Source organism: Taudactylus pleione, unplaced genomic scaffold (genome assembly GCF_031769625.1).
Source record: "Taudactylus pleione unplaced genomic scaffold, aTauple2 ptg000276l, whole genome shotgun sequence".
Lineage (NCBI taxonomy): Eukaryota > Metazoa > Chordata > Amphibia > Anura > Myobatrachidae > Taudactylus > Taudactylus pleione.
The window spans coordinates 814,501-886,589 of NW_028284678.1; positions in this window are offsets into that span (position 1 = coordinate 814,501).

A 72,089-nucleotide genomic window follows, 5' to 3' on the forward strand; every position below is an offset into this window, starting at 1 on the left:
CACAAAGGGGGTGATTCAGAGGTGGAAGCTATTGCAATACCGGCTGGTCTTTTGTTGCAGCCGCTACTATGTCCTTATTCTAATGTTGAGGCCGATGGGCATCCTATTGAGATGCCCCCACCAGCTGGGGCGCAAATCCACCGATGTGAGTACAAAGACGCACTATCGGCGCACCATTGTCCACACCATTGGGCATTCTACCTGCAGTCGCTGATAAAAACATGCTCAAGACACACACAAATCTGGTAGCCATTTCCCCAGTTACCACCCATGAGGGTGGAGAAGTACTATAATGCTGGAGGGGGGTAAAATGATAAAAAAAGACTTTATAGAATACACTTCATAAATGCTACAGATGTGCCCTCATACACCAAATGTAATACGTAGTCAGTTTTAGTAACAGTACAACCTCGCACTTTCTCGCACTTTTAAAAAGTGCGAGTTTGTACTGAAACTCGCAAATTCAATAGCCTGCAAACTTTTTAGCTCAGGCTATTACATATGTAAACTGACACCTTTTAATGCGGGTAGCATTAAAAGGTGCAAGTTTTAGAGAAACCATCACAGGTCAGTTTATCCTGGGGCTCCCACCATTGAGTACAATGGAGGAGCCGTTCATTGGCTGAGAGCCGGGACCTGACCTCTCTCAGCCAATAAACGCACAGACACAGAGCTTCAAAGGAGGAAGCAGTGTCTGTGCGCTTCATTCCGGAAGGTGTAATCATTCTGGTTAGAATGATTATTCCTTAATGCGATGGTCGGGTTTTTCGTTTTCTTGTTTTAACCCATGGATGCCTACAGGACAAGGGGACCACTGGAGGTAATATAGGTGAGTATGCATGAGTGTGTATGTATGTATGTATGGTATGTATTAAACTTATACTGTGTAAAGGGTGTGTGTTTCTTTCAACATTTCTTTACAGGTGAACTACAGGTCCCAGTGGGCCCTTAATGCCCCACATGCTGGAACCAGCCCTGCTTCCCATAGCCCAGTGCTGGTTATACTGAGTTCAGGGACACCCTACGTAATTTTTTCCCTGTACTTGGTCAACCAGACCTGGGTTTCAGCAGTCCGAGGCTGGTTCTGATTTGGGGGGGGACCTCATGTCGTTTTTTTTCTTAATTTTAACTGTTTAAATACTCTATTCAGTCAGATACATGCAGGCATCTCACTGATGTCTGCATGTATCCTTGTCAATCCGACCTGCTCATGCTCAAATCGAAAGCGTGAAGCAGGTCTATTGTATTGGGGATTTGAAGTTCGATTTGAAGTCCGATTTTGAGGTTGATTTCAAATCGAATGATAGTAAATAAGGGTTTTGTGTGTTGGGCTATGTATAAGTACCAATGTTTTCCGATGGTCGATTTGAGGCCGATTTGACTCAAAATTCGTTTTGAAATCCGATTTTACATTCGATTTGGCCTTTAGTTAATACCCAAAAGCAAAATCAAAACCAAATCGAATGAAAATCGCACCTCAAATCACTCAAAATGCCAAATTGACCTTTAGTAAATGTACCCCCTAGTGTCTATATGCCATACAGATGTGTCCTCATATACCTAGTGTCTATACACCTTACAGATGTGTCCTCATATACCTAGTGTCTATACGCCATACAGATGTGTCCTCATACACCTAGTGTCTATATAGCCATACAGATGTGTCCTCATACACCTAGTGTCTATACACCATACAGATGTGTCCTCATAAACCTAGTGTCTATACGCCATACAGATGGGTCCTCATACACCAAGTGTCTATATGCCATACAGATGTGTCCTCATGCACCTAGTGTCTATACGCCATACAGATGTGTCCTCATACACCTAGTGTCTATACGCCATACACATGTGTCCTCATACACCTAGTGTCTATACGCCATACAGATGTGTCCTCACACACCTAGTGTCTATACGCCATACAGATGTGTCCTCATACACCTAGTGTCTATACGCCATACAGATGTGTCCTCATACACCTAGTGTCTATACGCCATACAGATATGTGTCCTCATACACCTAGTGTCTATACGCCATACAGATGTGTCCTCATACACCTAGTGTCTATACGCCATACAGATGTGTCCTCATACACCTAGTGTCTATACCCCATACAGATGTGCCCTCATACACCTAGTGTCTATACCCCATACAGATGTGTCCTCATACACCTAGTGTCTATATGCCATACAGATGTGTCCTCATACACCTAGTGTCTATGCACCATACAGATGTGTGTGCCATACAGATGTGTCCTCATACACCTAGTGTCTATACGCCATAGAGATGTGTCCTCATATACCTAGTGACTTTACGCCATACAGATGTGTCCTCATACACCTGTCTCTCTTCCGCTGAATCATCCTATTCCCAACCACTCGCCCAAACTTCTGCTTCTGTGCAACATACACACCGTACTGGGATGACGCCTTCAGCTGCTAGCAGATTGGGGCGCTGGACTGAGGAACGTGATACTGGGAATTAGGGGTGAGCGGGTCTGGATTTCTGAAATCCGAACCCCTCCGAGCCCACCCGATCCGAGGCCGATCCGAGTTAGGCTCGACTTTTCCTGCCTGACTCGGATCTGAAATCGAGGCAAAACGTCATCATCCCGCCTTCTGGGTCTCGCGGGTTTTGGATCGTATATAAAGTACCCACGTCGGCGCCATTTTCTCACTCGGCTGTGGACAGTGAAGAGGGAGGGTGGGAGTTAGGGCTGGCTGGGCTGTGTAGTGTAGTGTAGTGCAGTGTAGTGTTGTGCTGTGCTATGCTGCGCTGTGCTGCTGTTGTCCAAAGGGGCTTGCTGGACTGCAGTCAGTTGTCCATAGGGGCTGTGTCCACTCCAAAGTCCTGTGCAGTGTCCCAGTCCTAAAGGGGTGCTGTAGTGTTGTCTAGAGGGAGCTCTGTCCATCAGGGGTGCTCCCCAGGGGCTGGCTTGACCGTTAAAGGGTGCTGTAACCCCCAAAGTGCACTCCAAACAAAATAAAAAATATTTTCTGTGTTTGTGAATTGTGTGCACTGTGGCTGCACGTGCATCAACAAAGGAGCAGTGCCAAGCGTGCGCCTGTGTCCCATTAGTAAAGGGCCAGCTGGCTTGTCCATTAAAGGGTGCTGTAACCCCCAAAGTACACTCCAAACAAAATAAAAAAACATTTTCTGTGTTTGTGAATTGTGTGCACTGTGGCTGCACGTGCATCAACAAAGGAGCAGCGCCAAGCGTGCGCCTGTGTCCCATAAGTAAAGGGCCGGCTGGCTTGTCCGTTAAAGGGTGCTGTAACCCCCAAACTACACTCCAAACAAAAAAAAATATTTTCTGTGTTTGTGAATTGTGTGCACTGTAGCCGCACGTGCATCAACAAAGTAGTGCCAAGCGTGCGCCTGTGTCATAAGTAAAGGGCCATCTGGCTTGACCGTTAAAGGGTGCTGTAACCCCCAAAGTACACTCCAAACAAAATAAAAAAATATTTTCTGTGTCTGTGAATTGTGTGCACTGTGGCTGCACGTGCATCAACAAAGGAGCAGCGCCAAGCGTGCGCCTGTGTCCCATAAGTAAAGGGCCGGCTGGCTCATTTCTTAAAGGGTGGTGTAACCCACAAAGTGCACTAGTCTCCAACAAAAATAAAAAATTATTTTCTGTGTTTGTGTGCGCCTTAGCTGCACGTATATATCAATATAACATAAATGGAGGACCAAACTTTGTCCGATAAAAATAAATGAGGGAAAGATCAAGAACCACTTCCTCCTAGTGCTGTTGCTGCTCCTGGGAGTTGTTCATCATCCCAGAGAGATAGTAGGAACACCACTACTTTTACTAAACAATTGACCCTCCAACAGTCCTTAGCGAGGAGGATGAAGTACGACAGCAGTCATCCTGAAGCAAAACGTATAACTGAGGCCTTAACTGCTATGTTGGTGTTAGATGTGCATCCGGTATCTGCCATTAGTGCAGTGGGATTTAGACAATTGATGGAGGTAGTGTGTCCCCGGTTCCAAATCCCGTCTAGATTCCACCTGCATCCACAAAGCAGCAGCGACAAGCGTGCGTCTGTCTGTTAAAGGGTGGTGTAACCCTCAAAGTGCGCTCCACAAACAATAAAAAATTCTTCTTTTTTTTCTGTCTTTGTGAATTGTGTGGGCTGTAGCCGCACCTGCATCAACAAAGGAGCAGCACCAAGCGTGCGCCTGTGTCCCATAAGTCTGTTAAAGGGTGGTGTAACCCCCAAAGTGCTCCAAAAAATAAAAAACTATTTTTTTTCTGTGTTTGTGACTTGTGTGCGATGTAGCCGCACGTGCATCAACACAGTAGCAGCGCCAAGCGTGCGCCTGTGTCATAAGTCAAGGGCCGGTTTGGACATCTGGTCCGGACTGAAGGACGTGCCAACAATTTCTGACAAGTCTACTGTCACTGCATATGATACTGTCCTCAAAGCAGCAGCGACAAGCGTGCATCTGTCTGTTAAAGGGTGGTGTAACCCTCAAAGTGCGCTCCACAAACAATAAAAAAATTCTTCTTTTTTTTTCTGTCTTTGTGAAATGTGTGGACTGTAGCCGCACCTGCATCCTCAAAGTAGAAGCAACAAGCGTGCGTCTGTCTGTGAAAGGGTGGTGTAACCCTCAAAGTGCGCTCCACAAACAATAAAAAAATTCTTCTTTTTTTTTTCTGTCTTTGTGAAATGTGTGGGCTGTAGCGGCACCTGCATCCTTAAAGCAGCAGCGACAAGCGTGCGTCTGTCTGTTAAAGGATTACATCGGTGACAGCATCCAAGTAGGCATGTCAGACAGTCCGTACCTGTACTGGCAGGAAAAAGAAGCAATTTGGAGGTCCCTGTACAAACTGGCTCTATTTTACCTGAGTTGCCCCCCCTCCAGTGTGTACTCTGAAAGAGTGTTTAGTGCACCCGGGAACCTTGTTAGCGAAAGGCGTAGGAGGTTGCTTCCACAAAATGTGGAGAAGATGATGTTCATAAAATGAATTATCAACTCTTCCAGGGAGACCAGCCTCCAGAACGTACAGAGGGACCTGTGGTTGTGGATTCCAGCGGGGACGAATTAATACTCTGTGAGGATGAGGATGTACACAACACTGAAGAGGGTGAGGAATCGGTGGATGAGGAGGATGAGGACGACATCTTGCCTCCGTAGAGCCAGTTTGTGCAGGGACAGATTAATTGCCAGCTTGTTTTGTGGGGGCCCAAACGAACCAATCATTTCAGCCACAGTCGTGTGGCAGACACAGGGGCGCCAAGAGGGGGGGGAGCGGGTACAGATTACCAGGGCCTGGGCTTACTGAGGGGCCCGGTGGGGTCCCGGGTCCGGCGCCGCTCCCCCTCCCTCACAGCAGCCCAGCACACAGTGTGTGCTGGGCTGCAGTGGAGACTGCTCGTGGCTGCTGAGGAGCAGCCACAGCAGTCTCCTATGCCTGTGGGGGGGAGCGATCACACTGATTGCTCCCCCCTGGCTTTGAGCAGGGCTGAGGGGGCACAGAGCGCCCCCCCCACCAGCGCGCAGCATATCTTTTTTTTTTCTGGGCAGGGGGCGTGGCCATGCCTCCCGTGATTAGGACACGCCCCCTATTACCCGGGCCCGCCGCGGCTCTCAGCGGGCCTGGGCAGACCCTGGCGCTGAAATGATTGCGTTGTTAAAGTGTGCATGTCCTGTTTATACAACATAATGGTGGGTGAGAGGGCCCAAGGACAATTCCATCTTGCACCTCTTTTTTTTCTTTGCATTATGTTCTGTTTGTGGTAGAGATGTGCAGGCTCGGATAGGTTCGAGTTTGCACGTTGAGTTCGGATTTTTCCCTCCAAAAAAACGGAACTCAGAAAGAGGCAAAACGTCATCTTGCATGGACGAACATCATCATTCCTGGACAAAAGTCCAGGAATGATGATGTTTGTCCATGCAAGATGACGTTTTGCCTCTTTCTGAGTTCCGTTTTTTTGGAGGGAAAAATCCGAACTCAACGTGCAAACTCGAACCTATCCAAGCCTGCACATCCCTAGTTTGGGGCCTAGTTTATCAAAATGCCATCCTGTCTGCCACTGCAGTGTCACTCCTAGATGGGCCACGTGTTTGTGCCGCCCACTCGTGTCACTTAGCATAGTCATCAAGCTACCTCGGTGCAACCTTTTGGACATAAAAACACTATTGTGAGGTGTTCAGAATAGACTGGAAATAAGAGGAAATTAAGGTTATTGAGGTTAATAATAGCATAGGAGCAGAAAAATCCACAAATTCTGTGATTTTAGCTGGTTTTATGCTTTTTTAAAAAAAAAATACAGATCCAAAACACAAAACCCGGAACCCAAAACACGGAAGGGTGGTTTTGGCAAAACCAATCCAGATCCAAAACACGAAGAAAGATCCAGATCCAAAACCAATACACGAAAAGTGGCCGGTGCACACCCTTACTGGGAATACTGGATGATGTTTCCTCCTCACCTGTGGATTATCATTAATCACCTACCTTTCAAGTCCGTTGGTTCATTGCATTTCTTAAGTCTGTCGGTTCATCACTGGCTTGCCGGCTATAGCATGTGTGAGGTGTCCTAGATTCTCAGCATGTACTCTCATTCCACCATCTAGAGTTCTGTTGCACAATGAGCTGCGGCATTCTCTTGGTCTTTCTATCCCTGCAGCTCAGCTGTTCATACGGCCACAGCAATCCATCTCACAGCCTGCATACACATCGGCTTGTGTGCCGCATCTCGGCTGTCCAGGCCGCACCTCGGCCCTCAAGACCGCATCTCACAGCCTGCATTCACATAAGCTCCCAAGCTGTACCTCGGCCGTCCTAGCCACACCTCAACCCTCAAGGTTGCATCCCGACCCTCAACATGCACCTCTCAGCCTGCATTCACATCAGCTCTCAAGGTGCACCTCGGCTGTCCTAGCTGCACCTTGACCCTCAGGGTCGCATCCCGGCCCTCATGGCTGCACCTCACAGCCTGCATTTACATAGGCTCTCAACCTGCACCTTGGCTGTCCTAGTCATACTTTGACCCTCAAGGCCGCATCCCTGCCCTCAAGGCCACACCTACAGCCTGCATTCACATTGGCTCTTAAGCTACACCTCAGCTGTCCTAGTCGCACCTTGACCCTCAAGGTCACATCCCGGCCCTCAAAGCTGCACCTCACAGCCTGCATTCACATCGGCCTTCAAGCCACACCTCGGCTGTCCTAGCCACACCTTGACCCTCAAGGTCACACCTCAGCCCTCAAGTCTGCATCTCACAGCCTGCATTCACATTAGATCTCTATTATCCTGAGTATAAGATCAGAAGGCCACCTAAGTGCTGGTGAATGTTTCTAGTTCTAAGGGAGCAGCGGGTGGTTGCTATTGACAGGACACCTCAACTGTGTGATTCTAGAGGTCTTACGCGGTGATTCCTATGAGACAGTAACACTTATTTGCATTGCAGATGCAGACAAACACTACTCTAAGGGCCTGATTCTGAGGTGGGCACAGTGGCGGCTACAGCTGCGTCAGTTGGCGCATCAGCATCTTTATGCTAATGCCATGACTGATTCTCTTCATGCTGAGATGCTTACTTGCAGCGGCACTAATCCATTTTGGTGCATCTTTAGATGAATTAACTATGCTTACACCAGCCCTATGGCAGATGCAATCTCTCCATTGAAAAATGGCGTCTTGTGTCAGCGCTACTACAGTACGTCTTTAGATGCAGTCACTGTTAGTGACTTGCCTGCAACTTACTAACAATCCCTTTGTTACCTCCCAGGAAGGCCCACTAAAATCAATTGGGACGCATGTGCAGTACTTCCAACATCGGTCAACTGCATGCATTTCCGCCTTGTGATCAGTTAGTGTGCACATCTGAATTAGGCCCGGTTTGATGCTGGGCTGCAACTTTAACTACACCGGAATTTGTTTTAAACACGTACAGATAAATCACAAGAAAACTTGGCGTGAGAAAAAACCATGGCGGCTGCATTCAGACTTATTTCTACACAGATGTACACATGTTACCCATCAAATTGATCAGTGTAACCTTTGCCTGGCACTAACTATGCAGTGCCTGGGCTTCTTACATTATTGTGTGCCCTGCACTTTATGGCCACAGGCTCCTTTTTGATCTGTGAGGTTTAGAGTGTTAGAGATTACACAGGTGATTTATTTCAAGGCACTTAAGGGAAGTGTTAGTTGCTTTCCAGAAATTATTGTGCACATATACTGTATATATCTCCTTCCCCAGTCATGAGTCAGACTGGCAGCATATAAAGGTTGTCTTCTATAGAATGTCAGGATTTCCTAATGGCCTTGAAGCCATTGATTGTACTCATAATGTGCTGAGAGCACCTCACTTGGGGATGGAGGTGTATGTAAATAAACATCACTTTAATGTGTAGGTCATCTGTAATATAAACCTTAAAATTATGAGTGTGATAATGGGCTATCCTGCATCTAGCCATGATGTCTATATCCAGTCAGACATGCGTGAAAGAGTTGAGAGCGGACAGATGCCTCAGGCTGTCTACTAGGTTTAGAGTAGTTTCTTTACCCACTAAGAAACCCGTCATGTAAACCAGTTGAGCAATGTTGGAAGTAATTATACCTTCTCCTGTAGTCTCATTTGAAGTGATTCTGGATATGGTTGTCGATCCTGGCTTATGACACCTCTATTGACCCCACTGACTCCTGCTCAGAAAAAATACAGTAAGGCACATGAATCCATTACGAATTGATAAAACACATCTTTGACTATTGAAGAGCAGGTTCAGGTGTCTAGATAAATCTTTGGGTGTACTCCTTTATGGTCCCCATAAAGTTGGATATATTGTAAATGCATGCTGTATACATCATAATATTGCCCTACATCAGTTTAGAGTCAATGTGGACAATTTTAAAGCATAAAACCATGAGCTATGAGTTATTTTATCATCTTGATATATGGCTAATACAGGCGGAGGGAAGGGAGGTTAGAGAGGAGCCTATCCAACTCTGTATCCCACATAAGTCAATTCTCCATACCAAAATTCATTATTTTTAGGTGTAAATTTAGTAATGTTTTGAAAACCATATTTTACATTATACATGTTTTACCACTGTACCTACTGTATGGAGGTGCTGGCCTTATTATGTCTCCCATGTGTTTGGTAAGCCTTTCAAGTGTTGTTAGCACAGATAATGGCTATAAATAGTGTAAGTTACTTTAATAATTTTTACTACTTTTACTGTAGTTTATCTAAAGTGGATAAAGCTGTGGGAAACATTTTTTTTCTGGACAATGTAGGCATTTATGAATACAAAATGTAATATAAACATAAGGTTATTATTTCAATGTTTATTGTAAATAAATAATTGTAATAAAGACAATACTTTTTAATTTTTTTACATGGGTCCTCATCCTATGGACCCTAGCCCATACTTTTCCTCTATCCTCCATGAGTCCTCACACAGATACTGGCAACAGGTATTTTATGGTTTTACCACTGTATCCTATGAATGTGCTTGCCATATTATGTCTCCTTTGCATTTGGTAAGCCTTTCAAATATTAGCACAAATAATGATTGCTAGATTTCTTTATTAGTAGATCGGAGAGCACTTAGAACTACTGTATCACTCAGTCATGGAGACTAAAGTTATTGTTAAATTTCAGGGCACAGAACCATATACAAGTAGCACTGCACACTGAAGAAATCAGCTTGTTCACTTCCTTCACAAACTCACAACAAGCTCAACAGAGACCACTGGAGAGCCATGATCTTCTGCGACTAAAAAAGTGGTTTTGTCTGACTGCGAGCTGCTTTTGGGAAGGAAGCACCTTCCTAAACCACTGTGTTTGAGTGGTTTGCAGAATTTCAGCACGGGAGATGGTTCTTGGAAGACGAGGACTTATGTTCGCCATCACCTAGGAGAACGTTGTTGCCATGCAGGCCATCATTGAAGTGGACAGCAGGGTGACTGTGGCTCAGTTAGAGAAGGTGATAGGCAACTCATCAGGATACATCCACTTAATTATTTGTGAAAAGCTTGGTCTCGGCAAGGTGTTGCACGCTGGGTGCCCCATCAGCTGACTCGTGAGCAGAAGGAGGCTCAGGTGACTTGATGCCACAACATGTTGGCCAGCTTTGATGGTGGTTGTTCAAACTCTGTCTGGGAGATTACCAGTGGTGATGAATCCTGGATCTACAGTTTCGACCCCAAGACCAAACAGTAGTTTGCCCAGTGGACACCAGTTGGAGGTGCGCCACCACAAAAGTTCCAATGTGAGCGCAGTGTGGCCATACAGATGGTGGCTGTTTTTGTGGCCAAGATTGGTCATGTAGCTACTATACCAATCAAGCAACAGTGCACAATCACTGGGGACTGGTACATCAACCAATGCATGCCGCAAGTGCTGGAAGCCATTTCCAGGTGCTGTCCAAGAACTCGCAATCATGGTACACATTTCCATCATGACAATGCACCTGCCCAAAAGGCCAGGACAATAGTGAATTTTCTGACCCATGTCTTGGAGGTTGGTCACCTGCCATACAGCCCATACCTGGCCCCCTGTGACTTCTTTATGTTCCAACAAATCAAGCACAAAATGCATGGGATTTGCTTTGAATCACCGAAAGTTGCACTGGAGACTTTCATCCACCATGTAGAAGACAAACCTGCTTTGGACTGGTCCAGCTGCTTCATCAAGTGGTTTGAGTGCAAGCAGCTTTGCATAGACTCCTCTGCCGAATAGTTTGGTTATAAATAGAAGACATTTTGTGCATCCAGAGACTAAGTGCACACCCCTCGTATCTATCGGAGATGCCTAACTCCTCATTCCTATTTTGGATAAATAGGCAGCTGATAATATGGCTTCACCTGGGATTTTAAGTGGAGCTGCATTTAATAAAAGCTGGACTAAGGGTCTCATTCAGACCCGCTCGCAAGCGCTAGAGCGCTTGCAAGCGGGTCGATTTAGGCTCTGCGCACGTGCAGCGGCCGCACTGCGTGTGTGCAAGCCCCGGAGCGAGATAGAAATTCTCTCGCTCTGGGGCTCACTACAAAAGGGGCGGCTGTCGATGGTGATCGACAGCTCACCCCTTTTTGTAGGCGTGGTGGGGGGTGGCTTCACTAATGGAGGCGTTCCCAAACGAACGCCTGCCATTTGTGGGCGGCCCCACTGACATCACCAGTGATGTCAGTGGGAGAGCTTCCAGCTCTATTAGAGCCGGAAGCTCTCTGCGGCTTGCGGCAGATGAGAACCTACCACAAGGGTCTCGTCGCAAGCCCCGATGGTCGCGATGGTCTTGACCATCGCGACCATCAACCTGGCCGCTCGCTAAAGCTGTGGGTAGTCACCCACAGCCTAGCGAGCGGCCAGGAGGCTGGCTCTAAACATGGAAGCAGCTGCCCTCATTCAGAGCGAGCGCTCGCATTTTGCGAGTGGCTCTGAATGAGGTCCTAAGTCTCCTCCTTTTGTTACTGCCATTCTCTTCACAACATTTTCTCTTTCAAGTTTTTGGAAATGGTGTAAATATTCCAGTTTCTAGGCACTTTATGAGTTGTTCTCTCATCAGTTTATAGTTGTAGCTACAGGTGGGAATGTCATTGTTGAAGAGGATCTCCACAGCAGTTGTTATAGCATATACTGCACAGTCCAATGTGTTTTCTGGCTGTTGCTCCACGTCCAGGATTTTGATGGTTGTCAGAATGTCTTTAGGAACAACAGTGCGGTAGAGATCTTGCAGTTATTTAAGAGCACAGGGAGAAAAGTCTGACCTTAGGTCACTGTCCGCAACTTTTATTAGCCCATTCCGAAAACAGGACACGAAACAGTGTCTGTGACCCTTATCTGGGTGAATCTGTACTGCTGGCCCAGAGACGTGGATGTAGGAGCTGTACATTCCTCCCCATGTGCATTGCAAGCCTTACATATTAAATTGTTGCCACAGTATGGACTGAGCGGCATCAATGGTGTCGGCATTCAGAGCTCTGTAGCCCTGCAGGACGAGTCTATCTGCATTTGTTAGCCCAATATGAGGCAGCTTCATGTTCTGTAAATGTGCAAGAAAAACTTGAATTAGAAAAGAAAAAAAATTATATATTTTACCTACTACACCATTGTTGCTTAAATGTGCTGAAAAGACAAATGCACAACATTTCCCGATTGCTAAGGCCACTAGGTAATGGTATACAGGTGTAGTGTGGTAATCTAACTGATGTACAAGTATAGTGGAAGTATTTGCCAGGGAATAGTAATCAATGGTAAAAAACATAACAAATAGCAGGAATGCATTCAGGAAGCCGACGGTCGAAATGCCGACCACTGACTTGCCGACTGTCTAATCCCAGCAGGTGTCTAATGACAGGCGTCAAAATCCTGCCGATGCCTGTCATTTTACCTACGCTGGGAGCCCGACGCTGGCATACCGATCGAAGGTAAGCCGGGCAGTGGGTGCGGACAGCCGCGGGGGGAGGGTTAGGTTAGGGGCTCCCTGGGTTGACTTAGGGTTAGGCACCCCCCCGGGAGTGTTAGAGTTAGGCTAGGGGAAGGGGGGTTAGGGTTAGGCACTCCCGGGGGGAGGTTAGGGTTAGGCACCCCCCCTGGGAGACAGGTTTAAGCTGCTGGGAAGGGAGGGCTAGGTTTAGCCACTTACAAGGGGGGTTAGGGTTAGGCACTTGGGCGGGGAGGTTAGAGTTAGGCACCACTAAGGGAGGGTTAGGGTTAGGGGGGGTTAGGTTAGTGTTTAAAGAAAATACTCATCTGTCGGGATCTTCACTGCCGGTCTCCCAGCATCGGGATTCGAACCGCTGGACATGCATACCGATCCCAAATAGCATGAAGGAGACATGCTTATATATGAAATCTGGTCCTAAAGAACATAGATGTTTTGCAGCAAACCAGAAACTCTTCACATTAGCTGAGCGCTCCTGATGCCTGCGGAAATGTGTACATAGTGTAGCAGATTTTGTTGCACTGGGGGAGAGTTACACAATAATAATAGAGGTAAAGTATAAAATTTAAACTCTATCAACATTTTAAGATGGGTACACACCTAAAGATTTTCTGTCTAACCATCCAACTAGTTGATTGGTTGGAATGAAAATCTGGTAAGGTATGAAAGCAAATGACAATCAGCAATTTGCTCCCAAATGCCGGAAAATAGACAAAAACTGTTGTTTGAACAAATTGTTTAGATCAAACATTTAACAAACTTGTCTCAACGACCATTTTCATCTGTTTTCTGGCATTTAGGAGCAAATTGCTAATCATCATTTACTCCCATACATTACCAGATTTTCATTCCAGCCAATCAACTAGTTGGATGGTTGGACAGAAAATCTTTAGGTGTGTACCCCTGAGGAAGTATAAAGAGAACAGAGTTCCATCTGGATGAAATGCGTTGGGTACTTTACTGTATGCTGATTCTCAGATAAGTTGTTTTTCACTATCTCTAATGTACGGGCATTCATTTGCAATATTGAAGATCTGAAATTGTAAACTGTTTTACACTATGTTTGTCTATTTTTAAGTTTTTGGATTGCCATTAAAACTGTGAAAAACACTACTGATGTCAGTGACCTTATGAGGATCTTCGCAAAGGTCATGAGATAAGTGTCATAATTTTATGCACATGGTACGGGTTCACTCTTAGCCCAATTCACTCTTAGCCCTTTCACTCAATTTTGGTGTTGTTTCACAGTCATTGCACTAGGAGACGCCCTTGTTTTTAGTTATTTTTCAGATTGAAGGAGTTGGTGTGCTTGACAACAAGGAGCTTTGGCCGTCCAATATGAGTGGATTTTTCAAGGCACGAAACACAAACATTTTCAAAAGACTTATACCCATATAGGGTGTTTTTTATTTTTATTATTTTATTTCACATTGTCATACACCGGCCTAGCGCCAAAATTATTTTTATATATATACTAGCTGGAGTACCCAGCATTGCCTGGGATTTTAAGAATGTTTGCTTGCACATCATCCTCCAACAAACCTCTCCTTAGGCAGGCCTCACGAAAAGTGTGACAAACTTCCCCATCCACAGTCCAAAGGTCTTCAAAGGAAGTAGGACCTGTAACGGTGTAAAGCAAACTTCGGAGATAGAAGCATTCAACATTTTTCGGATGTACAGTGTAAACACGGCCAAGAGCTTCTGTTGCTCTGATACCAGGATGACTGTGTACTTCCTGGTTCCTGGATCGCACTATGAAATGCACAGCAACTACTTCCAGTTCGTTGTGCAGCTGTTTCCGGCATTCAGGCTCTCCACGGTGTATAAGATTCATCCAATCGGTTTTACCCTTCAGGGGCTGACAAAGGAATGAACTGGAAGTAGCCTCTGTGCGTTCCATAGTGTGGTCCAGCAACCAAGGAGGTAGACAAAAAAGTTTGGTTGTCACTGTTGACACCATCTAGTTGTGGGAAAGATTTCTGGACTGCACAACCTGACTATATATATAATGGGAGGTGCTACCTGATGAGACTAATTGCAGGCACAAAAACAGACAAATCTCAGGTGCACAACTCCAAATTATTAATAATATATATAAATGCAATAAAATTTTGCAATCAATAGAGGTTTTTAGCATAATCATGGCCAAGCTTATGAGCCTACCCACCATATCCAGGTAACCTCTTTCGGGTAGGTCCCTAACATACTAGGGTTCAAATCCAGGGCGCAGGACACCCCAAAAACTGCCCCAGCCAAGCCGTCCCAGGGCACCAGCATAGTAAGAAAAGTGCAGTGTAAAGAGATAGTTAGGAGCAGCTGCAGCTGCATATAAAGAATAAAAATAAAAAAGTGAAGACCATATATATTAAACACACAGTGAAGGGTTAAAATGTGTTATAAAGGAAAATGGGTTATAATGCAGTGCCCTGAGACAAATCAGCCAATGCAATCCAGGGGGACCCTCGCCCCAAAAATGAACCAAAGTTGCACTACAGTATATAACTTTTAGGACTTACCTAGAATTGTGTCTAATACAGTGTGCATATACATTACCATACTCCATGCTTTGAAACCAATAAGGTAGGGTGCTAGTCCAGAATGAGAGCGTCTCATCTCCTTCAGAAGTGCAGTAAAGCACATTAAATGGAGCATATGGGAAAGATTTCTGGACTACACAACCTGACTATATATATAATGGGAGGTGCTACCTGATGAGACTAATTGCAGGCACAAAAACAGACAAATCTCAGGTGCACAACTCCAAATTATTAATAATATATATAAATGCAATAAAATTTTGCAATCAATAGAGGTTTTTTAGCATAATCAAGGCCAAGCTTATGGGCCTACCCACCATATCCAGGTAACCTCTTTCGGGTAGGTCCCGAACATACTAGGGTTCAAATCCAGAGCGCAGAACCCCCAAAAACTGCCCCAGCCAAGCCGTCCCAGGGCACCAGCATAGTAAGAAAAGTGCACCTGAGATTTGTCTGTTTTTGTGCCTGCAATTAGTCTCATCAGGTAGCACCTCCCATTATATATATATATAGTAGGGGTGTGCACCGGCCACTTTTCGTGTTTTGTGTTTTGGTTTTGGATCTGGATCTTTCTTCGTGTTTTGGATCTTGATTGGTTTTGCCAAAACCACCCTTCCGTGTTTTGGGTTCTGGGTTTTGTGTTTTGGATCTGTATTTTTTTGAAAAAAAGCATAAAAACAGCTAAAATCACAGAATTTGTTGGTTTCTCTGCTCCTATGCTATTATTAACCTCAATAACCTTAATTTCCACTCATTTCCAGTCTATTCTGAACACCTCACACCTCACAATAGTGTTTTCATGTCCAAAAGGTTGCACCGAGGTAGCTGGATGACTATGCTAAGCGACACGAGTGGGCGGCACAAACACGTGACCCATCTAGGAGTGACACTGCAGTGGCAGACAGGATGGCAGTTAGAAAAACTAGGCCCCAAACTGTACATAATGCAAAGAAAAAAAAGAAGTGCAAGATGGAATTGTCCTTGGGCCCTCCCACCCACCCTTATGTTGTATAAACAGGACATGCACACTTTAACAAATCAATCATTTCAGCGCCAGGGTCTGCCACACAACTGTGGCTGAAATGATTGGTTCGTTTGGGCCCCCACAAAACAAGCTGGCAATTAATGTGTCCCTGCACAAACTGGCTCTACGGAGGCAAGATGTCATCCTCATCCTCCTCATCCACCGATTCCTCACCCTCTTCAGTGTGTACATCCTCATCCTCACAAAGTATTAACTCGTCCCCACTTGAATCCACCACCACAGGTCCCTCTGTACCTTCTGGAGGCTGGTCTCCCTGGAAGAGCTGATAATTCATTTTGATGAACATCATCTTCTCCACATTCTGTGGAAGCAACCTCCTACGCCTTTCGCTGACAAGGTTCCCGGCTGCACTAAACACTCTTTCGGAGTACACACTGGAGGGGGGGCAACTCAGGTAAAATAGAGCCAGCTTGTACAGGGGCCTCCAAATTGCCTCTTTTTCCTGCCAGTACAGGTATGGACTGTCTGACATGCCTACTTGGATGCTGTCACCGATGTAATCCTCCACCATTCTGTCAATGGTGACAGTATCATATGCAGTGACAGTAGACATGTCAGAAATTGTTGCCAGGTCCTTCAGTCCGGACCAGATGTCCAAACTTGGTCCTGCCTGCCCTGCATCACCGCCAGCGGGTTGCTTAGGATACCTAAGTTTTTTCCTGGCAGCCCCAGTTGCGGGAGAAAATGAAGAAGGAGCCGTTGACGTGTCACGTTCCGCTTCAGCTGACAGTGTGTTCACCAGCAGGTCTTTGCACCTCTGCAGGCTTGTGTCGGCCGGAAAGAGAGACACCACATAGGCTTTAAACCTAGGATCAAGCACGGTGGCCAAAATGTAGTGGTCTGATTTCAACAGATTGACCACCCTGGAATCCTGGCAAAGCGAATGAAGGGCTTCATCCACAAGTCCCACATGCCGAGCGGAATCGCTCCGTCTTAGCTCCTCCTTCACTTTCTCCAGCTGCTTCTGCAAAAGCCTGATGAGGGGAATGACCTGACTCAAGCTGGCTGTGTCTGAACTGACTTCACGTGTGGCAAGTTCGAAGGGCTGGAGAACCTTGCACAACACGGAAATCATTCTCCACTGCGCTTGAGTCAGGTGCATACCCCCTCCTTTGCCTATGTCATAGGTGGATGTATAGGCTTGTATGGCCTTTTGCTGCTCCTCCATCCTCTGAAGCATATAGAGGGTTGAGTTCCACCGCGTCACAACCTCTTGCTTCAGGTGATGGCGGGGTAGGTTCAAGAGTGTTTGCTGGCGCTCCAGTCTTCGGCACGCAGTCGCTGAATGGCGAAAGTGGCCAAAAATTTTTCGGGCCACCCAAAGCGTCTCCTGCACGCCCCTGTCGCTTTTCAGAAAATTCTGCACCACCAAGTTTATTGTGTGAGCAAAACATGGGACGTGCTGGAATTTGCCCAGATGTAATGCCCGCACAATATTGGTGGCGTTGTCAGATATCACAAATCCCCAGGAGAGTCTAAGTGGGGTAAGCCACTGGGCGATGATTTCCCTCAGTTTCTCTAAGAGGTTGTCGGCGGTGTGCCTCTTACTGAAACCGGTGATACACAGCGTAGCCTGCCTTGTAACGAGCTGGCGTTTCTGAGATGCTGCTACTGGTGACGCTGCTGCTGTTGCTGCGTAAGGTGATACATCTACCCAGTGGGCTGTCACAGTCATATAGTCCTTAGTCTGCCCTGTTCCACTTGTCCACATGTCCGTGGTTAAGTGGACATTGTGTACAACGGCATTTTTCAGGACACTGAGGACACTTTTTCTGACGTTTCTGTACAGTCTCGGTATCGCCTGCCTAGTGAAGTGGAATCTAGACGGGATTTGGAACCGGGGACACACTACCTCCATCAATTGTCTAAATCCCACTGCACTAATGGCGGATACCGGACGCACGTCTAACACCAACATAGCAGTCAAGGCCTCAGTTATACGTTTTGCTTCAGGATGACTGCTGTCGTACTTCATCCTCCTCGCTAAGGACTGTTGGAGGGTCAATTGTTTAGTAAAAGTAGTGGTGTTCCTACTTCCTCTCTGGGATGATGAACGACTCCCAGGAGCAGCAACAGCAGCAGCGGCAGCAGTAGGCGTAGCAATGCAGGATCCTCCAGAGGAATCCCGGATAGGAGAGTCAGTCATGCCAGTGACATGGCCTGCAGGACTACTTCCGATCCTGACTAAGGAGGAAATTGACGAGGAGGGAGTTGACGGTGTGGTTTGCAGGCGCTTGGATACAACAGGACAACGGGATTTAGGTGTCCCTGGACTGCTTACGGTCTTAGCCAAAGTTTCTGAACTTGACAGTAACTTTTTATGAACGCGCTGCAGGTGCCGTATAAGGGAGGATGTTCCTAGGTGGTTGACGTCCCTACCCCTACTTATTTCACCTTTACATATGGTACATATGGCAAGACAGTTGTTGTCCGGATTTGGATAGAAATATTGCCAGACCAAAGAGGTGGAATGTTTGGTCTTCTGCCCAGGCATGACCGTGATGGGCTTTTTCATCCCACGGACAACAACTGTCTCCCCCGGAGCCTGATTTAAACAAACCACATCACCATCAGAATCCTCCTCGCCAACTTCCTCCTCAGCGCCAGCTACACCAGTATCCTCATCCTGTTGTACTTCAACAGTGACATCTTCAATTTGCATATCAGCAAGTGGACTGTGGGTGCTCCTTTCAGCACTTGCAGGGGGCGTGCAAATGGTGGAAAGAGCCACCTCTTCCCGTCCAGTGCTGGGAAGGTCAGGCATCGCAACCACCACCACACTTGGACTCTCCTTGGGGATTTGTGATATCTTCTTAGAAAGCACAGTTCTTCGCTGTGCTTTTGCCAGCTTAACTCTTTTGATTTTTTTAGTGGGAGGAGGGCTTCCATCGTCATGTGAAGCTGAACCACTAGTCATGAACATACTAGGGATCGACCTTAACCGTTCCTTGCCACTCCGTGTCGTAAATGGCATATTGGCAAGTTTACGTTTCTCTTCAGCTGATTTAAATGTCTTTTTCAAGGTCATTTTCCTGAACTTTGCCATTTGGGATTGTATGTGCCCTCTACTATGACATTGGGCATCGGCCTTGGCAGACGACGTTGATGGCATGTTATCGTCTATGTCATGACTAGTGGCAGCAGCTTCAGCACTAGGAGGAAGTGGTTCTTGATCTTTCTCTATTTTATTTTTATCGGAGAAAGTTTGGTCCTCCATTTATGTTATATCGATTTGATATATACGTGCGGCTAAACACAGAAAATAATTTTTTTTTTGGTTTGGACTGGAGTGTACTTTCGGGGGTTACAGCACCCTTAACGGTCAAGCCAGCCGGCCCTTTACTTATGACACAGGCGCACGCTTGGCACTACTTTGTTGATGCACGTGCGGCTACTGCGCACACAATTCACAAACACAGAAAATAATTTTTTTTTGGTTTGGACTGGAGTGTACTTTCGGGGGTTACAGCACCCTTTAACGGTCAAGCCAGCCGGCCCTTTACTTATGACACAGGCGCACGCTTGGCACTACTTTGTTGATGCACGTGCGGCTACTGCGCACACAATTCACAAACACAGAAAATAATTTTTTTTTTGGTTTGGACTGGAGTGTACTTTGGGGGTTACAGCACCCTTTAACGGTCAAGCCAGCCGGCCCTTTACTTATGACACAGGCGCACGCTTGGCACTACTTTGTTGATGCACGTGCGGCTACTGCGCACACAATTCACAAACACAGAAAATAATTTTTTTTTTGGTTTGGACTGGAGTGTACTTTCGGGGGTTACAGCACCCTTAACGGTCAAGCCAGCCGGCCCTTTACTTATGACACAGGCGCACGCTTGGCACTACTTTGTTGATGCACGTGCGGCTACTGCGCACACAATTCACAAACACAGAAAATAATTTTTTTTTTGGTTTGGACTGGAGTGTACTTTCGGGGGTTACAGCACCCTTAACGGTCAAGCCAGCCGGCCCTTTACTTATGACACAGGCGCACGCTTGGCACTACTTTGTTGATGCACATGCGGCTACTGCGCACACAATTCACAAACACAGAAAATCATTTTTTTTCTGGTTTGGACTGGAGTGTACTTTCGGGGGTTACAGCACCCTTAACGGTCAAGCCAGCCGGCCCTTTACTTATGACACAGGCGCACGCTTGGCACTACTTTGTTGATGCACATGCGGCTACTGCGCACACAATTCACAAACACAGAAAATAATTTTTTTTTTGGTTTGGACTGGAGTGTACTTTCGGGGGTTACAGCACCCTTAACGGTCAAGCCAGCCGGCCCTTTACTTATGACACAGGCGCATGCTTGGCACTACTTTGTTGATGCACGTGCGTCTACTGCGCACACAATTCACAAACACAGAAAATAATTTTTTTTTGGGTTTGGACTGGAGTGTACTTTCGGGGGTTACAGCACCCTTAACGGTCAAGCCAGCCGGCCCTTTACTTATGACACAGGCGCACGCTTGGCACTACTTTGTTGATGCACGTGCGGCTACTGCGCACACAATTCACAAACACAGAAAATAATTTTTTTTTGGGTTTGGACTGGAGTGTACTTTCGGGGGTTACAGCACCCTTAACGGTCAAGCCAGCCGGCCCTTTACTTATGACACAGGCGCACGCTTGGCACTACTTTGTTGATGCACGTGCGGCTACTGCGCACACAATTCACAAACACAGAAAATAATTTTTTTTTTGGTTTGGACTGGAGTGTACTTTCGGGGGTTACAGCACCCTTAACGGTCAAGCCAGCCGGCCCTTTACTTATGACACAGGCGCACGCTTGGCACTACTTTGTTGATGCACGTGCGGCTACTGCGCACACAATTCACAAACACAGAAAATAATTTTTTTTTGGTTTGGACTGGAGTGTACTTTCGGGGGTTACAGCACCCTTTAACGGTCAAGCCAGCCGGCCCTTTACTTATGACACAGGCGCACGCTTGGCACTACTTTGTTGATGCACGTGCGGCTACTGCGCACACAATTCACAAACACAGAAAATATATTATTTTTTTAGCACTTGGGGGGAGCACCCCTGATGGACAGAGCACCCCCTGGACAACACTACAGCACTCCTTTAGGACTGGGACACTGCACAGGACTTTGGAGTGGACACAGCCCCTATGGAGAACTGACTGCACAACACAGTCCAGCCAGCCCCTATGGACTTTGAAGTAGTGGACACAGCCCCTATTAACAACAGCAGCACAGCACAACACAGCCAGCCCCTATGGACTTTGAAGTAGTGGACAACAGCAGCACTACACTACACTACACTACACAGCCCTAACTCCCACCCTCCCTCTTCACTGTCCACAGCCGAGTGAGAAAATGGCGCCGACGCGGGTACCTTATATAGGATCCAAAACCCGCGAGACTCGGAAGGCGGGATGATGACGTTTTGCCTCGATTTCAGATCCGAGTCAGGCGGGAAAAGTCGAGCCTGACTCGGATCAGACTCGGATCGGGGGGGTTCGGGGGGGTTCGGATTTCAGAAATCCGAACCCGCTCACCCCTAATATATAGTCAGGTTGTGCAGTCCAGAAATCTTTCCCATATGCTCCATTTAATGTGCTTTACTGCACTTCTGAGGGAGATGAGACGCCCTCATTCTGGACTAGCACCCTACCTTATTGGTTTCAAAGCATGGAGTATGGTAATGTATATGCACACTGTATTAGGCACAATTCTAGGTAAGTCCTAAAAGTTATATACTATAGTGCAACTTTGGTTCATTTTTGGGGCATGGGTTACCATGGATTGCATTGGCTGATTTGTCTCAGGGCACTGCATTATAACCCATTTTCCTTTATAACACATTTTAACCCTTCACTGTGTGTTTAATATATATGTACTTCACTTTTTTATTTTCATTCTTTATATGCAGCTGCTCCTAACTATCTCTTTACACTGCACTTTTCTTACTATGCTGGTGCCCTGGGACGGCTTGGCTGGGGCAGTTTTTGAGGAGTCCTGCGCTCTGGATTTGAACCCTAGTATGTTAGGGACCTACCCGAAAGAGGTTACCTGGATATGGTGGGTAGGCCCATAAGCTTGGCCATGATTATGCTAAAAACCTCTATTGATTGCAAAATTTTATTGCATTTATATACTGTATATTATTAATAATTTGGAGTTGTGCACCTGAGATTTGTCTGTTTTTGCACCATCTAGTTGTGTAAGCTGATGCATGAGCAAGTATAAATAAAAATGTGTGCTGCAGAGCTGCGTTTTTGCACCCCAGTATAGTTGCCATCTTTATGGGCCTGATTGTAAATTAGATGGACCTCTCCTCATGGATGCAGATATCAATTTTTACCATATTCAGACTCATAATAAGCCAGGCTTAAAATCAATAGCGGTTATAAATTCTAGAGATGTGCACCGACCCTCGTGTTTTGGTTTTGGATCTGGATCTCCCCTGGTTTTGGATCTGAATCTGCTTTTGGTTTTTTTTCCTTGGTGTTTTGTTTTTCGGTTTTGGTTTTGGATCTGAATTTTTTCTTAAAATATCATAAAAACAGCTAAAATCACATAAAATGGGCCTGTTTTTGTTTCTACAGTATTATTAACCTCAATAACATTTATTTCTAGTCATTTCATATCAATTTTGACCACCTCACAATATTATTTTTTTCATCTAGTTAAGGCCAAAAGATTGCATACAGCTAGCTGGCTGACTAAGCTAAGCGACACAGTGGATGGCACTAACATGTGGTAGTTCAGCTTCCAATTTCCAACACAGATACAGTGTGTTATACAGTGTGGGTTGGATACACCAATAGTGCACTTACTGTGACAGCAGTGTCGGCAGAGCAGGGTTGCTGACTGTGTCAGCAGAGCGGGGGTGCCAGCGGTGTCTTTAGAGCAGGTTTGTTGGCTGTGTCAGCAGTGCAGGGGCTGCTGACGGTGTCCTCAGTATATTGAATGGCAGTGCTGCGGTGCTGGCAGTGTCCTCAGTTAAGGGTACCGGCGATGTCGGCAGTGCAGGGGTGTCAGCGGTGTCTTTAGTGCAGGTATGCTGGCTGTGTCGGCAGTGTGGGGGTGGCTGATGGTGTCCTCAATTCATGGAATGGCAGTGCTGCGGTGCTGGCAGTGTCCTCAGTGAAGGGTACCGGCAATGTTTGCAGTGCGGGGGTGCCAGCGGTGTCTTCAGTGCAGGTTAGTTGGCTGTGTTGGCAGGGTGGGGGTTGCTGGCAGTGTCCTCAGTACAAAGAATGGCAGTGCTGCGGGTGCTGGCAGTGTCCTCAATGCAGGGTGCTGGCGATGTCGGCAGTGCGGGGGTGCCAGCCGTGTCCTCAGTGCAGGTTTTCTGACTGTGTCAGCAGTGCAAGGGTGTTCTCAATGCAGGGTGCTGGCTGTGTCATCAGAGCGGGGGTGCCAGCGGTGCCCTCAGTGCATGTGTGCTGACAGTGTTGGCAGTGCAGGGGTGCTGGTGGTGTCCTCAGTGTGGGAGTGCCGGCAGTCTCGGCAGTGTGGGGGTCGCTAACGGTGTCCTCAGTATGTGGGGCAGCATTGCAGGGGTGCTGGCAGCTGTGGTATCGGCAGTGGGGGATGCTGCCAGTGGAGGTGCCGGCGGCGTCGGCAGCAGGCGGTGCCGGTGGTGTCAGGCAGCGAGGGATGGCAGGCGCCATCTTCTTTTGCTTCCTATGTGCATATTAAATGGGCTTAACGCTGATTGGCTGAGAGGCGTGACAGACAGCTCTCTCAGCCAATCAGCATTAAGCCCGCTTAATACAAAACCTCGCGACCCAACAGCGGCATCGCAGGGTTTTGCCTCGGGTGAGGGATCTGGGGCAGGCAGGGAGATCCGAGCTTGGCTCGGATCACCCTGAATCCACAAAATTCGGGGGGGTTCGGTTCTCTGAGAACCGAACCCGCTCATCCCTAATAAATTCATACAGCATTTAAAAGGTACTGTAAACTCCACGTGAGAGCCATAGTAAATGATGTTCAGAGACTTAAATTATATGCTACAGAATAAAACTGCATAATTCCTTAGTACTGTATGTAGCAAAATGCATGTTATAAAATCAAATTATGAAATGAAACAAAAATAACATTTTAATATTTTTATTATTGACCTTGCAGATGGCCCAAGAAGAATGGTGTCCAAAACTGCATCTAACAATAAACCAAACAGGACAATGCTTTGATTCTTCTTTGGTATTTTAGGTGTAGAACTATGAGAGATCTTTGCTTGTAAACTGTGGGCTAAATCCTTTTCTAATTCCGTACCTGACCTGTAGAGGGCGAATGCTATGCAAAAATTGTGTTTTTTAATTATTTAAAAATGAACAGTAATTAATTTCAAATTCTTTTAGTTGCCTCTGTCGTGTTTTGTATAGAAAGACAGAAGGACAGATTTTCACACACACACACACACACACACACACACACATATATATATATATATATATATATATGTATACACATACACACTACTGTGTTTTACATGGAAACTGACTTTTATTTATCAAATGAGTTGCACAATGAATAGAACATATAGTCAAGACATTGGCAAGATTAGAAATAATGATTTTTATTTGAAATAATTATTTTGTCCTTCAAACTTTGCTTTTGTCAAAGAATGCTCCTTTTGCAGCAATTACAGCATTGCAGACCTTTGGCATTCTAGCTAGTAATTTGTTGAGGTAATCTGAAGTAATTTCACCCCGCGCTTCCTGAAGTACCTCCCACAAGTTGGATTGTCTCGATGGGCACTTCTTGCATACGGTCAAGCTGCTCCCACAACAGCTCAATGGGGTTGAGCTCTGGTGACTGCACTGGCCACTCCATTACAGACAGAATACCAGCTGCCTGCTTCTTCCCTAAATAGTTCTTGCATAATTTGGAGGTGTGCTTTGGATCATTGTCCTGTTGGAGGAGGAAATTGGCTCCAATCAAGCGCTGTCCACAGAGTATGGCATGGCGTTGCAAAATGGAGTGATAGCATTCCTTATACAAAATCCCTTTTACCTTGTACAAATCTCCCACTTTGCCAGCACCAAAGCAGCCCCAGACCATCACATTACCTCCACCATGCTTGACAGATGGTGTCAGGCACTCTTCCTGCATCTTTTCACTTGTTCTGCATCTTCTTCTGTGTGATCCAAACACCTCAAACTTCGATTTGTCTGTCCATAACACTTTTTTCCAATCTTCAATGTCTCTGTTCTTTTGCCCATATTAATCTTTTCCTTTTATTGGCCAGTCTCAGATTTGGCTTTTTCTTTGCCAATCTGCCTAGAAGGCCAGCATCCTGGAGTCACTCTTCACTGTAGATGTTGACACTGGCGTTTTGCGGGTACCATTTAATGAAGCTGCCAGTTGAGGACTTGTAAGGTGTCTATTTCTCAAACTAGAGACTCTAATGTACTTGTCTTCTCGCACAGTTGTGCACCGGGTCCTACCACTTCTCTTTCTACTCTGGTTAGAGCTTGTTTTTGCTGTTCTCTGAAGGGAGTAGTATACACCACTGTAGGAAAAAATTAGTTTCTTAGCAATTTCTCACCTGGAATAGCCTTCATTTCTAAGAACAGGAATAGACTGTTGAGTTTCATATGAAAGTTCTCTATTTCTGGCCATTTGGAGAGTATAATCAAACCCACAAATGTGATGCTCCAGATACTCAACTAGCTCAAAGAAAGACCAGTTTTATAGCTTCTCTAACGAGCAAACACATTTTCAGCTGTGCTAACATAACTGCACAAGGGTTTTCAAAGGTTTTCTAATCATCCATTAGTCTTCTAACGCGCTTTGCAAACACAATTAGAACACTGGAGTGATGGTTGCTGCAAATGGGCCTCTATACACCTTTGTAGATATTCCTTATATATATATAAATATATTGTGATAGGATCACTGGTAAAGTGGTCTGTGGCAGGTACATTTGTCCCAGATTCCTGTCTTATGTGTTTTAAACCTCCAGGAGAAAGTCTGCAGTGTAGCAGGCTTGAGTCTCGGCTTTTTGAAAAGCCGGTTTGGGACCTGGGGGTTGTGGGTGAGAGGAGAGGGAGGGCTCCACCCACGGCCACTCCAGGTTTTGGTTCTCGCAGCCTGGTAACAGGCTTGTTAGGGTTTCCACCTGAGAGTGGCCAATATAAGCCTAGTGTGTATAGGGCTGAGTGTCTCACCTGGGAGAGCAGGCAGGGAGTTTGCTCAGAGACACTTGAAAACCTAACTGTGAGTGTTGTGCTGTGCCTTTGTTGCTGGTGAGGGCATTAGGCCCTGCCAGGTTCTGGTAGTGAGGGAACCACCTGTGAAGTTAGTGCCCCGACAGGGCTAGGATTTATGTTTATGTTTTCTTTATGTTATTTCTGACATTGTACAATAAAGACTGGTGCCGACCAGCTTGTACTCGCATCCAGACTGGGGTGCTGCTTCCCTGCTGCTGTGGGTGTGTGTAAGAAAGGAGTCCTTCTACCCAGGAGAGGGAACCCCTAATCTGACTGTCACAATATATATATATATATATATATATATATAAAAATATTTTTAATATATAGTTGAGAAATGAGTAGCCCCGAACTTGATGATCTGGGCTGGGATCGCAGTCCGGCTCAGGTTTTTCCGTCTGATCCCAAAACAAAGCAAAACTTCCCACTGTCGAATTCTCATGGGTTTTGAAAACTATAAAGGTCCCCGGTCATTGCCACCATTTTAAATCAAGCTGTGGAGAGTATACTGAACAGACATCTGTGTGTGCCTTTCAGTTCTCTGTCTATCCATCAAGGGCTGCTGTGTCCTCCAGGGGTGCTCTGTCCATCCATCAAATGGGCTGCTGTGTCCTCCAGAGGTGCTCTGTCTGTCCATGAAATAAGCTGCTGTGTCCTCCAGGGGTGCTCTGTCCATCCATCAAAGAAGCTGCTAAGTCCTCTTGTGCTGCTCTGTACATCCAACAAAGGCTGCTCTGTCAGTCTAGGGGTGCTCTGTCTGTCCTCCAAAATGGGCTGCTGTGTCCTACAGGGTTTCTGTGGACTACAGGTGCTCTGTCCATCCGCCAAAAGGGCTGATGTGTACTTTAGTAGTGCTCTGTTGGTCTAGGGGTGCTCTGTCCATCCATCAAAGGGGCTGCTGTGTCCTCCAGGGGTGCTCTGTTGGTCTAGGGGTGCTGTGTCTGTCCATAAAGAGGCTGCTGTGTCCTTCAGAGTGCTCTGTCGGTCTAGGGGTACTTTGTCCATCCAAAGGTACCCAGTGTAAAAAATAAAAGATGGAAAAATAATATTAATAATATAATTTTTTTTTTCGTGCTGAGTCCCAGTGTACTATATTTTCTTTTCTTTACGGTGACGGCCAGTCAGACCGCAGTGTTTACACTGTAAGTGGTAGTGCAGTGTATTATTCATAAAAATATTGTGACAGTGACGGCCAGTCAGACCGCAGTGTTTACACTGTAAGTGGAACCGCAGTGTACTATTCCTAAAAAATATTGTGGTACTGTAAGTGGTAGCACAGTGTAATATGCATACATGTTTTGTGACATTGTAAGTGGAACCGCAGTGTAATAATTCTAAAAAATATTGTGACACTGTAGGTTATTGATACTGCAGTGTAATATTTAAAATTGGTACAAATTTATGTGTGTGCTGTACCCCACTTAGTTCTCCATATCAATAAACACGAACAATCAGTTGCGAGGAGAGCAGGAATCACATACTAGTGCTGTAGCTGCTGTCAGTGCCACCAGTCATGACAATATTAGTCAGTCTACATCATCTACTAAAGCCGATGCCCAAGGGCATACAAGGCTTAAGTCAGGGCATCTAAAATCAAAGAACCAATCTCTTACATTGGTAAAGAAAAAAACATCATACAGAAAGTTAGCTGCAGAAAGACATAAAATTGGCAATATACCTTTCACCACACGAAGTGGCAAGGAAAGTATTTATGACTGGTTGTTCTTCCACTTATGATGATGTAATTCCTTCTCCCTGTAAGCATTTCAAAAAAATTTAAATCGTTAAGGCACAGGAACCAACTATGAGCTTAGAAATGTCACAAATCCCTGAGGAGAGTCTAAGGGGTAAATTTACTAAGGTGAGAGTTTTTAGAAGTGGAGATGTTGCCCATAGCAACCAATCAGATTCTACTGAACATTTAACTAGCACCTTATAGAAGATAATAGCTAGAATCTGATTGGTTGCTATGGGCAACATCACTTCTAAAAACCTGCACCATAGTAAATTTATCCCTAAGTGTTTCGGTGGGTGCCATGTGTGTGCCTGACCTTTCCAATACTGTACTCAAAGAGGAGCCTCCTTCCATCACTTGTGCATCCTCTGCAAATGTGGGGATGAGCAGCACAAGTGAACATGCTGACATAGAAATCAAGGATGCTTCTGTAGAAATGCACCACGGTGAGGAGGATATTTGTGCAGCTGGTGCTAATAAGGATGTTGATGATGTGGACGTTGTTTGTGTAAATCAGTCACCAGTGGACGCAGTTGTTGCCCATGATAAGAAAAGACTCATTGTCATGCCTGGGCATAAGAAAAAAAAATCCACTTCTTATGTGTGGAATTATTTCTACACAAATCCGGAAAACAATTGTCAAGCCATCTGAACCCATTGTAAAGGCAGAGTAAGTAGAGGTAGGGACCTTAACCATCTAGGAACCTCCCTGTTATGTCATCTACAGTGCATCAAAAGTGTTTGAAAAATTCAGAAACTTTTGACTAAGAAACTAACAAGCTGTGCAGCATCAACTATTTCCCTTCTCTCTGCTAGATTAAAGCACCTGGCATCTTCACCACCAATGCCTTCACTAACAAAATCCTCAATCCTGTCCAATAATCTTGCATCCAATTTGATAAGGCTAACTCAGTCCTCCCCTATCCTGGATTCCTTGTCGGACTTGTAGATCAAGTCCTTTATTCGCTGCGCCAGGATCCAAGGGTTGTCAGGGTTCCAATTGGATCAATATATTTTGGTGACCATGCTCGGTACTCGGTTTAAGGCATACGTTGTCTCTTTCTTCCCAATGGACACAGCTCTGAAGAGATGTATAGATTTGTTGGTAAGCAAATTGTCAGCTCAAGCGGAACGTTATGCAGTGATGGCTCCTCCTTCAGTTTCTCCAGCAAGTGCGGCTGCTAGGAAAAAAACTCTGCTTTTCCAAAAGACCCACTGGTGATGATGTCAAGTTTTGACACCTGGTCAGGTCTTTCAAAGAATAGTTGAGGACTATTTTAATGTTTTAATGATAGTCCATTTGACTACTGACAGGAAAAAAAGGCAATTTGGAGGCCCTTGCCAATTACGTCCAAAAATTACAGAGGCACCTGAAGCTGTAATGGGGAATTCCAGCGGGGATTAATTAATATTGTGTAAAAATGATGTACACACTGATAAGGGTGATGAATTGGATGGTGATTGCAACAACATCTTGCCTATGTAAAGCCAGTTTGTGCACAGAGAGATCAATGTCAGCTGCCCATTGGTAGCTTGTTTTGTGGGGGTCCAAACAACCCAATTGCTTCAGCCACAATTGGCTGTTTCTGTCTCTGAAGTGATTGGTTTGTTAAACTGTGCATGTCCTGTTATGTCCTGCTAATATATATATAACATAAGTGTGGGTGAAAGGGCCCAAGGACAATTCCGTCTTGCACCTCTTTTCATTATGTGCTGTTTGGGGCATTGCTACCTGACAGTTTTGATTTTATAGTTTATTAAACTGCCATCCTCTCTGCCACTGCAGTGCCATTCTCTTTCCTAGATGTGCCATTTTGGTAATTGAACTGCCACAGCCACTGAAATCTTCTACATGCATTTGCTGAATGCCAAAAATATCCAGAGATGTTTATGGCCACAGACAGCATCCCCTGTATGCACTTTGAATTTAAAAAAAAATTCTGAACCACCAAGTTGATTGGGTGTGCAAAACATGGTAGTTTATCAAATATATTCATTTTTTTTCATTGCTCCCACTCCCAACCGGTTGCCCCTGTACCCTGGTAAATTCATAGGCTGTTATAAATAACGGTTCAGCTCAATACACGCCTGCCTCCTTTGTATGTAGGTGACTCTAAGTGGAATAACTGGATAATGTAGATGGTGGGTGTTATGAGAGAGACCAGAAATATGAGCAGCAGCACAGAGCATCTTCCTGCCAGGATGTGTGCAATAAAGTACAAATATGTTTAATACAAAAATCAGTTGTTTATATTAGTCACATTACATACATATTTACATGCTACATACAGTGTGTAAAGCAGACTGAGGTAACCTGAGGTACACCACCTGTTGTTGACAAATAACTTCCAGGAGGCACGACAAACATCACGGATGCTGGGAGTTCTTTTTCAGCCGGAGAGCTGCAGGCTGCTTTCCTCTGATGTAAAAAGCAAGTCTTGGTTCTATTATCCCTAACAACCTCAATGAGCACAAAGTAAATGTCTGTTTACAGTGTGTACTAGCAGCACCTCCACAAGTAACGCCACCGCATTTCTATTAGATGTATAAAAAAAACCTCCAGATCAAAGATGTCTTTCATGAACTAAAGAAATTGTTCCTGCATCAATCTACCCTCATACATTTTTTTAAGAATCAAACCATTAAAATAAATAAAAGGCTAATCAATCCTTCTGTGCTTTCCCTGTCTTCAGTCCATAAACATATTTCAACTCCCTTGGGCCTCTGAACTAGTTCTTTATTAGTTAAAACATTCTTGGTTTTTAAACTTCCTATAGAGTCGTATATAGTTTATTAAACTGCCATCCTGTCTACCACCGCAGTGCCACTCTGTGCCATGTTGGAAGCTGAACTGCCACATGTTAGTGCTGCCCACTGCTGTCGCTTAGCTTACTCAGCCAGCTAGTTGGATGCAACCTTTTGACCTAAACTGGATGAAATCAATATTGTGAGCTGTGAGGTGGTCAAAATTGACTGGAAATGACTGTAAATAAAAGTTATTGAGGTTAATAATACTGTAGCAACAAAAACAGACCCAAATTGTGTCATTTTAGCTGTTTTTATGATTTAAAAAAAAAAAAATACAGAACCAAAACCAAAACACGCAAGGGCAGTTTTGCCAAAACCAAATCCAAATCATGAAGGAGTTACAGATCCAATACCAAAACACGGGGGTCGGTGCACATCCCTACTTATAACCAGTTGTCACTAAGGTTTATATTTACTAAAGGTCGACTTTAAATCGATCTAAATCGTTGGGGGGAGGGGGCTATATCACACATTTACTAACATGGGATTTTTTATTTGGTATTTTAAGTGTTAGTAAATATCTGATTTAGCCCCAGAAACACCACATCTAATTAGATTGATTTAATTGATCAATTGATCAAAATTACCGTTAGTAAATATACTCCGGAATGTTCCTTATGGATCTGTTTAATTTTTTCACCAGTTACTTTGAAATATATTGTCTTGTCTGTCCCTATGGGACTTATCATTAACTGGGACTAAAATGTTCCTTATGAATTTGTTTGCACACTCTTTAATACATTTACATGTAATATTTGAATATTTGAATAAATGCGTTTTTATTTTATCAAGATCTCAAATAAGCTGGAAAATGGTGTATATTCAGCGTTGCCAATATCGAGTATATTTATCCAATGAGTCAGGGGTGAAAGTGATGATAAAATATGCTCTGTAAAGGGACTGTACGATAATGTGATGTCTAAATAAACAATAATATTAATAGACAAAAAAAGAAAACAGTGATTACAGTATGTGTTTTAGTTTCCGTTTCCAGTTTCCTATTTTGAACATTTTGTTTATTAGAATGTTCAAATGAATTCCTTAAGGCCGGTTCACTTCCATGCTCTGCCTTTAGCCATCCTAAACCCTTTGTCTCATCAGTCAGTCCTCTATAGAAGCTACGAAACCCTTGCTCTCTACCTTTTCTTTCCATAGTGCTAAGGGGAAGCAGGACATCCTTCAATTCCTCCTGTTCCCTCTGTTTGTGTCTTATTCTAAGTTTCCTTTTTAAGATTAAACTTTGATCATGCTCAAAGTTCAGCCAGCTGCCTCTAGTTTTCGCTTTGTCTTGTTTCCATTAAAATTCATAAGTCTAGAATATTAAGTGGATGTATGCTTTTTATTTTTATGAGTTAGGTCAATGACATTATAACTCATTACAATTTACAATATTCACTTATAGACTTTCAGAGTCTACATGCAGGAACATTTGTATGCTATTTTGTAACGAAATATAAAATTAGCCTATGCCCTCTGACAACAAGATTAAAGGTTAATATTCATCAGCATTTTTGATGGTAATGTAAATAGAGTAATAGGACTCAAAGAAATGACACTCTGTATGGGAACAGCTGTAATAAGCATAAATATTCCATTTAAAAAAGATACAAAATGCATAGAGAAGCTGAAGAAGAGCAATAAAATTAGAATCGACAGCGTTTATATACAGCAGCACCGGATTATGTTTTAAAGTGGCAATGGTCTTAAAGAAGGCTTAAGAAGTTGGCCCCTCTGTCTTTCTCATGAATGCAGCTAAGTATTATTCGAAAACACTTCTGAAAGCTCTCTTATACAAAGTTTATATAACAGATTTACAAATACAGAGCATAACTGATATACAACACAGTAATAAGCGTAGCGAATGAAAAAGAAAAGAGAGTAGACATGCGCAAAATTATAAAACATACCACAGTACAGTTACTGTATCCATTACATCTGTTTGGCTACAAACAGCTGTGTGTATGAACATCATTTTAGCCCAAGTGTGAGTGGTGCAGCCTAGTTTAAGCAGACAGGGGTGAATTTATCACTTGGATATTGGCAAACATGGGGATCATGGGAGTTTTCAGGGGTCTAACAAGGAGCCCTTGGGGTTTATTTATCAATTGACTGTTTCACAATTTGCCGTTTGTGCTATGGTCTTGCCGCAAGATTGGTGGATTTTTTTTGTTAAAGTCAATATCCGCATTTGTATCACCTTTTAAAAAAAAATCCCTGTGAAAAGATCGCTCAATACATCTCGTTGACAATGTAAGAGTAGCGGTATGAAGGGTTAATACAGCCTAAGTGGTAACTTAATTTATGGTTGGCTGGTTAATCCAATGAAAAGACTTTGCCACACAGACATAGACGCTGCATAAACTGTATGAATGTGCACTTGCTCATTCTAGCGAGAGTAGAGAGGTCAGATCAGGAAGGGGGTGGGTGGCACCTTTGTAGTGCAAGAGCAGGGTGATATTACACCCTGCGCCAATCACCCCCCCCAATATGTGACACCATGATGTCACCCCAAGGAGGAAGGTATGACGGCAGCAGGAAATACAATGCAGCTGTACAGAAACTAATTTAATTCCACTCATAAATACACATTATTGAAAATGTATTTCGTTCTACAGTTTAAATTGTTGCAGTTATATACATATATATATATATATATATAGATAATCCAAACGGCGGCCGCCGATTGGAGTATATGTTCAGCGCGTCTCATTGAGAGATAGGGTGTGGAGGGCACCCGGCTCAGCAACTTACGTACCCGTTGAGTGCCGGATTGTGTATATATATATATATATATATATATATATATAGTAGAAAATTAGTGAGGCGGCACTAGAGGACTTAATCCAAGTTTAATGGTTACGATTAAACTTGGATTAAGTCCTCTAGTGCCGCCTCACTCATTTTCTACTAGTTGTTTATTAAGGAGGGCACAGAGGCAATCTGCTGATTGGAATGAGGAGTGCCGAGCCGATGGCAGTATATATATATATATATATATATTAGGGGTGTGCACCGGCCACTTTTCGTGTTTTGTGTTTTGGTTTTGGATCTGGATCTTTCTTCGTGTTTTGGATCTGGATTGGTTTTGCCAAAACCACCCTTCCGTGTTTTGGGTTCTGGGTTTTGTGTTTTGGATCTGTATTTTTTTGAAAAAAAGCATAAAAACAGCTAAAATCACAGAATTTGTAGGTTTTTCTGCTCCTATGCTATTATTAACCTCAATAACCTTAATTTCCACTCATTTCCAGTCTATTCTGAATACCTCACACCTCACAATAGTGTTTTTATGTCCAAAAGGTTGCACCGAGGTAGCTGGATGACTATGCTAAGCGACACGAGTGGGCGGCACAAACACGTGACCCATCTAGGCGTGAAACTGCAGTGGCAGACAGGATGGCATTGAAAAACTAGGCCCCAAACTGTACATAATGCAAAGAAAAAAAAGAGGTGCAAGATGGAATTGTCCTTGGGCCCTCCCACCCACCCTTATGTTGTATAAACAGGACATGCACACTTTAACAAACCAATCATTTCAGCGCCAGGGTCTGCCACACAACTGTGGCTGAAATTATTGGTTCGTTTGGGCCCCCACAAAACAAGCTGGCAATTAATCTGTCCCTGCACAAACTGGCTCTACGTAGGCAAGAAGTCGTCCTCATCCTCCTCATCCAGATTCCTCACCCTCTTCAGTGTTATGTACATCCTCATCCTCACAGAGTATTAATTCGTCCCTGCTGGAACCACAGGTCCCTCTGTACGTTCTGGAGGCTGGTCTCCCTGGAAGAGTTGATCATTCATTTTATGAACATCATCTTCTCCACATTTTGTGGAAGCAACCTCCTACGCCTTTCGCTAACAAGGTTCCCGGCTGCACTAAACACTCTTTCGGAGTACACACTGGAGGGGGGGCAACTCAGGTAAAATAGAGCCAGTTTGTACAGGGACCTCCAAATTGCTTCTTTTTCCTGCCAGTACAGGTACGGACTGTCTGACATGCCTACTTGGATGCTGTCACCGATGTAATCCTTTAACAGACAGACGCACGCTTGTCGCTGCTGCTTTGAGGATTCAAGTGCGGCTACAGCCCACACAATTCACAAAGACAGAAAAAAAAAAAGAATATTTTTATTGTTTGTGGAGCACACTTTGAGGGTTACACCACCCTCTAACAGACAGACGCACGCTTGTCGCTGCTGCTTTGAGGATGCAAGTGCGGCTTCAGCCCACACAATTCACAAAGACAGAAAAAAGAAGAAGAATATTTTTATTCTTTGTGTAGCACACTTTGAGGGTGTCACCACCCTTTAACAGACAGACGCACGCTTGTCGCTGCTGCTTTAAGGATGCAGGTGCGGCTACAGCCCACACATTTCACAAAGACCGAAAAAAGAAGAATATTTTTATTGTTTGTGTAGCACACTTTGAGGGTGTCACCACCCTTTAACAGACAGACGCACGCTTGTCGCTGCTGCTTTGAGGATGCAAGTGCGGCTACATCGCACACAAGTCACAAACACATAAAAAAAATAGTTTTTTATTTTTTGGAGCACTTTGAGAGTTACACCACCCTTTAACAGACAGACGCACGCTTGTCGCTGCTGCTTTAAGGATGCAGGTGCGGCTACAGCCCACACATTTCACAAAGACCGAAAAAAAAGAACAATATTTTAATTGTTTGTGTAGAACACTTTGAGGGTGTCACCACCCTTTAACAGACAGACGCACGCTTGTCGCTGCTGCATTAAGGATGCAGGTGCGGCTACAGCCCACACAATTCACATAGACAGATAAAAGAAGAAGAATATTTTTATTGTTTGTGTAGCACACTTTGAGGGTGTCACCAACCTTTAACAGACAGACGCACGCTTGTCGCTGCTGCTTTAAGGATGCAGGTGCGGCTACAGCCCACACATTTCACAAAGACAGAAAAAAAAGAACAATATTTTAATTGTTTGTGTAGCACACTTTGAGGGTGTCACCACCCTTTAACAGACAGACGCACGCTTGTCGCAGCTGCTTTAAGGATGCAGGTGCGGCTACAGCCCACACAATTCACAAATACAGAAAAAAGAACAATATTTTAATTGTTTGTGTAGCACACTTTGAGGGTGTCACCACCTTTTAACAGACAGACGCACGCTTGTCGCTGCTGCTTTAAGGATGCAGGTGCGGCTACAGCCCACACAATTCACAAAGACAGAAAAAAGAAGAAGAATATTTTTATTGTTTGTGTAGCACACTTTGAGGGTGTCACCACCCTTTAACAGACAGACGCACGCTTGTCACTGCTGCTTTGAGGATGCAAGTGTGGCTACATCGCACACAAGTCACAAACACATTAAAAAAAAATTTTTATTTTTTGGAGCACTTTGAGAGTTACAACACCCTTTAACAGACAGACGCACGCTTGTCGCTGCTGCTTTGAGGATGCAAGTGCGGCTACAGCCCACACAATTCACAAAGACAGAAAAAAAAAGAACAATATTTTAATTGTTTGTGTAGCACACTTTGAGGGTGTCACCACCCTTTAACAGACAGACGCACGCTTGTCGCTGCTGCTTTAAGGATGCAGGTGCGGCTACAGCCCACACATTTCACAAAGACAGAAAAAAAAGAACAATATTTTAATTGTTTGTGTAGCACACTTTGAGGGTGTCACCACCCTTTAACAGACAGACGCACGCTTGTCGCTGCTGCTTTGAGGATGCAGGTGGAATCTAGATGGGATTTGGAACCGAGGACACACTACCTCCATCAATTGTCTAAATCCCACTGCACTAATGTCGGATACCGGACGCACGTCTAACACCAACATAGCAGTCAAGGCCTCAGTTATACGTTTTGCTTCAGGATGACTGCTGTCGTACTTCATCCTCATCGCTAGGGACTGTTGGAGGGTCAATTGTTTAGTAAAAGTAGTGATGTTCCTACTTCCTCTCTGGGATGATGAACAACTCCCAGCAGCAGCAACAGCACTAGTAGGAAGTGGTTCTTGATCTTTCCCTATTTTATTTTTATCAGAGAAAGTTTGGTCCTCCATTTATGTTATATTGATATATATACGTGCGGCTAAAGCGCACACAAACACAGAAAATATTTTTTTATTTTTGCTGGAGAGTAGTGCACTTTGTGGGTTACACCACCCTTTAAGAAATGAGCCAGCCGGCTCTTTACTTATGGGACACAGGCGCACGCTTGGCGCTGCTCCTTTGTTGATGCACGTGCAGCCACAGTGCACACAAGTCACAAACACAGAAAATATATATTTTTTTGGTTTGGAGTGTACTTTGGGGGTTACAGAACCCTTTAACGGTCAAGCCAGCCGGCCCTTTACTTATGACACAGGCGCACGCTTGGCACTACTTTGTTGATGCACGTGCGGCTACTGCGCACACAATTCACAAACACAGAAAATAATTGTTTTTTTGGTTTGGACTGGAGTGTACTTTCGGGGGTTACAGCACCCTTTAACGGTCAAGCCAGCCGGCCCTTTACTTATGACACAGGCGCACACTTGGCACTACTTTGTTGATGCACGTGCGGCTACTGCGCACACAATTCACAAACACAGAAAATAATTTTTTTTTTGGTTTGGACTGGAGTGTACTTTCGGGGGTTACAGCACCCTTTAACGGTCAAGCCAGCCGGCCCTTTACTTATGACACAGGCGCACGCTTGGCACTACTTTGTTGATGCACGTGCGGCTACTGCGCACACAATTCACAAACACAGAAAATAAATTTTTTTTTGGTTTGGACTGCAGTGTACTTTGGGGGTTACAGCACCCTTTAACGGTCAAGCCAGCCGGCCCTTTACTTATGACACAGGTGCACGCTTGGCACTACTTTGTTGATGCACGTGCGGCTACTGCGCACACAATTCACAAACACAGAAAATAAATTTTTTTTTGGTTTGGACTGGAGTGTACTTTGGGGGTTACAGCACCCTTTAACGGTCAAGCCAGCTGGCCCTTTACTTATGACACAGGCGCACGCTTGGCACTACTTTGTTGATGCACATGCGGCTACTGCGCACACAATTCACAAACACAGAAAATAATTTTTTTTTTGGTTTGGACTGGAGTGTACTTTGGGGGTTACAGCACCCTTTAACGGTCAAGCCAGCCGGCCCTTTACTTATGACACAGGCGCACGCTTGGCACTACTTTGTTGATGCACGTGCGGCTACTGCGCACACAATTCACTAACACAGAAAATAATTTTTTTTTGGGTTTGGACTGGAGTGTACTTTCGGGGGTTACAGCACCCTTAACGGTCAAGCCAGCCGGCCCTTTACTTATGACACAGGCGCACGCTTGGCACTACTTTGTTGATGCACGTGCGGCTACTGCGCACACAATTCACAAACACAGAAAATATTTTTTTTTTTGGTTTGGACTGGAGTGTACTTTCGGGGGTTACAGCACCCTTAACGGTCAAGCCAGCCGGCCCTTTACTTATGACACAGGCGCACGCTTGGCACTACTTTGTTGATGCACGTGCGGCTACTGCGCACACAATTCACAAACACAGAAAATAATTTTTTTTTTGGTTTGGACTGGAGTGTACTTTCGGGGGTTACAGCACCCTTTAACGGTCAAGCCAGCCGGCCCTTTACTTATGACACAGGCGCACACTTGGCTCTACTTTGTTGATGCACGTGCGGCTACTGCGCACACAATTCACAAACACAGAAAATAATTTTTTTTCGGTTTGGACTGGAGTGTACTTTGGGGGTTACAGCACCCTTTAACGGTCAAGCCAGCCGGCCCTTTACTTATGACACAGGCGCACGCTTGGCACTACTTTGTTGATGCACGTGCGGCTACTGCGCACACAATTCACAAACACAGAAAATAATTTTTTTTTTGGTTTGGACTGGAGTGTACTTTCGGGGGTTACAGCACCCTTTAACGGTCAAGCCAGCCGGCCCTTTACTTATGACACAGGCGCACGCTTGGCACTACTTTGTTGATGCACGTGCGGCTACTGCGCACACAATTCACAAACACAGAAATAATTTTTTTTTTGGTTTGGACTGGAGTGTACTTTCGGGGGTTACAGCACCCTTTAACGGTCAAGCCAGCCGGACCTTTACTTATGACACAGGCGCACGCTTGGCACTACTTTGTTGATGCACGTGCGGCTACTGCGCACACAATTCACAAACACAGAAAATAATTTTTTTTTTGGTTTGGACTGGAGTGTACTTTGGGGGTTACAGCACCCTTTAACGGTCAAGCCAGCTGGCCCTTTACTTATGACACAGGCACACTCTTGGCACTACTTTGTTGATGCACGTGCGGCTACTGCGCACACAATTCACAAACACAGAAAATAATTTTTTTTTTGGTTTGGACTGGAGTGTACTTTGGGGGTTACAGCACCCTTTAACGGTCAAGCCAGCCGGCCCTTTACTTATGACACAGGCGCACGCTTGGCACTACTTTGTTGATGCACGTGCGGCTACTGCGCACACAATTCACAAACACAGAAAATATATTATTTTTTAGCACTTGGGGGGAGCACCTCTGATGGACAGAGCACCCCCTGGACAACACTACAGCACCTCTTTAGGACTGGGACACTGCACAGGACTTTGGAGTGGACACAGCCCCTATGGAGAACTGACTGCACAACACAGTCCAGCCAGCCCCTATGGACTTTGAAGTAGTGGACACAGCCCCTATTAACAACAGCAGCACAGCACAACACAGCCAGCCCCTATGGACTTGGAAGTAGTGGACAACAGCAGCACTACACTACACTACACTACACAGCCCTAACTCCCACCCTCCCTCTTCACTGTCCACAGCCGAGTGAGAAAATGGCGCCGACGTGGGTACCTTATATAGGATCCAAAACCCGCGAGACTCGGAAGGCGGGATGATGACGTTTTGCCTCGATTTCAGATCCGAGTCAGGCGGGAAAAGTCGAGCCTGATTCGGATCGGACTCGGATCGGGGGGGCTCGGGGGGGGTTCGGATTTCAGAAATCCGAACCCGCTCACCCCTAATATATATATATATATAATACACACACACACATGTGTATCAATGCCTTGCATTAGGCATTGGTATACAACGACCACATTACTTTAATGTTTGATAAAACTTAATTATTTCAGGGATCAGGTTTTTTGTGGGCAACACAGTGTTATAAATGAGTTAAGGCAGCTATTGTGTCGGAGATTTCTGGAGCGCATGATGTCGCTATAGCAACAAGCTTGTATTTCTAATAGCAAAAAGCACACAGGGAGTTTTTTTTTTTCTTTTGCTGAATGGGTAATGCTATTACTTTAAGGCTTTTTACAGCATGTTTATTTTTTATTGCATCTGAAAATAAGGGTACATTGTTCAATGAAACGCCGACCAGTTTAAGACTTGTACAGATTCCATCAAACAGCTGAAAATTGGCACTATGCGGTAGCTATAGGAGGGCCATGAAATGAAGTTTCAGGAATGTTTTTCAATAACAATTCCAGGGAGAATAATATGTTAGCGGAGCAAGGAGTGAACGACCAAAGAGGTGCTTGTGTGAAAAGACATTTCAGGGACACAAAATAAAAGAGCTACAAAATATCATAGCTAGAGATGACAATATTCTGATATAACAATTTAGAGCTTTCTTTTTGTTGTCATATATGCCAGGGTCAAATGAAGCTCACAAGCAGCCAGTTACATAGTTTATACAGTATACTGGAAAATAAATATGTATTTTGAAAACAGTACTTGGTGATCCCTTATTAAATTGAGGCTCGTATGAGGTTAACATAAATGTAGACTATCTCCTTCATGAATCAAGCTCATAGTTGTCTTGCTTACTTATTTTTGATGCCATGCTTCCTCAGGGTAAGGATACTGGATTTCAACCTCTATATGCACCTACCTATACCTTCTAAACCCTGCCTATAAACCTCTAAAATTGACGCTATTTGCGTACGCAGTCATACAGTAAAATAAAGACTGTAGACCTTGAACATGTGTTCCAAAGCACAAAGTATTATTCAAGTAAAGTACAGTCAGTTACACGCTGTGATCTAAGTACAATTTAGCGCAAAGAATTATACAGACCCAAGATACAGTCATAAATACGCACGCGCTCTGGACCAGATACCGGCATCAGCAAGAAACCTTCGTCAATCAGCAATCAGCAAGAAGACTAGCAACCCAGGGTCAGAGCACACATATTTATACCCCCCCAGAAATAGACAACACAATAGAGGAGTTTGCTGCTGATCCCATTGGTTCCCAGTGCGGGTGCATTTGTTACAGGGCATTTAACAGGTTGATTCAAACTTGGATCTTTTACTTTATAGCTATGGAACCTTTTGTGTAAGTGTGCATTATGTAAGTATTAGGAGTATGGGAAAAGAAGCTAGTTAGGTTTATCTGATTTGGGGCAGATGTGCATGCATGCAGCTAATAAACAGCGTTCGCATGCAGGATATTGTGCATCGCTACTGTGCGTAATGTGCGGTGTTTATGCATGAGATTCTATTTATGATGGATTTAACACACACATATATATATATATATATATATATATATATATACATACACACATATCTCATTCCTTACTAACAGTTTCAAATTGCAATGCAAATGTGTTATGGGCAGTGAGCTTCACTTCTCAAACAAGGTGGAGACCCCCAGCTGTGAAGCTGGGGCCATTCTGTCTGGGAGTGAGACTAAAACCTGTTTAGGATTCAAACAAATTCAATTGTGTAGATCAATGTCTGGGTTATATTACAATTGCCACAACTATACTTGTCTATATACAGGGATTCCCAATTTGTATGTAAAACACTCACAGTATTCTGGTGTATTTTCTATTCTATTTACTTTTCTCAGGAGGCTGTTTTTCTAGTTGTTTTGGTATTTCTCTATGCAAGGTTTTCCTCAGAATGGGCCTGTCATGGCTTCTAAAAAAGATTATCAAAAACATTGCCATCCGTACTTAGCTCGTGAGTTGTAATTAAAATGGCGCTGGTCGCAAAATGGCATCTTGCAGATTCTTATTTTTAAGATGGAGTCTAGCTGCATTTCGCAAGATGGAGTTGCGCACGCTAATTTTTACGCTGATTCCATCTCAGCCACTAATCCAGCTTTGACAAGGGTTATACAGACTATAGGATAGATTATTTATATTGGCGCTTAAAATGTCGACATACAGCATGTTGACCTCATAATGTCGACATGTCATTTATGTCAACAGAGTACATGTCTACACGTTCATCTTCTCTATATGTACGTTGTTAACTTGTAGCATGTCGACATTGCCATCAAAATTTTGCTATGGGACCCCTATAGGTCTCGCTACGCCCCTGGATGTCTGCATTTTAACCATTTCCACATTCAACATTTGACATTATGGGGTCGACATGACAAATGTTGACATAGTGAATGTCGACTCACCGAATGTATACCCAGACTACAGTGTGTCAGTTCCACTTTGTAAAAATATAAATAAATAAACAAAATGTTTAATTTGCTGAAAAATATATTTTTTTTAAATATTTTTTTTAAAATAAAAAAAAAACAAAACACTTTATTCAAATTGTAATGCATTTTATCATCTCAGGGTTAGCGATATGAGAACAAGTATTGTAGAGATAAAAGTACTGCTGCGTTGCTTGAATTCGTCATATATGATATTGAAGATATTGCTGACAAAATCCAGCAAATATTACCCAATTGTCTGGGATTTCCATAAGTGATACCAATGCTCTTTCCAGTGGTAATTCATTCCCAGTTGGCTTTGGTCTCTTTCATAAGTAGTCCAATCAACAGATTTGCTTCAAAAATTTCAAGCAGGTTCAAAATTCAATTGAATTTCATTGGTTTTGACGGTCCCACGCATGTTCAGTGTACAATCGGCATCAGACCATAATTCCAACTATGGGTTTGAAATTTGCTGCTTGTATTTATTATTCTCAGTTCTCATTAAAGGTTTGTGGTTCTACTTAAAATGCCTGTTTTTAGTTGTTTTAAAACAGTTTATAAGTATTTTTAATTCAGAAAAACAAATATTTTAACATTATCTCTTAAATTGTACTGCAAACACTATTATGTTTGAAGATTGATGCTCGAGATATGCTGTTTGCAATTAAAAAAAAAAACCCCATGTGTGAGTTGAATGGAAAATTTGCAGGCTTACTTCAGCGCTATCAGAGACGGTCTAACATGATCAAAACCTTTCAACATTTTTGTTTTTTTTAATAGACTTTAAATAGTTCTACAATTTCAGAAATCCAGGAATTTTCAAATTATAGAACGATTTGTTAAACTGGATCAAAGATTGAAAAAATATGGCCAGTTAGGGCATGTAAAATAGTCACACTTACCATATTAGCTAACTAAGCATATGTCCAGAGCATGGCATATCTATCTATAATAGGGGCAGAGTCTGTTGTGTACAGTCCAAATGAATGATTCATTATAGTATGCCGCAGTGGGCGTGGGCCGTAACTAAGAGGAGGAGGTGGTCCTGCCAGAGGACAGGTGGGGGGGCCCCTCCCCTTCCCTCCTCTAACCTCCTCCTCCCTGAGTGAGTTTCATTTCTAAACTAAAAAGAAATACCTGTCAGTCTGATGTCTGATATCTTAAATTGATGTTGTTGTTCTGATTTTTGTGAAATACCAGCAGTCTCCCTGGACCCACCACAGCTCAGAACACAGCAACGTATGCAAGGGTTGGGAAGAGAGGCTGCTGATAAGAAAGGGGGGACAGAAGCATGCATACCCAGGCCCTTCCGGGCTCCCACCAACAAGCCCGGGTAATTAGTACCTGCCACCCCCCTCCTCTCTTGGTCCACTGGCTGCCTACTGGCTGCTGCTCCTCCATGTTAATATTACGCTGGATGTTTGGAGCCCGGCTGTATTGTGCCAAACATCACGCACCACACTGAAGACTAGATGAAGACACTCCCACCTGCCGGCTGTTAAGGTAAGAAACAGCAGGGATGGATTTGTAATATCTAAGGGGTATAGGGGCATGGCCATGTCTATGATGGAGGCAGGTTGTGTGGTGCACAGAGCCCCTTGGGTCCAGGGGTATTGCCAGGGAATCGGTATGTATTACAGCCCGCCGGTTCAAATCCCGACGCGAGAAGCCCGGCAGGGGTTTTTGGTAAGTACTACTAACCCTGCTCCCCTAACCATTCCTTAGGGGTGCCTAACCCTAACCTCCCCCCTAGTGCCTAACCCTAACCCCCCCTAAGTGCCTAAACCTAACCCCCCGGTCCCCGCAGCCTAAACCTAACTCTTAGGGGGGGTGGTTGCCTAACCCTAACCTCCCCCCGGGGGTGCCTAACCCTAACCCCCCTTCCCTAGCCTAATCCTAACCCTCTCGGGGGGTGCCTAACCTTAAGTCCCCCCAGGAGCCCTGACACCTAACCCACCCCTCTGCGGCTGTCCACGCTCGCTGCCCAGCTTATCTTCGGTCAGTATGCCGGACGTCAGGCTCCCGGCGGGATTTCGACACCTGTCATTAGTACCCTGCCGGGATTTGACAGTCGGGAAGCTGGCGGCCGGCATTTCGACCGTCGGCTTCCTGACTGCTTCCCATTGCCAGAACCTATGGTGTTGACAGCTGTCAGTGGTGTGTGATGAAGGTCAGTCCACATGGCAGGCTACTAACTGACAGATAATAGGATGCAGAGTAACACAGGGTTAATGCATTCATGCACATACAGTTGTGAAAGACAGATGCAGGTAGGAGGTTATAGGGTTAATGCAGGTGGTGTGATTATATGGAACGGCATACACTTGTATAGTGTATATACATACAGTGGTGGCAGTGGCCCTTTAAGAGTAATGGGTGCTGACACAGTGGGGTTTGTAGTGCCTCCGCTGTGTAGCACAGTCTCTGGTATGTGGCGCAGTCTCTGATATACATAATGAGATACACAGAGATGACACACATATGGGATCCAGGCTAGAGGTTGCAGCAGTAACGCGACTCTGGCAGTGCCCGGTATGTGACAGAAGGTAGACAGCGCGAGCACTCCCCTTCCAACAAGGTGACCTTGCACCCTCTGACAACACTCACATCTCCACCTGCACCGCAGAAATCACTATGAAAATGGCGCAGCCACCATTTAGCCAAATGATCTGCGCATGCACAGTACAGTCCAAGAAAATGGTGTGGGCACAGTGCCAGGGTCTACTGGGCCCCTTCCTCGGTGAAACTGCCCCTGTATATAGGCATATCAAAGTGTATGTGTGTGCGGTGGGCAGGGCCGTAGCTAGGGTAGTGCGGCCGATGCAATCGCACAGGGCACCACAGGTCAGGGGGCGCTGTTTGGGCCTGTCAAACTTCTGTTTATTATCATTCTTTCTTGTAGCTTCCTCTTATTTCATCCCCAGCATCTCCTGGCCTCTCCTATATATTCCCTGACCCTTCCCCATGAAGCCATGGCCCTTTTTTGGGAGCATTATGGCCCTCATTCAGAGGCGCTCTGAATGTGGGCGGCTGCTTGTGTTTTGAAGTGCGGCCTCCTGGTCGCTAGCTAAGCTGTGGGTTACCACCCATAGCTTTAGCGACCGACCAGGTTGATGGTCGCGATGCTCAAGACCATCGCGACCATCGGGGCTTGTGACGAGACGCTAAGGTTGGGTCTTGGCAACCGCAAGCCCCAGGGAGCTTCCTGCTCTGATCGAGCAGGAAGCTCCCCACTGACATCACTGCTGATGTCAGTGCGGCCGCCCACAAAACGGCAGGCATTCCTTAAGGAATGCCTCCATTTGTGAAATCACCCCGCCTACTAAACAGGGCGAGCTGTCGATCAACATCGACAGCCGCCCTGTTGGTAGCGAGCCCCGGAGCGAGAGAATTTCTCTCTCGCTCCAGGGCTTGCGCAGGCGCAGTGCGGCCGCTGCGCGTGCGCAGGGCCTAAACATTGACCCGCTTGCGAGCGCTCAGCGCTTGCGAGCGGGTCTGATTAAGGTCCTTTGTCCCTTTGAAAAATGAGTGGGGCGCCAATGCTCTTTCTGGCACAGGGCACCAAAAAGTCTAGTTACGGCTCTGGTGGTGGGTAGTGATACCACTTTGGTCATCCCTAGGACTCACAGATTGACAATATCAGATTTAGCTGTAAATTTACTAAAGGTCGATGTTAATCGATTAAAAATGAATCTAAATCAATGTGTGTTTCAGTAGCTAAGTCACACATATACTAAACAGACAATTTTTTTAATATCGATTTTTAAATGTTAGTAAATGTGCGATTTAGCCCCTGAAACACACAACATCGATGTTGTTCGATTTAGATTGATTTGTAATCGGTTAAACTCAGTGGCGACTCCAGTGCTGGGCTGCAGCAGAGTCCAAAATTCAAATAGGGGAGTCAGACAAAGTGCCACTCCAAACGCTGACAAACATCGCCGGCCGGGACTCACTGGCAGTTGGTGTGGCTCTCCTATTTGAATTTTGGACGACGCCGCAGCCCCACCTCTGGAGCCACCACTGGTTAAAATTGGCCTCTAGAAAATGTCCCCCTTAGTGTGTATGGGGGGAGCACATCTTTTACATGTTGGCATAAAGCTGCCCAAATGCCAACGTTTACATGTAATCCTTCCTCTGCTGAAGAGAAGTTATACAGTATTCATGTTGTAATGTCTAACTGATTTTAGGCTGTATTTCTGCTCTGGCTGCTGACAATGACCAAATAAGCTTGTGTTTATTTCAGCAAACTTTCAGATTCTCTTTGATTCCTTGCGACACCTGAGGACTGCTTTTGAACTGGTTCTTTATACAAAGAACCCTGCTGTGCAGAAACATTCAGCGCAACTTCCAAACCTTTACAGCTTCCAAGATAAACTTTTAACACCTACAGTAAGCAACTGAACTTTTTTCAACAGCTTGAAGCCAAGCAAAGAGATTTCCAAGAAGAGCTGATAAAATTACAAGTAGATTTACATTATGCTGAGACAAAATTCCGCAGTTTAAATTAGCCACTGCTGATAGTATAAGCCAGCAATTCCTTGCACCCCAAGAGTTCACAGTGCCTGTTTGAAAATACTGATTGTACAAGCAAAATATTTCAAGTGAGGACAATTAGGGCTATGAACAACAAAATACATACCAATTCGGTACTAAACAGGCGCTGGAATGAGTAGTTCAACCAAGCAGCTACTAGAAAACAAGGGCTAGTCAGTCCCTAGTGCATACAGTAAGACAATCACAAAGAAATTAGTAGCGCTAATTACTTATTACCAGTAAGAATTTAAAATAGTATATGTATGGCAATTAATTTAAATAAAGATTTTAATCAGTTTAAATAAAACAAAATATAAAAAGTCACAATACTTGTGTAACCATTAAATAAGCAATTCTCACCCACATGACTAAAAATCCATTAAGTCCAATAAATGCCTGGTTGTGCACAGTACCTGTGGTGGACACTGGGAGAACCAAATGGCACAAATAATGAGGGCTGTCCACTGGATGGTAATTCCTGTTGCCGATAGAGGAGTGTCTCTTATAGATGTTAGTAATAAATTGGATATATATAGCCTCAGATCACATGGTGTCCATAAGTAGTCTTAGTCCAAACGCATGCCGGCTCCCAGTTTGCTTTGTCCTTTTTAGTCCCGAGGGCTGATTCAGGCCGTTCAGTGGTTTATCCAGAAGGATCCAATAATAAAAAGTGGGTGAGGGTAGGTGTAACTGACGCGTTTCACTGCATCAAAGTGCAGCTTTATCAAAGGTGTCCAGTATGTGTCAAAAAGTGGCAATTTTATACCCCCTTGAAGATGGCTGCTCATTAACACCTGGTTTCAATTATGCACATAAAATTCCATACATATTATACAAATACAATATTCAAAATGTTTTATTGCAATCATAATCACATAAATAGATAATAAGGAGGCAGACCCATTTCACAGTTCTTTGTTTTTAGGAAAGAAATATGTTATCTCATACAAATCACGGGACTTTCCGTTTTCTGGCACCCGATCACGTGACATAAACTTACTAATGTCATAAACAAAGTAATGATTGGAAAATACCTTCAGTACTGCAAACCACGAGTGTCCATATATTCATCATCTTGGGATATGCCCGAGCGGAAGCAGTTTCTTTCTGTCTAACTTTCCTTTCTCACCATAGGGACTTTTCATATCTCAGTTGGCTACTAGTTGTCAATCTGATCAAGTGTGTTAATCACGTGATCGGATGAACTTCAAATCTACAGTAGACCCGGGATGCCACCTATCAGAGCCTATCGGATGTGGTCCCCCGGACTTCTGGGTATTGTAGTACTGTAAGTGCTATATTTGGAGTCCATATTAGTCACATGAATCGGACCACCGCTGTTTACATATTATCTCAAAGCATTATGGGAATTGTAGTCATTTTATACCTACATATAAATCACATCGATATTTACATCATAATTTTATCCAAAATCAACACTAACAGAGACACCTTATTTCCTAAATCCCATGTATCACTATATAGGGTAAGTATGTATATTTTTTCTAATCACATTTATTATCCTTAGCCCTTACAGAGAATATCTGTAACAAACTCATCAGGATACCCACTTTAGGCATCAATAATCCCCAAAGGAACCCCCACAGAATAGACAAAGCCTGTTTAATACAATTGGCCAAAATTTGATGTTCCAATCGTTGGTCCATTTTTTAAATTACCACTTCTCAATTTTTAACCATTCTATGGACACAAAAAGGAGGGAGAACCAAAGGGGGGGATATAAAAAGGAGAGGGAGAGGACTAAGGGCCTGATTCAGAGCCGGACGCAATTAGCGCTCGCTCGTCCACAAAATAGGGGTGGCTATTCAAATGAACCATTCGCTCTTTGCGGTCTGTTCACGCCTCTAGGTCTGAACGAGCGAACAAAACTTGCGGTCGTTTTTTGGGAAACTACGCCCCCTGGCCGCTCGCATCCTACATCATGTCCGCTATTTATTAGATTAATCGAGTACATCGACCAGGGTATGAGCTGCTCGCTAATCTTGTGGTTGGTTTTTGCTACCACAATTTTGCGAGCAGTTCTGGCTATAAAATAACCCAGTGACGTGGTCAATGACGCTGCTGTTTTAATTATGCACACCCATAAAACGCCCGTTTTGACCTTTAAGCACGCCTGCGATCGGATCTCCACTCCCCGTTTTCAAGCACCTTCCCCTGTTACCACCCACATACGCCTCTTTCTGTCACTCAAATTATCAGGCATTCACTATTTTGCGAGCACATGAATTTCGACCGCACTGACTGGTTAGCGCATGCGTATAACGATCCATACGCATGCACAGTTGGGCAAACATCGCTCGGAGCGAACGAGCGGCCGCTTACGAGCGGCTCTGAATCAGGCCCTAAATCAAGTTCTAAATTAGAACAAAAAAACATATAGAAATATCCCAATACTCTGTTAGATCACTGTATTAAGTTCTACCGCCTCGTTAAGACCATCTGGATATATAGAGTTCACTAAACATCCAGAACACTTTCTGCTTGCATAGATTTTTGAAGCGCTCTCCGCCCCATTTTCTGACTGGAATATGTTCTAGACCTACCAATTTTAGACATTTCGGATCACCCCCTTGGTAGTCCAAAAAATTCTGGGATGCACTGTGTGTTCTTACTTTATTTAGTATGTTTCTACGATGCTCAAGAAATCTAGACTGGAGCATCCTTATTGTCCTACCAATATACCGAAGGTCACAGTCACAGCTCAACATATGTATATCACGTAGGTACTATTGCAATTGATAAATCTCCCTATCTCATAGACAATTAGGGGTATATTTGCTAAGAATTGTGTTTGGCCGTGGTAGCTTCCTTTGATTTTCACATGGAGTGTAAAAACACAATTAGATCTGCAAAACATGGCCAAACACACAAATAGAAGTCAATACACCAAGAAACCAACTCGTATGAACTTTCCATAGACAGCAATTCACCGGAATCGGTATGTATTGCCACCGGATGTGTTCCCAGCAGACATATACTGACACCGGAAGCCGAACAGTTTAGATCATGACTGGGGCTGGTAAGTACCCTAACCCTCCCCTCTCCCCCCGTAATCCTCCCTTAGTGGTGCCTAACCCTAACCTCCCCCCGGTGGTGCCTAATTCCAATTCCTGTACCCTAAACCTAACCCTCCTGGGGGGTACCTATCCCTAACCTCCACCCCAGTGGTGCCTAACCCTAACCCACCAATCCCCTAGCCTAACAATAAGCCTCCTGGGGGGTGCCTAACCCTAAGTTTCCCCAGGGGTGCCTAAAACTAACCCTCGCCCCCTGCAGCTAACAGCTAACAGTCCTCGCTTACCTTCTTTTGGGATGCCGGCTGTTGGGATTTTGGCATCTGGCTAAAGATAAGGGTCGGGATTTAGATGCCTATCTTTAGTACCAGGTACGACTTCCAGTGTCAGGATTAACCGCATCCCGATACAACATGGGGATTTGTGTTTGCAAACACGATCAAACATGGGCAAACTTGGGCCAAAATAGAAGAATCAAATAGACTACCTTCACAGCAGCGTGTTCTGCAGAAGCACTGCACAGATCCGTATATTCTGTGTAGTGCTTCTGTGCTATAGGTGGAATAAAGGGTTAAATATTAAGATAGAATACAGTGTGGGGTCCCCCCTAAAAGCATAACCAAAATTGGTAGAGGAATACCTGGGGAAAAACTGGCGTGGGGTTCCCCCTATTTTCCTATAACCAGCACCGGGCTGAACCAACTGGGGTGGTAATGCCATAGCAGGGAGAAACACAGCGTGGGGCCTCCCTGCCAAAGCATTCACCAGCCCCAAACGGGTCAGCCCAGAATGGACTCAGAGGTCCAGGGTGGTTATGCTTCTGGGGAGACCCCCAAACAAATGTTTTCTTTATTTTTAAACCTTTATTACTGTTACGGTTCTCGCACAATTGAGTGCATCTGCAGCACTGTTGACCAAGGTAAAGGTTAGATTGAATAGTGGCAGTCCTTCCACATCTAGAACTAGCTGGAGTGAGGCTGCATGAAAATGGCACTAGGACAGATATAAGGATACAGTACAAAAGCAGCGGTAGATGAATATGGTCTAGGTTTGTCTCGGGACTATGGTGCAGCTAAGTCACCAACAAGGAGTGCATGTATCTTGCCTGTCTAGTCCATGTCTGAAATCCTGCAATTTCACAGTCCTGGTCAAGGCAGGATTGACCAGGACTGTGAAATTGCAGGATTTCAGACATGGACTAGACAGGCAAGATACATGCAAGGACTTGACAGACAAGATACAGACAAGGACTAGAAGACAAGATACAGACAAGGACTTGACAGACTACACAATAATGTGGTAGGACCACAAGCAAAGTTCAAGGTGCGGACTTACGGGCCGAGGTGCGACTGGAACAGGATGGAGGTGACAGGAACTAGAATGAATGGCCTTGAGGGCTGAGGTGTAACTGGAACAACACGATGCGGCCTAGAGGACCGAGGTGTGGCCTTGAGGGCCCGAGGTGTGACTGGAACAGGATGGAGGTGACAGGTAGAAGACAGAGCAGCCTTGAGGGCCAAGGTGTGATAGGAACAAGACGGAGCAGCCTTGAGGTGAGACTGGAACAACAAGATGCGGCCTTGAGGGCTGAGGCACGACTGAAACAGGACGGAGGTGACAGGAATAAGATGGAGTGGCCTTGAGGGCTGTGGTGTGACTGGAACAGAATGGAGGTGACAGGAACTAGACGGAGCGCCTTGAGAGCTGAGGTGCGACTGGAACAGGACAGAGGTGACAGAAACAAGATGGAGTGGCCTTGAAGGCTGAGGTGAGACAGGAACAAGATGGAGTGGCCTTGAGGGCCGAGGTGCAACTGGACAGACAGGTGAACACAGGTGCGGCAGGAACACAGGCTGAAGGCAGCGAGGTTGAGAATACTGCAGGCTTGAATCAGCAGGAAACAGACTGACATGGCTTGCCTGGGCTGTGATATGGAAATGCCATGGGCAGCAGAGACGTGGACCATGGCTGCAGGAGTAACTGCTTCGGGAAGTCCAAACAGCAAGGATGTGAATAGATGGAACAATGGCAGATGACACACAGGTGAATACAGGTCAGGCAGACAGACACTGGACACAGGAACTGCAAAACTAGGTAAGACTGGCTGGAACTCAGGCTTCTGAGCACAAGACAAACATACTCTGGATGTCAGACAATATCACCGGCACGAAGTGTAGGGCTGGCTGTAACTTATCAGAAGCAGAGACCAATCAGAGCAGTCCCTGCAGGGAGCCTTCCCTAATGACAGGCTAATATGCAGCTGAACTCTGCACACAGACAGACAGGAATGCAGCAATGAACTGCACACAGACAAGATAGGATTCCAGCTGCCTGCAACAGCCAGAACATGGATCAAGACATGATGCAGTGTCTCAGTCGCAACTACGGCTGGGACCTGCCACCAAGATGATCCACTGTCACAGATCCTAACAGTACCCCGCCCTTGAGGATGGACTCTGGACATCCCAATGTCACTAAGGGGAGCAAGAAATCTTGGTATGAACAGGCAATGATCAACGTCTCCATCGATGTCTCTATTTCTTTCCCTCATCTTTAGTCTTAACAATGGGGATCATAAAGATTTTACTAACGTCCACAGAAAGTTCTCTCAGGAATCTTTCATCTGCTGCTGAGTCATAGTCAGAACTAGAGTTGTCATCTAAAGGCAGAACTATACCCTTTTTTATTAGGAATGGTATGCTTAAAGATTGAGAAGCTGATGGTTTCCTCATATCCGAAATCACATGAGATCCATTCTCAGGAAAAGATAATAACATGCATCCAGAGGAGATATACATAGGTAGAGTCTCCTGTGAATACGAGGAGATACTACAATCTTGAGGAGGTCAAGACTTGCTGGCAAGCTGGTCCTTTAAGGTCTTAGTATATTTTGATTTAGATGGTCTTTTTGTAGCAAGAGTAGGACTTCCAGGAGGCTCAGGAATCACTATGTCTGGACTCCCAAACCTCCTAAGGACAGCACAGACAATTAATCTAGATCATAGAGAATGGCGTCATTGAATCTAATGTAGGGTTCAGACCATTTTTTAGCTTCTCCTTTAAATGCCAAAAGCAAGAAAAGAATGTTTTCAGATCGAGAAAGAGCTGGAGTAAGCTCCTGGCATTTAAGCATCAAATCCTGAAATTGTTCCAATTTCCCATCAAAGATAAGGTAGCCAGAGTCCTGGTCAGGCACGATAGATTGAGGACTCCCAGCTGGGGTAGGTACATCGGACTCTCCTCATGGGACTGAACCATCAGACTCCCCTCCTAGGGTCGGTAAATTGGACACCTCACCGGAGTTCGGTTCTGCAGACACTTCTTCCAGTATTGGACTTCCCTCCTGGGGCCAGTACCTTGGACATCTCTTCTGAGGTCGGTACATGGAACTCCCCTCCTGGTGTCGGTACTTCAGAGACCTGGGGTCTGGATGACTGGGACATCGGGAACCCCTTCAGGAGTTGGTACATCAGACACCTCACTTGAAGTTGTTACATTGGACTCCCCTCCTGGGGTCTGGATGACTGGGACATCGGGAACCCCTTCAGGAGTTGGCACATCAGACACCTCGGACATCTCACTTGAGGTGTGTACATCAGACTCCCCTCTTGGGGTCTGGATGACTGGGATATCGTAAACTTCTTCCAGAGTTACAGTAGTACATCTCTCATATTTTCTGTACCTACAGTCGAGGTCAAGACATTGATTTCAATATCGGATTTTCTTCCTGCAAAAGATAAAATGTAACCCTTGCTGGTATGAAGAGAGTTTTTATTTAAATGGTTCCCAAATTTGATATTTGGTCCTCCGGTAATGGGACCACAATTATAAATAACTGGCTCCTTTTGGGGAACGTCGGCACCTTTGTCAGGAATTACGGAGTCTGCGGCATAAACAGGCTTACAAGGCGAATTGCTGACTTGAAGCCTAGGACTTTGAAGCTTGTCATCTTTCCTGGGCTTACATAAAGAACAGTCTCCAATAAAATGATCAGCACTCCCACAGTACAAACAGAGGCGATTTTCTCTGTGCTGTTGCCGCTTGGCTTCAGAGAGCATGGGTCATAAGTAACTCTGATGTTCACCTTCCTTCTGCATAGAAGATGGCATTGCTGAAGTAGGGGGAAGGGAGTCTGTCACCTCTTTAGTTTCTGCTGGGAAAGATTAAATATTTTCCAAGTCAGGTAAATTCTCCCAAAAATTTTGTACTAACAAATTAATGCTGTACAACAAATTTTGCAACTGTTCGGTCTTTGAATGAAATTCAAATGACTGAGATGTCCTTGAACAGTTTCCAATTGGGGTGCCGTCCAATTTTTCCCCCCTAGATTGAACTTTTGCAATGACTAGCTGCATCCAATGAATTCTGGGAGGCTTGAATTATCTGCTGCTGCAGCACATCCACGCGAGATAGCAATCCAATGAAGACCTGTAGCAGCAGCATTTGCATACTCTCTAGGTTCATGATTTTATTAGTTTGTCCAAAATCAGCATTCATGACTGAGGTCTGGCTAGGTAAGACCTGGACCAGATTAGACTGGACAGGGACCATATTGCGAACACTCCAGTAGCGTTTGTTTTTTCGGGCCGGTGATAATGTTATGGTTCTTGCATGATTAAGAGAGACCGCAGGACTACTGACCAAGGCAAAGGTTAGATTGAGGAGTGGCAGTCCTTCCATAACTAGAACTTGCTGGAGTGAGGAGTGCTGAAGTGAGGCTGCAGGAGAATGGTACTAGACTAGGGTAGTGCGGTCACTCAACATCGACAGCACGCCGCCTTTGGTGGGCGGGCTGGGGGCGTGGCTGCCCAGACAGAGGCGTTCCCGTGAGAACGCCTACCATCTGGGGCCGGCCCCACTGACATCACAAGTGATGTCAGTGGGAGTGCTTTCGGCTCTGTTAGAGCCGAAAGCACTCTTGGGCTTGCGGCAACGAGATCCTACCACAAGGGTCTCGTCGCAAGCCCGATGGTCGCGATGGTCTTGACCATCGTGACCATCATCATTTCCGCTCGCTATAGCTGTGGGTGGTCACCCACAGCTATGCGAGCGGCCAGGAGGCCGCTCAAAAAAACCAGAGGGCCAGCCCTGATTCAGAGCGAGCGCCCTGTCAAAGCGTCTGGCTCTGAATCAGGCCCACATTACACCTGCAGCGGTAGATGATTATGGTCTAAGGTACGTCTCGGGACTATGGTGCAACTAACTAGCCAACAAAGAGTGGTTAGACAATGTATTAGCTGCAAGGCAGGAGTAACCAGGACTGTGAAATTGCAGGATTTCAGACAAGGAAAGCTTGCGGACCGGCAGGCAATCAGGAGCCGCCACTTCTGATTGGCTGCCGGTCTGCGAGCTCTGATTCTGCCGGTCTGCGAGCTCTGATTCTGCCGGTCTGTGAGTCTGTGAGGTCTGATTGCTTTGTGGCGGCTTAAAAAACAGCACTTTTTTATTGTTATTAATATTATTATTAATATATATATATATTTTTTTTAGAATGGGGCATGCAAGATCCATGCATGATTCTGGTGATAATCATCTGTATCTCGCACCCCCTAAATACAACATAAGGTCTGCTAACACTCCCATACTGTTCACGGGATATGTAAGCCTGCCCCTTCTCTCCCATGTTCTCTATGTGTAGAGAGGGACAATGGGGAGATGCGTCACAATCTGCCAGCAGCGGAGCAGTGCAATTTTCCGATCTATGCCGTTTCCCCCCTAAGCTAAGCATTACCCGGAGCATCCTTAGTATCAGGGCCGGCTCCAGGGGTCGAAGCACCCTGTGCCGGCTCTCTAAAGTGCGCCTGATCAGTGAAAATGGGGGTGTGGTCTAATTACTATAGGCCACGCCCCTACTTGACATTATTTGGAGGCGTGATAACGTCAGGCTGGGGAGAGCCTCACTAGCTGGGCTTCCCCCAGCCCTCTCCCGTCACTGAAAGGATGCCGCGCGCATACGCGCAGCATCCATTCAGACTCCGGAGTCCGGTTGGGGGTCCCCAACCTCCCAATTTGAGCACCCGCGGGCCACTTTGGCCCACAGGTGGAACAGCGGGACAGTATTGTCCTGCTGAAATCATGATGTTGGGGATGGGGTGCGCCCTCTATGGGTGGCGTCCGCGTTCGACCGCACTGGTCGAACACCCCTAGAGCCGGCCCTGCTTAGGATGCTACAAGGGGCTCAGTAGCAGCTACACTGACAGCAGGGTGCCATTCCAAGCTCCCTGCAAGCCAAATGCAGGTACCATGGGGGTGGAGGTACCACTTCCACACACCTAGTTAAGTTCTTACAATCTCCACAAAAAACAGTACAAAGAAATACATTTTATGGGGAAAACACAAAATAATATGCGTTACATCCAAGTCTACATGAACACTGAGGCACAATGTACATTAGTAGAGGCCTTTATTTGCATTATAGGAATCTGCAAATCTATCATTTCTGAATTTGCATTTGAATTGTAAAATAGCCGAGTTTAGCAAGCTGCACAAACATCAACTGGGAATCTTCAGAACATTTTCACACAATATTAACAGTGCAACAGCAATATTGATGCTAAGAAGTTGACAGTTAGATGAATATGAGATTTCTTATTGGATGTGGTAGTGAGTAGCAGACTACTGTACGTGCAGAATCCACTTAAATAAAAGACCCCCTTCATTTAGACTTACAGTTAAGGCTTTTCATTGCCAGTAGTTTACCAAAGCACAGACAAAAATCAATTTTAATTAGTATTTTTGGCTTTAATGAAAAGTGATTACAGAATTGGCATTTTAGCTAATACTGTTGAGATTTATGGCAGGGTAATGTTAATTAATTTTCTTTTGGATTGCTATAAGCCATGAATAACTGGAGTGAAATGGCAGTTCTGCTGATACTAGGTCTATATCAGCACTTCCTAACAAAAGGCAGCTTAATGGGCTGCAGGTATATTTTACATTACTTCTCATAAACTAAACATTATCACCTCTTTATGAAATATATGAAGAAAAGCCAACTGCAGAACATTTTTATCACCATGATAGCTGCATTCGATATCTTATTTTTTGTAGATAATAAAATATTTCTAGAATAAATTTATAGTGACACCACTGTTTGCGCAATAAACAGGACCAATAGCAGCCAGTCATACACCTTGGGAGCAACACAACCCCTCCCTAAAGTTACATAGACATACCAGAGTTGGTGTGTGAATATGGGCGCTAGAACCTGACGATGAACATATGTATGCCAAACAGTATATAAACTAGGGGTGTGCACCGGCCACTTTTCGTGTTTTGTGTTTTGGTTTTGGATCTGGATCTTTCTTCGTGTTTTGGATCTGGATTGGTTTTGCCAAAACCACCCTTCCGTGTTTTGGGTTCTGGGTTTTGTGTTTTGGATCTATATTTTTTTTAAAAAAAGCATAAAAACAGCTAAAATCACAGAATGTGTTGATTTTTCTGCTCCTAGGCTATTATTAACCTAAAAGACCTTAATTTCCACTCATTTCCAGTTTATTCTGAACACCTCACACCTCACAATAATGTTTTTATGTCCAAAAGGTTGCACTGAATAAGATGGATGACTATGCTAAGCGACACGAGTGGGCGGCACAAACACGTGGCCCATCTAGGAGTGACACTGCAGTGGCAGATAGGATGGCAGTTTGAAAAACTAGGCCCCAAACAGTACATAATGCAAAGAAAAAAAAGATGTGCAAGATGGAATTGTCCTTGGGCCCTCCCACCCACCCTTATGTTGTATAAACAGGACATGCACACTTTAACAAACCAATCATTTCAGCGCCAGGGACTGCCACACGACTGTGGCTGAAATGATTGGTTCGTTTGGGCCCCCACAAAACAAGCTGGCAATTAATCTGGCCCTGCACAAACTGGCTCTACGGAGGCAAGATGTCATCCTCATCCTCCTCATTCACCGATTCCTCAACCTCTTCGTCCCCACTGGAATCCACCACCACAGGTCCCTCTGTACGTTCTGGAGGCTGGTCTCCCTGGAAGAGTTGATAATTAATTTTTATGAACATCATCTTCTCCACATTTTGTGGAAGCAACCTCCTACGCCTTTTGCTGACAAGGTTCCCGACTGCACTAAACACTCTTTCGGAGTGCACACTGGAGGGGGGGCAACTCAGGTAAAATAGAACCAGTTTGTACAGGGGCCTCCAAATTGCCTCTTTTTCCTGCCAGTACATGTACAGACTGTCTGACATGCCTACTTGGATGCTGTCACCGATGTAATCCTTTAACAGACAGACGCATGCTAGTCGCTGCTGCTTTGAGGATGCAGGTGCGGCTACAGCCCACACAATTCACAAAGACAGGAAAAAAAATATTTTTTTATTTTTTATGGAGCGCACTTTGAGGGTTACACCACCCTTTAACAGACAGACGCACGCTTGTCGCTGCTGCTTTGAGGATGCAGGTGCGGCTACTGCGCATACATTTCACACAGAAAAAACAAAGATTATTTTATTTTGGTTGGAGCGCACTTTTGGGGTTACACCACCCTTTAACAGACAGACGTACGCTTGACGCTGTTGCTTTGAGGATGCAGGTGCGGCTACAGCCCACACATTTCACAAAGACAGAAAAAAAAAGAATAATTTTTTATTTTTTGTGGAGCACACTTTGGGGGTTACTCCACCCTTTGACAGACAGACGCACGCTTGTCGCTGCTGCTTTCAGGATGCAGGTGCGGCTACAGCCCACACAATTCACAAAGACAGAAAAAAAAGAAGAATTTTTTATTGTTTGTGGAGCGCACTTTGAGGGTTACACCACCCTTTAACAGACAGACGCACGCTTGTCGCTGCTGCTTTAAGGATGCAGGTGCGGCTACAGCCCACACATTTCACAAACACAGAAAATAAAAGAAGAATTTTTTTATTGTTTGTGGAGTGCACTTTGAGGGTTACACCACTCTTTAAAAGACAGACGCACGCTTGTCGCTGCTGCTTTGAGAATGCAGGTGGAATCAAGATGGGATTTGGAACCGGGGACACACTACCTCCATCAATTGTCTAAATCCCACTGCACTAATGGCGGATACCGGATGCATGTCTAACACTAACATAGTAGTCAAGGCCTCAGTTATACGTTTTGCTTCAGGATGACTGCTGTCGTACTTCATCCTCATTGCTAGGGACTGTTGGAGGGTCAATTGTTTAGTAAAAGTAGTGGTGTTCCTACTTCCTCTCTGGGATGATGAACAACTCCCAGCAGCAGCAACAGCACTAGGAGGAAGTGGTTCTTGATCTTTTCCCTATTTTATTTTTATCGGAGAAAGTTTGGTCCTCCATTTATGTTATATTGATATATATGTGCGGCTAAGGTGCACACAAACACAGAAAATAATTTTTTATTTTTGCTGGAGAGTAGTGCACTTTGTGGGTTACACCACCCTTTAAGAAATGAGCCAGCCGGCTCTTTACTTATGGGACACAGGCGCACGCTTGGCGCTGCTCCTTTGTTGATGCATGTGCAGCCACAGTGCACACAATTCACAAACACAGAAAATATTTTTTTATTTTGTTTGGAGTGTACTTTGGGGGTTACAGCACCCTTTAACAGACATGCCAGCTGGCCCTTTACTTATGACACAGGCGCACGCTAGGCACTACTTTGTTGATGCATGTGTGGCTACAGTGCACACAATTCACAAACACAGAAAATATATATTTTTTTTGTTTGGAGTGTACTTTGGGGTTTACAGCACCCTTTAACGGACAAGCCAGCCGGCCCTTTACTAAAGGGTTACAGGCGCACGCTTGGCGCTGCTCCTTTGTTGATGCACGTGCAGCCACAGTGCACACAATTCCCAAACGTAGAAAATATTTTTTATTTTTTTTGGAGTGCACTTTGGGGGTTACAGCACCCTTTAATGGTCAAGCCAGCCGGCCCTTTACTTATGACACAGGCGCATGCTTGGAACTACTTTGTTGATGCACGTGCGGCTACTGCGCACACAATTCACAAACACAGAAATTTTTTTTTTTTGCACTTGGGGGGAGCACCCCTGATGGACAGAGCACCCCCTGGACAACACTACAGCACCCCTTTAGGACTGGGACACTGCACAGGACTTTGGAGTGGACACAGCCCCTATGGACAACTGACTGCACAACACAGTCCAGCCAGCCCCTATGGACTTTGGAGGAGTGGACACAGCCCCTATGGACAACAGCAGCACAGCACAGCACAACACGACACTGCACTACACTACACTACACAACACTACACTACACAGCCCAGCCAACCCTAACTCCCACCCTCCCTCTTCACTGTCCACAGCCAAATGAGAAAATGGTGCTGAAATCCGAACCCGCTCACCCCTAATATAAACTAGGGGTGAGCGAATTCGGATTTCTGAAATCCGAACCCCCCCGAGCCCCCCCGATCCGAGTCCAATCCGAATCAGGCTCGACTTTTCCCGCCTGACTCGGATCTGAAATCGAGGCAAAACGTCATCATCCCGCCTTCCGAGTCTCGCGGGTTTTGGATCCTATATAAGGTACCCGCGTCGGCGCCATTTTCTCACTCGGCTGTGGACAGTGAAGAGGGAGGGTGGGAGTTAGGGCTGTGTAGTGTAGTGTAGTGTAGTGCTGCTGTTGTCCACTACTTCAAAGTCCATAGGGGCTGGCGGTGTTGTGCTGTGCTGCTGTTGTTAATAGGGGCTGTGTCCACTACTTCAAAGTCCATAGGGGCTGGCTGGACTGTGTTGTGCAGTTAGTTCTCCATAGGGGCTGTGTCCACTCCAAAGTCCTGTGCAGTGTCCCAGTCCTAAAGGGGTGCTGTAGTGTTGTCCACGGGGTGCTCTGTCCATCAGGGGTGCTCCCCCCAAGTGCTAAAAAAATAATATATTTTCTGTGTTTGTGAATTGTGTGCGCAGTAGCCGCACGTGCATCAACAAAGTAGTGCCAAGCGTGCGCCTGTGTCATAAGTAAAGGGCCGGCTGGCTTGACCGTTAAGGGTGCTGTAACCCCCGAAAGTACACTCCAGTCCAAACCAAAAAAAAAATTATTTTCTTTGTTTGTGAATTGTGTGCGCAGTAGCCGCACGTGCATCAACAAAGTAGTGCCAAGCGTGCGCCTGTGTCATAAGTAAAGGGCCGGCTGGCTTGACCGTTAAAGGGTGCTGTAACCCCCAAACTACACTCCAGTCCAAACCAAAAAAAAAATTATTTTCTGTGTTTGTGAATTGTGTGCGCAGTAGCCGCACGTGCATCAACAAAGTAGTGCCAAGCGTGCGCCTGTGTCATAAGTAAAGGGCCGGCTGGCTTGACCGTTAAAGGGTGCTGTAACCCCCAAAGTACACTCCAGTCCAAACCAAAAAAAAAATTATTTTCTGTGTTTGTGAATTGTGTGCGCATTAGCCGCACGTGCATCAACAAAGTAGAGCCAAGCGTGCGCCTGTGTCATAAGTAAAGGGCCGGCTGGCTTGACCGTTAAAGGGTGCTGTAACCCCCGAAAGTACACTCCAGTCCAAACCAAAAAATAAATTATTTTCTGTATTTGTGAATTGTGTGCGCAGTAGCCGCACGTGCATCAACAAAGTAGTGCCAAGCGTGCGCCTGTGTCATAAGTAAAGGGCCGGCTGGCTTGACCGTTAAGGGTGCTGTAACCCCCGAAAGTACACTCCAGTCCAAACCAAAAAAAAAATTATTTTCTGTGTTTGTGAATTGTGTGCGCATTAGCCGCACGTGCATCAACAAAGTAGTGCCAAGCGTGCGCCTGTGTCATAAGTAAAGGGCCGGCTGGCTTGACCATTAAGGGTGCTGTAACCCCCGAAAGTACACTCCAGTCCAAACCAAAAAAAAAATTATTTTCTGTGTTTAGCCGCACGTATATATCAAATCGATATAACATAAATGGAGGACCAAACTTCCTCCGATAAAAATAAAATAGAGAAAGATCAAGAACCACTTCCTCCTAGTGCTGAAGCTGCTGCCACTAGTCATGACATAGACGATAACATGCCATCAACGTCGTCTGCCAAGGCCGATGCCCAATGTCATAGTAGAGGGCACATACAATCCCAAATGGCAAAGTTCAGGAAAATGACCTTGAAAAAGACATTTAAATCAGCTGAAGAGAAACGTAAACTTGCCAATATGCCATTTACGACACGGAGTGGCAAGGAACGGCTAAGGTCGATCCCTAGTATGTTCATGACTAGTGGTTCAGCTTCACATGACGATGGAAGCCCTCCTCCCACTAAAAAAATCAAAACAGTTAAGCTGGCAAAAGCACAGCGAAGAACTGTACTTTCTAAGAAGATATCACAAATCCCCAAGGAGAGTCCAAGTGTGGTGGTGGTTGCGATGCCTGACCTTCCCAGCACTGGACGGGAAGAGGTGGCTCTTTCCACCATTTGCACGCCCCCTGCAAGTGCTGAAAGGAGCACCCACAGTCCACTTGCTGATATGCAAATTGAAGATGTCACTGTTGAAGTACAACAGGATGAGGATACTGGTGTAGCTGGCGCTGAGGAGGAAGTTGGCGAGGAGGATTCTGATGGTGATGTGGTTTGTTTAAATCAGGCTCCGGGGGAGACAGTTGTTGTCCGTGGGATGAAAAAGCCCATCACGGTCATGCCTGGGCAGAAGACCAAACATTCCACCTCTTTGGTCTGGCAATATTTCTATCCAATCCGGACAACAACTGTCTTGCCATATGTACCATATGTAAAGGTGAAATAAGTAGGGGTAGGGACGTCAACCACCTAGGAACATCCTCCCTTATACGACACCTGCAGCGCGTTCATAAAAAGTTACTGTCAAGTTCAGAAACTTTGGCTAAGACCGTAAGCAGTCCAGGGACACCTAAATCCCGTTGTCCTGTTGTATCCAAGCGCCTGCAAACCACACCGTCAACTCCCTCCTCGTCAATTTCCTCCTTAGTCAGGATCGGAAGTAGTCCTGCAGGCCATGTCACTGGCATGACTGACTCTCCTATCCGGGATTCCTCTGGAGGATCCTGCATTGCTACGCCTACTGCTGCTGCTGCTGCTGTTGCTGCTGCTGGGAGTCGTTCATCATCCCAGAGAGGAAGTAGGAACACCACTACTTTTACTAAACAATTGACCCTCCAACAGTCCTTAGCGAGGAGGATGAAGTACGACAGCAGTCATCCTGAAGCAAAACGTATAACTGAGGCCTTGACTGCTATGTTGGTGTTAGACGTGCGTCCGGTATCCGCCATTAGTGCAGTTGGATTTAGACAATTGATGGAGGTAGTGTGTGCCCGGTTCCAAATCCCGTCTAGATTCCACTTCACTAGGCAGGCGATACCGAGACTGTACAGAAACGTCAGAAAAAGTGTCCTCAGTGTCCTGAAAAATGCCGTTGTACCCAATGTCCACTTAACCACGGACATGTGGACAAGTGGAACAGGGCAGACTAAGGACTATATGACTGTGACAGCCCACTGGGTAGATGTATCACCTTACGCAGCAACAGCAGCAGCGTCACCAGTAGCAGCATCTCAGAAACGCCAGCTCGTTACAAGGCAGGCTACGCTGTGTATCACCGGTTTCAGTAAGAGGCACACCGCCGACAACCTCTTAGAGAAACTGAGGGAAATCATCGCCCAGTGGCTTACCCCACTTAGACTCTCCTGGGGATCTGTGATATCTGACAACGCCACCAATATTGTGCGGGCATTACATCTGGGCAAATTCCAGCACGTCCCATGTTTTGCTCACACAATAAACTTGGTGGTGCAGAATTTTCTGAAAAGCGACAGGGGCGTGCAGGAGATGCTTTGGGTGGCCCAAAAAATTTCTGGCCACTTTCGCCATTCAGCGACTGCGTGCCGAAGACTGGAGCGCCAGCAAACACTCTTGAACCTGCCCTGCCATCACCTGAAGCAAGAGGTTGTGACGCAGTGGAACTCAACCCTCTATATGCTTCAGAGGATGGAGGAGCAGCAAAAGGCCATACAAGCCTATACATCCACCTGTGACATAGGCAAAGGAGGGGGTATGCACCTGACTCAAGCGCAGTGGAGAATGATTTCCGTGTTGTGCAAGGTTCTCCAGCCCTTCGAACTTGCCACACGTGAAGTCAGTTCAGACACAGCCAGCTTGAGTCAGGTCATTCCCCTCATCAGGCTTTTGCAGAAGCAGCTGGAGAAAGTGAAGGAGGAGCTAAGACGGAGCGATTCCGCTCGGCATGTGGGACTTGTGGATGAAGCCCTTCATTCGCTTTGCCAGGATTCCAGGGTGGTCAATCTGTTGAAATCAGACCACTACATTTTGGCCACCGTGCTTGATCCTAGGTTTAAAGCCTATGTGGTGTCTCTCTTTCCGGCCGACACAAGCCTGCAGAGGTGCAAAGACCTGCTGGTGAACACACTGTCAGCTGAAGCGGAACGTGACACGTCAACGGCTCCTTCTTCATTTTCTCCTGCAACTGGGGCTGCCAGGAAAAAACTTAGGTATCCTAAGCAACCCGCTGGTGGTGATGCAGGGCAGGCAGGACCAAGTTTGGACATCTGGTCCGGACTGAAGGACCTGGCAACAATTTCTGACATGTCTACTGTCACTGCATATGATACTGTCACCATTGACAGAATGGTGGAGGATTACATCGGTGACAGCATCCAAGTAGGCATGTCAGACAGTCCATACCTGTACTGGCAGGAAAAAGAGGCAATTTGGAGGCCCCTGTACAAGCTGGCTCTATTTTACCTGAGTTGCCGCCCCTCCAGTGTGTACTCCGAAAGAGTGTTTAGTGCAGCCGGGAACCTTGTCAGCGAAAGGCGTAGGAGGTTGCTTCCACAGAATGTGGAGAAGATGATGTTCATCAAAATGAATTATCAGCTCTTCCAGGGAGACCAGCCTCCAGAAGGTACAGAGGGACCTGTGGTGGTGGATTCAAGTGGGGACGAGTTAATACTTTGTGAGGATGAGGATGTACACACTGAAGAGGGTGAGGAATCGGTGGATGAGGAGGATGAGGATGACATCTTGCCTCCGTAGAGCCAGTTTGTGCAGGGACACATTAATTGCCAGCTTGTTTTGTGGGGGCCCAAACGAACCAATCATTTCAGCCACAGTTGTGTGGCAGACCCTGGCGCTGAAATGATTGATTTGTTAAAGTGTGCATGTCCTGTTTATACAACATAAGGGTGGGTGGGAGGGCCCAAGGACAATTCCATCTTGCATTTCTTTTTTTTCTTTGCATTATGTACAGTTTGGGGCCTAGTTTTTCTAACTGCCATCCTGTCTGCCACTGCAGTGTCACTCCTAGATGGGTCACGTGTTTGTGCCGCCCACTCGTGTCGCTTAGCATAGTCATCCAGCTACCTCGGTGCAACCTTTTGGACATAAAAACATTATTGTGAGGTGTGAGGTGTTCAGAATAGACTGGAAATGAGTGGAAATTAAGGTTATTGAGGTTAATAATAGCATAGGAGCAGAGAATCCAACAAATTCTGTGATTTTAGCTGTTTTTATGCTTTTTTAAAAAAAAATACAGATCCAAAACACAAAACCCAGAACCCAAAACACGGAAGGGTGGTTTTGGCAAAACCAATCCAGATCCAAAACACGAAGAAAGATCCAGATCCAAAACCAAAACACAAAACACGAAAAGTGGCCGGTGCACACCCCTAATATAAACCAATGTGTTTCTTAGCATAAATATCTCATATGCTACGAATTTGTAACACATTTATTTGAAGTTCCATAAAATACATACAATATTAAACAGACATAAAACTTATACTGGATATTTGTGCAAGATGTCCCTTGTAGGTCTTTGATTAAAAAGTCCTCACCCTTTTAGGTGGTTGCGGTGGGCTAGCTCTCTATAGCCGTAGGTCCCAGGCATATAGCACGGCACCACCGCAACACGCTTCGTGGGGAGCCTTATCCGGGGTTTAATGCACCAACAGGTAATCCAACCGGTAATCCAGTTCCAAGTATGTGGTCCGCACAACGCGGTTCGGAAAAGCCTTCATCAGGAGTGGATCCTAAAAGGGTGAGGACTTTTTAATCATATATATGTTCATCGTCAGGTTCAAGCGCCCATATTTCCACACCAACTCTTGTATGTATAAATAAAATATTTCTAGCAAAATTAATACTTTGTCAAACTGCTAAGGACTGATTTGCAACTACGACGTTATATATTATATTTGAGAGCATTCTATCTATACATTTTTTACATTATATTTATTACTTTTACAGTAGCAGAATTTTGAGGAGCCCCACCATTAGGGCATCCATTTTTTTTTTAGTCTGGTTCCCAGACTCAAACAAAATGTAATCTTTCTCACTTTAATGCTAATTGTTGGTAATAGCATTGTGTCTGTTGACCACTAGAGGGCAGGGGGGAGGAGAAGCTTCAGTTGGCACCTTATGATACAACCTGTCCCCCCCCCCCCTCCGTCCCCAATTTCCAGCCTGTCACCATGCAATTATCATCCTGATCTGCTGTTTATTGGTGGATCAGGATGATAGTTGCATAGTACATGCCAGTGATGCGCTGCGGTCTGGTGAAGCAGGTGAGGCAGAGCCTTTCCTGTCATACTTAGGTATACTCCACAATTTTTTCTATAAAAATTATAAGAAAAATTGAAAGAAAATATTATAAATATCTTCATTGTATTATTATAATCATTTTTATAGCCAAAACTCTGGAGTAAAAAGTGTATGGCAGGTGAGGTACTGCCTCACCTGTCTACCTTTTCCGCACATCCCTGATCAAACACACCAAATTTCCAGCACTTTATACTGCTGCACCTTTGTATAATGCCCACATGAACTCTCAGGTTCATATATGTATCTGTAAATCTGGTTCGGATACTAGCCAGTGCCTCCCGAGCCATTTACGTCACTGGTGTATGCCTGTGACCAATCAGCAATGATTGGATGATCGGGGAATAAAAGCTCTTTCAACATGCCTGACTGATCCAATCATTAGTTGGCCGCATCTGGCAGTGTATGCGTTGCCGACTTGATTTAGTGGAGTGGTGAGTGATGTGTAGGATCTCACTCCATTCAAACAATCAATCTATTTTAACTGCTAAAAGCCTATAGAGAGTCAGAATACTGTATATGCTATCTCTACGTAAGATATGTGGTTCCAGTTAGACCATGCTCTGAACCCTGGGGAAAAACCAGTAATGCTGGCCTGCAAGAGTATGCGGCACTCCTAAGAATGGCATTGTATAGCTTTGTTCTCTGGAGTGATTGGTGAAAAGCCATCACCTTCTTATGGGGCATACACACTAGACGATAAAAGTGAACGACATGAACGATAACAATATATCGTTCATATCGTCCAGTGTGTATGCCCCAAACGACCAATGATGTGCTCTCCCGCGGGTCGTTAACTATGTTTGCTGTCGTGCAAACATACAGGCCAATCTGACGATATCGGCAGAAATTGCCTGTTCAGGGATGTGGCAGGATGACTTCACTGAACCATATCGTTAACGATATCGTTCAGTGTGTACACCCAATATCTTTCACCAATATCTTTTAAGGACATCTTTAGTGTGTATGCCCCTTTAGACTCTGACGTATGGCAGGCTTGCATTTTATTTTTATATTCCAATTTTTTTTCTGCTGGCCTGTTACTCAGTCCCAGTGTATCTGGCATACCCTAATAGACTGTAATGCAGCTGCCTTATAACAATACACTAAAAATTATAGAGACAAATTAAAAGGTAGTGATTCCAAAACTAGCAGCTATGCATACAGGAAAGATATAGGCCCTGATTCAGACCCGGACGCAAGTGGCCGTTCGTACGTTCGGCTTACGTGCCGAAAAATGTAAATTCAAGCGCTCGCTCGTAATTTCGTACGCAGCTAATCTTCCGCCCCAAAGTCTCCCAACCCCTCCTCTAGCTAACGAGCGAGCCAAATAGCGACCGTACATCCCCAATGTGGCTTGCTGGGAACGTTCGCACAAGTACAAACCGGAAGTGGGCCTGTCAGATTTCGATTACCTGCTCGTTCATTCTGCCTACCTACTTCAATCGTATCATGCCAATCAATATATCAATTAGCTTAATTGCTCTTCACATGTTTTCCAAACGTCTTTTTTTCTTTTTCAATAAACTTTACTCTTGTCCGTGTTTTTGTTTACCCGCAGAATATGTACGGTTTAAACAATGGTTTTCTTTATCCAAAATACATGTTTGACCCAATTATCAAATTGTTTTCCGTGTTTTTACCCACGCATATTTTACTTGTTTCATTTCTTTATTTAAATTAGCTAACGCATGTCACTGCATCAAGCCTATCATAACTCACAATAGATTTTTTTGCCTGTAGAACACATGACTCATACACTAACCAATAGAATGGTTCCTGTTAATTTACCAACTACATTAGCCAATCAAAATAATTTTCTGGTCTTTATTAAAACTGTTTTCTTAAAAATACACCATTGCCATCATGAGAGCCTCTGCGTTCACCAGGCGGGAGCTTATTGTCCTGACTGAGGTGATGGACCGGCGTATCACCAGCCAGCCTCCCCCCATCAGCAATAGGGAGAAGCGTTCCGCCTATGCGGAGGTACGCCGCCGCCTGCGTTCCTTCGGCTCACGCCGACAGATCGGCCAGCTGGAGTGCAGGTGGTCCGACCCTCAACGGCGGACGCCCCGCTTGCTGGCATGTTTTCGCCAGCGTATAGCTGAAAGTAAGTTATGTTTTGTTTTGTTTTCATGTTTTTATTTTCGGCCCTATCTGCGTGTGCATGTTTTCTTGCTTGGCCTGTTTGTTTTTTTCCAACATATCTGCGTGTGCATGTTATCTTGTTTGGCCTGTTTTTTTTTTCAAACATATCTGCGTGTGCATGTTTTCCTTTTTGTTTGTTAACCAATTAGCGTTTAGAAAGGGGATAAAAACCCCCCCCCTCAAATTGTTATCCATCATTTAGGGGCCGAGCGAAGACTACGGCGTCATCGCCAGCGAAGACGTTGTCCTCGTCCCCTATCCCCAACTCCAAGCCAAACCTCCTCTCCCCAAACTTCCCAAAATTCCCCCTCCACCCCAGCCTGCCCAGACCCTGATGCCCCTCCCTCTTGGAGAATTCCCATCCCTCCAAATTCCCCCTCCCCTCAACTCACCCTCTCTTGACCACCCCATCACCACTGTCCGAAATTGCCCCGCCGACATCAGATGTCATTTGTCCCACCTCCGAGGAGGACGATGGTGTGGATCCTGGTCCAGGCGTCATTATGAACGGTATGTTTCCCTTTTAAACTTTTTTTTTTTTTTTTTTTTTTTTAATGTGTTGATGTAATCCTTTGTCTGTGCCTTTTCCATTTTTTAGGATTTTAAAAGGTTTGTTATATATATATCTTTGTCTAAAAATTTCTCAGATGTTTTCCCCTTACACATATCACACATGTCCAAACACTCATACTTGTATCTCTTGCTTACGGTAGCAACAAATGTTTTTTTGGTGTGTATTTGTTTTTTTTGTTTTTTTTGGGATTCATTATTTTTAATTTTTTTAGTAAAAATGAATTGGTTTGTTTTTGGAATTTTTTAAAAAATTGTCACTTTTTGCTAAGTTGATTTTGCTTTTGAAGTTTGTTAGAATTATAAATTAAGGATTCATTTTATTAAGCACCACAATTTTTTTACCCACAGAGGACCAGAGGCGGTTGGCGGAGCTAGCCGGGTGTGTTCATATGCTGAGGGGGCATGTTATCGGCATGCTGGTGGTCCTGGATAAAATGACGGGGATCCTGCGCCACTAAATTGTTTCTATTTTTTTTTTTTAACATATTTTAAACCAATAAACATTTAAAATTTGAATACAGTCTCATTCCTTGTCTGTAAATCTTAGATTGTTTAACCTTACATAAGTAGACTATTGCAGCAAGTATTTGAAAGTAATGTAACTAAGATTGTGTAAAGCTGATTTTTTTAAGCAGGCACATTAAACACCTAACAATAACAATAGGTTTGGAGAGTTACCAGCATTTGTGTTTTTAAATTTTTGGTGTGTTCGGTAAATATTAATTTAAACCTGCTTAGGCCTAGATTATAAAACATACTGATTCTACATAATACCTTTTGGTGTTGGTTTTAACCCACAAAGCATAGTAAAATACTGACCAATTTTACACATTACAGGATTAGCCATTAAGCAACTTTTCCTTGGGTGAACCAGGTTACACTTGCTTGTAATGTCGAAAATAAATGTTTTTTTTAAATAAACGAAAATTTATTAAACATAAATAATAAACACAAAGTGTTGGGTCACAATCAATACACACAGTGAAAACAATCTCAAAAATCCAGCCTACACCATAATAAAAAAGGAAAAAACAATCAAGAACTGTTTGACGAATTAGCATGCCAACATGATTCCACAAATGAGGCGTTGCAAAATTGGGTCCAGAAGATATATCCAATGTGCCCACATGAAGTCATTTTTTGGGAGCAGGAAGTAGTCATCGTTTCATTCCAAAATATTATGAAATAAAACACAAGAAGGGAAAAAAAAACGTTTAATTTTTTATAAAAATATTTACCTTTCTACATTGTGTCAAATAACTTCTTTTGTGTCAATAATTACCTAAAGAATCTGGCCACCACATCATCGCATATGGCCCCCCCACATACTGACCTCTGACCAACCTCGGGGGGCCATCCTCAGGCAAGGCATCCTCTGGCTGCATTGGGACACCACTCCTTATGGCGATGTTGTGAAATATCCCACACAGGACCACAATTTTCGAAACCATATCCGGCAAATACATGAGCTCGCCACCAGAGCGGTGGAGGCATCTGAATCGGCCTTTTAAAAGGCCGATACAGCACTCCACCACTTGCCTGGTGGCTGTAAGTGCGGAATTATACTCACTTTGTGGGCCTGGTGTGGGAGCCAAATAAGGAGTGAGCAGCCAGGGCGTGCAAGGGTAGCCACTGTCTTCTGTGAAAAAGAAGTGACAACATCAGGATCACTGTGTATCAAGCTTTGCATTGGTATCTACTAAAGGTCTCCACTTACCCAGAAGCCATGCATCACCAGCTTGTAGGTTGTTTAATTTTTGCCAAATCCCTGATTGCCGGATGACGAATGACTCATCTGCACTCCCGGGTAATTTTGCATTCAGGGACAGGATCTGGAGGGAGGCATCACATACCACCATTACATTCAGTGAGTGATAGTGTTTTCGGTTCCGAAAAATTGCCTCCAGCCGTGCTGGAGGCTGAAGTGGTATGTGAGTACCATCCACAACCCCTATGATGTGTGGGAAGCCAGCTATTTGGTAAAAATTGGCTTTGGCCACACTAAGGGAACCCATATCCAAAGGCATTTTAATAAAATGATGGAGGTGCTTGAAAAGGGCCTCCATCACTGCCCTCAGGATCCTTGAAAAGGAGGATTGGGAGATTCCCGCAACTATTCCCACCGTGGTTTGAAAGGAATCTGAGGCACAGAAATGTAACACCGCCATAAATTGCGTAAGTGGTGGTATTGCTGTAGGACTGTCAATTTGCCGCTCAAGATCACTCTCTATTAATGAGAGAGTGTCTATGATGATTTGGGGTGGAAGACGGTAGCGCCTTAACACCTCATCATCGGGCATTCCAAAAAGGGTGACACATGTTCTATATATCTGGGGCCTTGCACGCCTACGATGCCTACACCTGGGACGAGATTGAGGTTGGTCGGCTTCCGGCAGCATGGCCACAATAATACGACCAACATCAACCTGAAATGGTAAGAATTGTAGTTAATGTATGTTGCCCCCAAAAAAGTCTAAAAAATACTTATCTTTACGATACAATCCAAAGATGCTTACATGCCGGGGTATTGTCATGATTTCAAAAACCTACATTTCCAAAGACCATAAAAAGTTAAGATTTTGGGGTGGCCATTTTGTAATCTTGTTTTTTGAAAATGCACAAAAATAAAGGGGGTAAACACATTTTGAAAAATAGGAAACCGACATTGAGAGGACTATTTGGCACCAAAAAAACAACCCAGAGTTTGAACGCTAAATGGTTCGCATTTTTACAAGGGGAATCAAGCCTACAAAAGTGCGCTAAATAGTTCACATTTTTACAAGGGGAATCAAGCCTACAAAAGTGCGCTAAATGGTTCGCATTTTTACAAGGGGAGTCAAGCCTACAAAAGTGCGCAAAATGGTTTGCATTTTTCACATCCCCAAAAACCCGGAAGAAAACCGTAATGACCCCAAAATATGTGAAGAACAAGACATGAACATTTAACAAACAAGTTAAAATCAAAACTTACCAATACACGATAAAGAAGTCACAGAACGAAAACGTCGTTGGGGCACAGCCAAAAAAAACCTACAAACAAAATGAAAAAATTAAATTATTTTTGGGTCAAAACAAAAAAAA